The 72089-nt window shown below is 42.8% G+C and overlaps 1 protein-coding gene across 2 annotated transcripts; it reads left to right on the top strand.

The window, feature by feature from the left end:
• The first annotated feature begins 14411 nt into the window (after positions 1-14411).
• On the top strand, positions 14412-41341 carry TC2N (tandem C2 domains, nuclear). Of its 2 annotated transcripts, XM_056133650.1 has the most exons (11): positions 14412-14489; positions 16576-16812; positions 17947-18114; positions 20230-20321; positions 22612-22687; positions 25072-25172; positions 25566-25682; positions 27773-27964; positions 33716-33830; positions 37759-37958; positions 41231-41341. In XM_056133650.1, exons 1-11 carry the CDS (start codon positions 14423-14425, stop codon positions 41339-41341), a joined length of 1476 nt encoding a protein of 491 aa, XP_055989625.1. In that variant the 5' UTR covers positions 14412-14422. The 2 variants fall into 2 exon arrangements, with proteins under 2 accessions (XP_055989625.1, XP_055989626.1); XM_056133651.1 differs by lacking the exon at positions 27773-27964.
• The last annotated feature ends 30748 nt before the right edge of the window (positions 41342-72089 follow it).

The following is a 72089-nucleotide window of genomic DNA, read 5'->3' on the forward strand; positions in this document are numbered from 1 at the left end:
GGGGGCCCAAGTCAAATAATGTTAAACTTCAAAAAACAAACAGGCAACAAGAATGTTGTAGCCACTGTCATTTTTTGGCATACTGGGCCGTGGAAGGTCAAGGTCCACCATGTATCCCCAGCTAGCTCTGCCTCTGATGGGACATAGAAGGAGCTCATCTCCAGGAACATAAAGTGATTTCATTTTTTTCAAAGAACTCTTCCTCTTGGAACTTGGCCGTTGGGGAGGAAGTTAAGGTCGTTCAATCAGGAAAAACATGCATTCAGTTATTGAACCTTCACTCATTCATGCATTCTTTTTTTGGGGGGGGGGGTCACATCCGGCGATGTACAGGGGTTACTCCTGGCTCATGAACTCAGGAATTATTACTGGAGGTGCTCAGGGGACCATATGGGATGCTGGGAAACAGACCCGGGTCAGCCGTGTGCAAGGCAAACGCCCTACCCAGCATGGGTCTGTGCTATCACTTCAGCCCCATGCACTCTTTTTATTCAACATAGTTACGTGACATTTTGTGTATGGTACTGTAATGTCAGATACTGTAAGAGGAAAAAAAGCCAAATAAAGGTCCTTGTCCTTGAAAAACTAATGCATGAATCGAGAGGTTTCTAACCAAAGATAAACCCTACTTACTGGTCAGTGAGAAAGAAGGCACTCTTTTTCTACCTTCATTTCTTATCTCTAGCTCTACCTAGATCACATATATATGTGTATATCATGGTACTTTTGTACCTACCATGAGATTTACGGGTAGAACACGCCATATATTTAAATATAAATATATCAACATAATATCCATAGGTTTAAATGTGGAGTCTGAAGTCCACCGTCAATCTTGATTCTGTACTTGGGTAATCACTGTTTGTTTGCCCCTCAATAACTTTAACAGTAAAATGATGATAAAAACTACATTGCCATTGAGGATTAGATGAGATGAGATGACTCACATGAAAGCTTTGTGCAAACAGTACAGAACTTTGCAAACGTTTGTAACAATGGAGAATTATAGAAGATAAATGTCCTAGGACTTTAAAGCACTGTTTATCAAAGTGTGTGTTTAAATAGAGAGCTCCAGGAGCTAACTGGCATTTCATGAAGAATATTGTGGTCGTGTGGTCTGTAGGGGAGGCAATCTCTCTCTCTCTCTCTCTCTCTCTCTCTCTCTCTCTCCACGCACCATGTCAACAGGTGCTCTTTCCCCAATGAGTCACGACCCCTGTTTCTACATCTCTTCCCCCCGGATGGATTTGGTTTGGGGGTCTACGCCTACACCCGCACTCCTGTACTTCTAGAGCCTGGCAATGAAAAGAACCCATCTTGCTCTCTAGGAAGGAAAAAATGTTTCTTTTATTTGACTCTACATCGCACCAGTCTTTCAAGAGCAGAGCAGTTCAAGCAGATCATCTAACAATTCATCTAACGTGGAGAGTCCCAACTCCGGAAGCATAAAAAGAAAAAGGGTCAGACAGGCAAGACCCTGCGAGGTGAGCGGAGGGGTTTCTAGCAAGCTTTGAGGGGGGCGCCTTTAAGACCCTGTCCGACGTACCGACTGTGGGCAAAGCCGTGGTAGAAGTCACACACACGGGGGATGGGGAGGCGGGAGCTGTTTCTCAGCCTTCATCACTGGGAGATAAACGTCCTGGGCAGCTAGAGGAAGATTCCGCCTCCAACAAAAGGGAAGTGCCGAGAGTTCTCTGGCAAGAAAGGATGCTTCTGTGTGTTTAGGGGGCCTTTGGGTGGGAAGTCAGACCTAGCAGTGCTCAGGGCTCACTCCTGGGGGGGCGGGGGGGTCTATAGTTTGGTCCAAGGATCCAACCAGGGCCGGTGGGCTGCTAGGTCGGGGGCCTTAACACCTGCACCTATCCTGTACCTATCCTATCTGTCCTGCTCTTTCCCCTCCGAGCCAGAGGGGGTCACAGGGCCCTTCCGCCTCCCTCCAGCTGTCCTCAAACCTCCCGGAGCTGAACTGTCCCTCTGCAACTGAGACCACCTCCCCAGAGGTAGCCCGGTACAAGGGGGTGGGGGGCAGGAGTGCGCAGGCGCGGCGCTCAGGTGCGCGGCTGGAGGCCCCGCCCACTCCGCCCGCGGGCGCTCACCTCCGGGGGCGTGGCCTTCTGGGGGCGGGGCCTCCGGGGGCGGGGCCTGGGCGGCGGCGCGAGGTGGCCTCGCGGGCAGAGCGCCCGCTGCCCCGCGCTAGCAGGTAACCGGCTGGGGTGCTGCGCGCGGGGACCCCGGGGGGCCGCGACGACGGGGAGGGAGCGGGGAGCTCATCGCGCCCCGTCCCGTGTGCAGCTCGGGGGGCGTCGAGGGGTGCTCGGGGAGGGAGGGGCGGGGAGGACCGCAGGGACACTGTTGGGTGTGACATGCGTCTCCTTGTCTTTGACTTAATAACAATAATAATTAATAACCATGATAAGTCGCGGTGGTCGCGGCTCCCCGGCGGCCGCAGGGACACTTGGCGGCCCTCGACGGCCGCGTTCCCGGGGGTCTGGAGGGCAGTGAGTGACCCCCAGGGTGCGGGCTGAGTGCTGAGGGTGGGGGGGCGAGGCTGGTGCCCAGCCCTTACCGGGGTTTTCGGGGCGCGTGGCGGGACCCCGGGGGCCCGGGAGGAGAGCCGCGACCTCGGGCGGGCCTGCCGCACCCCGCGCCCGCTGTCCCCTCTCGACCCACCACCCCCGCGGGCCGCAGGTGGACCCAGGCCGGGCCAAGAAGACCTGGAACCCTTAGGCGCCGAGGATTGATCCCGCGCGCTTCGTGCAACCTGTTTTTGGAAGCCCAGAAGGCGTGTGAAAACGTTGCTCCCCGCTGCTTGCAAAACAAGAATCGTGTCTCAGCTCCGGCCTTTCCAAGTAGTTTAGGCCCCGCCACACCCGGCCGGAGCTTGTGCATCAGTTTAAATAAAGGGAGGCTCCAGGATTGACGTGTTGCCCGGGAAAACAGTGATTCTTGGGGGTACAGACCATGAGCGTGCTGAAAAGTGGCTTTCTTCCACTTCCAGTGCTATTTTGATGTTCATACCTAGTAGGCAGTTGATTGTGTGTGAGTGTGTTCTGATTAATACTATAAAATAGCGTGAGAAATATTTAGAATTAAACAACCACAGCAACCCCCCTCACCGCCGACCCCCAGTTACCAGTTTGATATTTGGATATGTAATTTTTACTATAGGAAAACAGCCTATACTTTTTTTTTCTGGAAGGAAATGTTAATATTGCATTTGTGAGCAGGGATTCAAGAAGTTTTGCACACTTTTTGCTTTTCTGGTTGTATTTTGAGTGTGTATTTGTGTGTGTGTGTGTGTGTGTGTGTGTGTGTGTGTGTTTGTCGGTGACCTTGAGCTTCCTTCATAATGGCTGGAGGGAAAGGTTCCCTTATGGGGCCAGAATGTGGGTTAAGTGGCAGACCAGGTGCCTGGCTGGGAGTCTCATCCCTGACAGGGATGGCTGCCCAGAACTTTTGCAAGTGGCCCTTCTTTAAAAATGTCCTTTAAAAAATGCTTCAATTAAATGAAAAAAGATGATGATGATTTAACTGGCTCTACTTGCATTAGCAACTGTGTATTCACAAATAAAAGTTTTAACACTGAGAGACTAATTCAGGTGCTGAAAAAATGAGTTTGGGGCTTCTGCAGGACTCTGACAAGGTGGTTAGAGCAGTGTTGGGTCTCTCTGGAATTCAGAAGAGAGCAGTGAATGTATAGACGAGAGTATTTATTATCAGGTATCAGGGAAATGCAGAGACAGAGGGCTGGAGAGAGATCAACTGGTTGAGTGCATGCTTTATTGCGGGATCCTGGCGATCTGTCCTCAGCACTTGAACTGTGAATGTTGGAAGCATCTGGGATTTGTGGTAGTGATTCCCGTGAGAGGGAAGAAATCAGTCAGGTATAAGAAGATAGGAGATACAAATATCTACGTGCTGGAGGCCAAAGAGAGAGAGGAAACACATTCAGGAATGAATGAAGAAAGCTAACAGAGTGGAGAGGAAAGAGTTTGAATGAGGAGAAAATCTCCCTGATTCCAATGGAGATAGGAACTGAGGAAAGGCTTTGGTATTTAGGAAGAGGAAGGGTCACTGACTTCAGCATCACTAAGTAAAGACAATCCCGATGCAAGCCAAATTTGAAGGAGTTTGAGTAGTGGATGGAGAAGAAGGAACCAAGAATCTTTATTTTGAGAAATAATGCTTTGTAATAAGTGAAAGAGTCAAGGGAAGGTAATAGATTGGGAAGAATATGAAGATTCTAGAGTACCTTTAACAGCAGAGATTGACAGAGACAGTAGCTGAGCATGTTGAATACTACCCCTAAGAAAGTATTTCCCCTCTTCCAAATGATGGACAGACACTATTTTAGTGGTATGTTGGTCTGTTGGGTTCAAGTGTTTTCAATGTTAGATGTTTAACAAGCTGTGTTGGGTTGCTTTTCTGTAGAACTTCAGTATTGTGATAATGCCAATTTAGTTTGAGTTATGGGGTGTTCCACCTCCCATATTTATTCCAGTGACTCTTCCAAAAGTATTTTGTAGGGGCCGGAGCGATAGTACAGTAGGTAGGGTGTGTTCCTTACACACAGCCAACCCAGTTTTGATCCCCAGCATCCTATATGGTCCCTTTGAGTACCGCCAGGAGGGATTCCTGAGTGCAAAGTCAGGACTAACTCTTGAACATTGCTGGTGTGACCCCAAAACCAAAAACATAAATGAATAAATAGTTTTTTTAAAAAAAATATGTATTACGTAGAAATCAGATGTTTTGACTGTATTAGAATTCATGATATATATCATTTGGGGCCTTCAATTATTATTATGCTTTCAAGGGAAAATGCTCTTAAAGATTCAAATTGAATTTTTGTTTCACTCTTCATTGCAACTTTTCTTCTTCTTGGTTGTTCAGACAAGTAGTTTTATGTGTGTTTTCCTTAGAAATGGAAAGGGCCCGAAGTCAAGTGTTGTTGATGTGAAGGTGAAGTAGCCGGAACTGATGCTCTGCTGGTAGAAGAGTATTTTGGAGCAGGTCCTTTGGAAGACCTTTTTTGGTAGTCTCTGCTTAAGTGAAACATACGCACAAATTATTCTCAAAATGGAACTGACAAGATGGTTAAAAATGCAAAGTAGTCTAACAGAATACAAACTATAGCTGTATGAATGGAGGGAAGGGGAAGGAAGGAGAGATGAATCAAAAAGGGGTATAAGGAAATGTTTGGGTAGATGGGTATATTCCCTTTCTTTATTATGTTGATGGCTTCACCTGTCTGTATGTATAAATACATATATATGTGTGTGACTCACTTAAATTGTTTATTTTAAATATGCGTGGTTTACAGTAAGTCAATTATACCTCCATAAAGCTGTAAAAAAAAAAAAAGTAAATAGATTAGAGGCAGAGATACGGTTCAAGTGATAGAGCACGAACCTAGCATGTGTGAGACCCTAAGTTTAATCCCTAGCTCTGCATGTGCCAGCCCTGGCATCACCAACTGTAGCCCTGGTGGTCCCTGAGTACTGCCAAGGAGGTAGTCTGGCAGTACTGATGGCAGCCAGGTTTGCCCCCTAGGCACCCCGCACCCACTTTCTCAGAACTGATAGGTGTAACCCCTGTTAGAAAAATATAGTAGAAGGTAGCAGTAGGGTGTTTGCCTTGCGCGCAGCCAGCCCAGCCAAGCCGGGTTCAATTCCACCGCCCCTCTCGGAGAGCCCGGCAAGCTACCGAGAGTATCCTGCCTACACGGCAAAGCCTGGCAAGTTCCCCGTGACATATTCGATATGCCAAACACGATAACAACAAGTCTCAAAATGGAGACGTTACTGGGCCCGCTCGAGCTAATTGGTGAACAACGGGAGGACAGTGACAGTGACAACAGAAGGCAGCTTAATTACACATACTTATATCTTACAAAGTTATCACATGGGGTGGGACTCGGGTATCAATGCTTTGCCATTTTCTTTTATAATTTTTTTGTAGTTTTCATGTTTTCTACCACCTCATAGTTATGTGTTTAATTTTTGCATTTTGGGGACATACCTGGCAGTGCTCAGGGCTTCCTTCTGCCTCAGCACTGAGGGGCTCACCCCGGTGGTGCTCAGGGGACCATATGGGGTGTGAGGCTGGGAATACAGGTCTGCTGCATGCAAGACAAGTGCCCTTCCTGCTGCACAAACCCACTCTCTAGCCCCTCTTTTATATTTTCTTTTTTAAAAAGGTGTGCGTCCGTGAGTGTGTGTGTATGTGAGTGATATTTTCTGACCCTTATTTACTTAATTATTGAATAAGAAATGATTTTATATGTGTAAAAATAGTACTTTGGGAGGCTGGAGCAATAGTATGGTGGGTAGGGTGTTTGCCTTGCACGCGGCCGATCTGGGTTTGATTCCCAGCATCCCATATGGTCCCCTGAGCACTGCCAAGGGTGATTTCTGAGTGCAGAGTCAGGAGTAACCCCTGTGCATTGCCGGGTGTGGCCCAAAAAGGAAAAAAAAATAGTACTTTGATGCTTTTACAGCTGAGAGAAGGTAAATAATGTTGATGCCCCCCGTACTCACATAATGTTTTAGAAATAAGGCACCATCAGTATTTTTGTAGCCCTGATTATTTCTTTCTCTGAGATGATGACTCTCTTTTTCCATATGCCTTGATTTTCCTTATAGTTTTACTCAGTGTGTCAATATTCCTAGTTAATGTATTGTTTAGTTTCATCTAGTCCAGGAACTTTGTTATGTGGGTGTTTTTTTTTTTTTTTTTTTGGCACAACATTGTATTTGTGCGACTCCTCTGGGTGGATTGGTCGTTTCTTTTTATAGCTGTTTATTATTCCCTCACATGATTTTACCACTGTTTATCAGCCCTTTTGTATTAATGGATATCTGGGAGTGTTTTCAGTCCTTTTCATTTTCTAATTTAATTTTTGTCTTTTGCCATTAAAAACTGTTTTCTCCTGATCACTTGAATCCTGTTTCTGTGTATTCCTGTGTGAGAATTTACTAGGCTGTTCGCCTGTGGCTCTCCGGTCTTGCTAGATAATCGTTTCGTAAAATGGTTGTGTCAACGTGTTGAGTGCGCATTTTGTTCCCTTTCTCAGCTGTACATCACATTTGTTCAACATTTCTAATGATCTGAATGTGTTTTTTTTCTTCTCAGCAATCTGGTGCATTAGAAATCACGCTCCATTTGAAATTTCCTTTTGCATTTCCCTAATTGCTTGTGATACGGAGCCTCTCAGAGTTCTCGTAAGAGAATGTCTGTTTCTAGCTTTTCCCCTGTTTTTTTTTTTAATATGTTGTTGTCTTTTTTTTTCAATTCATTTCTAGATTTTTAAATATATCCTGTCAACTCAGTCCTTGTCAGTTATGTGTGTGGCGACCCCCTTTGCCCCAGTAAGTAGTCTGTGGTTTTACTTTCTTTATTAGAACTTTTGAATAAAACGCATTTTAAAGCTTAATGAAATTGTATGTAACATCCTTCTCCTTATGGTTTATTTAGCATCTTGTTAAAAGTTTGCCTTGAGGTCATAAAGAGTATAGTCCAGTGTTTCCTCATGAAAGCTTTTATATGTTTATCCTTGATCCACTTGAAATTGATTTTTTGTGTGGTGAACAGAGCGGTGGGGATCCAGTTTTATTTTTTCCCATGTGGATCATTTATTTTCCCCCAGCATGCTGTTTTTTTTTTCTTCCAGTGATCCTATAAGTATTGTAAGTCAAGTTTATAAATACGTATGCATGTATTCGATCTGCAAAAAACAGTAACAACAAGTCTCACAATGGAGACGTTACTGATGCCCGCTCGAGCAAATCAATGAACAACAGGAGGACAGTGCTACAGTGCTGTGTTTCTGGGTTATTCTTTTATTGATCTCTTCATGTCTCCTTACAGTAGTAAAAACTATTTTGTATTTGTTATTCACTTTTGTTTTATAGAGTTTTGATACCTAAGAACAAGTTACCCACCCGTGGTTTTTAAAATCAGACTTCCCTCCTCATATTAATGTCTCTTTATTTTTTGAAATGACTTCATAATTGGAATATAATATGTTATTTGTAAATGTCTCCTCTAATCACCCAAGTTCACAATTCTGAAATTTCCTTAAAGTAAGTAGGCTGCCAAAGGCTATCTTTTCCCTTCTGATTCTCTAAAGTTAATTTTAACTTGGAAAGTAAATATGATATTCATGTTAAGTGTATAGTTAAGATATATGGAAAAACCACATTGAAAATAGCTAAGAATACATTTGTTGGGGGAAAAAATGGAGGCAGTTAGAAATTGATATGTCAGAATGTATGTAAAGCCTAAAATTCAAGGGTTTTTAGAAACTCTTAAGCTTTATCTACTCAGTGTATTTGCTAAGGGGGGCGGAAGGGGACCTAGTTTGAACAAGAACTATATAGATTTGCATCCTGGGAGGCAGTTATAACTCATTCAAGGTAAACTAATAAGAAACTTTCTTCTGGTAACTCTGGGATCCCAAAGGTCTGTGATGTCATGGAAAGGATGAAAAATGACTTTCCCGCCTTCAAGGATCTGCATGGAAAGTTGCTTTGATGCCAAGTGAAGCAGAGAGGGAAGCTGTCTTGGGTAAGTTGTAAACGTTGGTGGTTGAAAAAAAATTTTTTCAAGATGTAAATTAAAAGAAAATGTTTGAGTGATAATTCACACAACATAAAATTCATTCTTGTAAAATGTACAATTCCATGGGGGTTTTGGTATATTCTCCAAGTTGTGTAATCAGTATCACTATGTCATTCCAAAATATTTTCATCACCCCTAAAGAAATGTGTCCATTAACACTCATTTCCTCCTTCCTGACCCCAAGCAAACACTAACGCACTTTCTGTCTGAATGCATTTGCTTGTTCTGGCATTACATCTAAATGAAATCATCTAATTTCATCTAAATACCTTTCATTTCGCATTATTGTTTTAAAGGTTTATTCACGTAGCACGTATCAGAACATCATTATATATTCTGAATGCATGGGTGTGCATTTTTGTCTTTCCATTCCTTAGTCAAAAGGTTAGAATTTTTGGCGGTATTGTTAACGATGCTGCTTTCAATATTTGTATACAGATTTTTGTCTGGAAACAGGTTTTTCAGCCTGTAAGGTACAGAGCCTAATGGGATTTCTGTTATAAGTGAAATTCTTGAGTACTGTGGTAGTTCTTTGTACCCCTTGTTGAGAGATATGATTGTCCAAAGCACCATTTTTCTTCCCACCAACAAGGTATGAAGGTTCAAATTTTCCCAGGTCTTGTCAATATTCATGTCTGTCTTTTTGATAATAGTCATGCTGTTGTGTAGAAATAATATGTCTTTGTGGGTTTTTTTGTTTTGTTTGGTTTTGGGATTGGGATTCTCCTTCTCTCCTCCTTCTCTCCTCCCCCTCCTCCTCCTCCTCTTCTACTCCCTCTCCTCTCCTCCTCCTCCTCCTCTTCCCCTCCTCCTCCCCCTCCTCTCCTCCCGCTCCTCCCTTCCCCCTCCTCTCCTCTCTCTCTTCCTCCTCTCCTCCTCCCTCTCCTCCTCCTCCTCCTCTCCTCCTCCCTCTCCTCCTCCCTCTCCTTCTCCCTCTCATCCTCCTCCTCTCCTCCTTATCTCCTCCTACTCCTCCTCCTTCTCCTCCTCCTCCTCTTCCTCCTCCTGCAACCATTTTTCCCAATACCTTTTGTTGAAGGGACTTTCTTTGCCTCATACTTTCCCCTTCTTTGTCCAAAGAATCTTTTTTCTATCTGCTTTTCAGATTTCCTGTTTACTAATTTTGTCATGTTATTGTGATCTGGCTTGGTGTAATTTTGTTCATACTTTTTTGCACTTCGTGTTTGTTGAGGGTTTTAGAACTATGATTTTTAGCTTCCAAATTTGGAAAATTGTGGTATTATTTCTTTTATTATTTATCTGCTTCTCTGTCTCCTTCTTGGACTTCAGGTGCATGTATATTGACTGCTCAAAATTATGCCATGGGTTACTGGCACTCTTAATTTTGTCCTTGTTCTTTTCCTTTGTGTTTCATTGTTTCGTTTTGGATCATTTCTCCCAGAGTACCTTTAAGTTCATTAATACCTTCTTTTGCACCATCTGACCTGTTAACCACATCTGCTATATTTTTCTGTTGCTGACACTATAGATTTCATCTTAGAAGCTGAATTTGTATATATTTGTATATGTATATACATATATATGTATATAACAGGGCTGGAGTGATAGCACAGCGGTAGGGCGTTTGCCTTGCGTGCAGCCAGCCTGGCTATACATAGATATAGATATAGATATAGATATAGATATAGATATGAATCTTATGAGTCAGGTCTAGCTTTGTTCCCATTACTTTTTTCTTGCTTGTCTGGCAATTTTATCACCATCAGACACTGAATATTACCTCGTGTGCTGGATATTTTTAGATTTCTATACATTTTTAAGTTGGTACATCATTATGTTTCTTGGAAATAGTTTGATGGTTTTGAGTCTTACTTGTCAATTTTGTTAAGTGGAAGCAGACAAGTGTTTTAAAGAAGGGTTATTTATTCCCCAACCTCAGAGACAAGACTCTATGTGAGACCCTGTAAATTTTGAGGTCATTCTAGTGTGATGGGATGGCGGGGGGAAGGGGTGGGGCATGTGTTATTACTACCCTTGGCGAATGTTGGTTAGTTATGGTTTTTGTAACCTTTTCTGGGTTGGCCTTTTCTTTTTGTTTTGTTTTTTTGTTTGTTTGTTTTGGGGGGGGGGGCTTTTTAAGTCACACCAAAAAGGCGATGCACAGGGATTGCTCCTGGCTCATGCACTCAGGAATTACTCCTGGCGGTGCTCGGGGGACCATATGGGATGCTGGGAATCGAACTCGAGTCAGCAGCGTGCAAGGCAAACTCCCTCCCCACTGTGCTATCGCTCCAGCCCCGGTGGCATATTCTTATCTTCCATAGCCTCTCTGCCTGTGTGCTCTGGCCACATAGGCTAGTAGGACCCTGCCCCTGTATCAGTTTACCGCTCTGAACCTCTCCCGCTCTCCTGTGGTCAGACCCGCCAACAGCAGCTGGCTGCTTCTCACTGTGTAAGCTTGTTTGCATTACCACATCCTTCCCCCATCTCCCCCCACTCGTTCTGGGTGACTCAAAGCCATCAGCTCTGGAGGTCTTTTTCCCCAGAAGTAGTCATTGGAACCAGCCATCCCGGATTCCCTTCGTGATTAATGTTCAGTATTCCCAAGCTGGCTGGAGTCAGATAAGTAGTTCGATGAGTCTGTGAGGAGTTTTTATATGAGCTCATTATCATATTTTTGCTTCTTTATTTATGTCAACTGCAGTACGTTTGCTCCTGCTGTTTTTCCAGTGTCATATAAGGTACTGGGGGAAGTTGAAGTGAGGACAATATTGCTTCTGGACAGTTTATATTCTATAAATGTAAATAAAGGGAGACAGGGTAGGGGGTCACAAAATATCAAGAAAAGTTAGAGTTGGTGTGTGTGTATGATTCACTAGCTGTTTAGAGATAAAAAGGAAGAATATGATCTTTTTGCGTAGATGCTGTTAAGAAATGCATAAACATGTGGCCGGCCCGTGTTCAATGCTCAGCATCCTTTATGGTCCCCCAAGCCCCACAGGAGTCAACCCCAAGTGCTGCCAGCTGTGCCCTCATATATACCACGTATATATTTTATGTATATACCATACGTATTTATATACCAAATATACCAGTATAATATAACAGTAAACCAGTATGATATAACAAATATACATTGTGGTATATTTATATACCATATATATGGCATATGAATATAACACACAACATATACATTTATATGTAATGTATATTATATGCATAAATATAATTTGGTTTGTGTGTATACACGCACACACACACTAAATAAGAAATGTGTCTTCAAAACTCGGACTGAAAATCTATCCCATTAGGGGAGAAGTACTCCTGAGCAGGGCTCTGTTGGAGCTGGGGCTATTTGCAGCCTTGCCCTCCCTTGCAAGGCCAGTGTTGCTGTGTGACTTGGGTCTGATGGTGCTAGGGACTATCTGGGCTATACTAGACAGTGGTCAGGGATACCGGGGATTGAACTTGGCTCCTTATGCATACCAGACATTTGCTTAGGACCTTTGGTCTCTCTTCCCAGCACTGAAGATATTTACATTTAAACAATACATCAGTTATGAGCTGTAATGGAGAACAGCATGCCGATTATGGGGCTAGAGAGAGAGTAGAGGAATATCTGTTTGACCCATAGCATCACACGATCCCCCAAAAGCCGGGTGGCCCAGATAATCCCTGGAACTGCAGGGACCAAGCAGCATTGCATTCTTGGGCCCTGGCATAAAACAACAGGCCTGATTAACCAGGAATCACTGGGACCCCACTCCACAGCTTCCCAGACTCCTGAACACTTCTTGGGAGGTCCCCAAACAAACAAAAGCATGCCATCTGTGATAGCTAAGTTTTCCAGGCGTATGCTTGAGAATACCAGAACTTATTTGAAGATAACTAGGAAATTTAATTTTTTTTATTTTGTTTTTACAGTACTGTTTCCACTAGGCTTTTTTAAAAAAAATTTTTTTTAGTGAAAAACCATGAGATACAGTTGTAGATTTACAAATTGTTGTGCTTGGGTTTCAGTCATACAATGATCGAGTACCCATCCCTCCACCAGTGCCCATTCTCCACTTCCAGTGATCCCAGTGTCCCTCCCACCCCCATCCCCAATCCCACCCTGCCTCTGTGGCAGGGCATTCCCTTTTGTTTTCTCTCCCCTTTTGGGTGCTGTGGTGGGCAAAAGAGGCATTGAGTGGCAATCATGTTCGTTCTATAGTCTACTTTCAGTATATATCTCTTATCCTTGGAGGATCCTCCCAACACCCTTTACTTATCTGAGCTGCCTTCTCCCCCAGCATGTGCAGCTGGCTCCCAAGCCATGTAGTGAACCTTCTGGTACTTACCTTGGCTATTCTTTGGTGTTAGTCTCCCATTTTGTTACTTTATATTCCCCAGATGAACGCAATCTGTCTGTCCCTCTCTTTCTGACTCATTTCACTTAGCATGAGACTTTCCATGTGGTACCACTTGTATGTAAAGGAAATTTAATTTTATATTTTATATAAATATATATTCACATGCTGATATGTCTATGTGAAAGTATATATGCACAGATTCACATATACATACTCATGTTTTCCTCCCCTGCTTCTTGAATAGTAGAAAACACCATGATAAAAATTAAAAGAAAGAAGTAAGTGGGAAGGCTGTTGCACGCTTAAACTGTGGACATTGTGTATTAAACTGTGGACATTGTGTAATCTCTTGCATACACAAATGATTCCCTAAAGCTGAAAAACAAAAGGACCGTGGCTTTATAGACAGTTGGGCAAGAGCCTGTGCACAGGTTCATAGAACCAAATACAGATTGGTCTTAGACTCTGAGTGTTAGAGCTTAGAGTATATAGAGTATATATAGAGTATAGTATACTCTAAGTGGAGCTTAGTATAATTTCAAATAAAATTTAGAAAACTCAGGATGTCATTTCTCTTGGGTCAGATTGGCAAGCATCCAGCATTTAAAAAAATCACATTTTTGGGTGACAGATATAGTCATTCTCATACATTGATACTGGGAATGAAAAATGGGACAACAAGAGAGAGAGAGAGAGAGAGAGAGAGAGAGAGAGAGAGAAAGAGAGAAAGAGAGAAAGAGAGAGAGAGAGAGAGAGAGACCAATTTTAAACAAAGTCACACATACTATTTATCCTTTGACTCAGCAATCCTATTTCTAGTATGAATTTGGGGTGGGGTATGTTTGGAGAGGGGTTAGATGGCAGGCATGCTTGCTTAAGACTTATCTCTACCTCTGTGCTCAGAGATCACTCCTGATGGTACTCAGGGGACCATTTGGGGTGCCAGGGATCAAACGTGGGTCAGTTGTGTGCAAATCAAGTGCCTTACCTGCTATAACTGTCTTTCCAGCCTCACTTAGTATGTTTAGATACATTATTTTAATTGCTTATAAGGAGCCTGGAGTGATAGCACAGTGGTAGGGCGTTTGTTTTGCGCGCAGCCAGCCTGGCTGAGCCGGGTTCGATTCCTCCACACCTCTCGGAGAGCCTGGCAAGCTACCGAGAGTATTCAGTACGCCAAACACAGTAACAAGAAGTCTCACAATGGAAACATTACTGGGCCCGCTCGAGCAAATCGATGAACAACGGGAGGATAGACAGACAGACAGATAAGGAGCCTAGGTTATACAAAATAACATAGAGGGGAAAAAAAATCTTTCTCAACCATTTAAGCTTTGGTGCCCTCAAATTAAATCCTATAGAGACTGACAGTCTATTTAGTGAGATGTATTGGCATTAAGTATGACAATGTGTTTTCTATTTTGCCAACAGGTTAGTACTAAAATTGGAAGTTGTATCTTTTTACTGCCTACTGGAAATTGAATGTAATGGCAACAGAATTTGTCAAGAGTTGCTGTAGAGGATGTTTCTATGGTGAAACAGAAAAACACAACTGTGAGTTTCATTATACTTTGACTTCCATGGTCCTTGACTTAATATCTTCTCTATTTGTAGCTTTGGAAATATGATAATCCACGCGACATGCTTTTTACCTTCATGAGGGAGGTAGAAGTAGAACCCAGTACAAAAAATATCCTGGGGTATAAAGTATACAGGTGAATCCCGTTCAGGAGACATGTGCCATTTGGCACATCACAAATGGTATTTGGTATAGAAGTTGGAAGGGGATTTTATCATTAAATCGAGAGAAGAAAGTAAACAGAGGGAAGAAGGAATGATTGTTACGGAGGGGGCAGAATAGTTCAGATTACCACAGGATGGGTAGAGAATTGTTGGAAGGCTTAGGGGACAATACAGACTGACCAATGTTTTGGTTTAAATTAATTTTCATTTTTTGAACTGTGCATCTGAGTGCCTGTCATCAGTGAGTGGCCCATGGGGAAGTGATGTTCTCTGCCTCTGTGCCAAGACCATATTTATCAGCAGCTCTTAGTAATAACCTGGACTTTCTTTTTCTCTGATTCTTTCTTGTATTTTGTAGTGTAGAGCATTCAGTGCTCTAATACCAATCTTAAACTTTTTCTGCTTGCCATCCCTTCCCCAACTCCAGACATTTATACAGAACCCTAGATATATGAAATAGGTGTACAAAAAAATAGGTATGCAAATCAAATATTTCACAATCATAAATCGTAAACATACTGATGTGATATTTTTTGATTTGGGGTCATACCCAGCAGTGCTCTGGGCTAACTCCTGGGTCTGTACACAGGGATCATTCCTGGCAGAACCATATATATTTACACACACACACACACACACACACGGTGCCAGGGATTGAACACAGGTCAGCCTCCCACAAGGCAAGCACACTACCCACTGTTATGTCTCACTGTCCCCACAAATTTATTTTGAAACAAATTTTTCACTGCACTCACATTCAGTTGTGTGGCTCCATAAGGGTTGTGACCCACAGTTTAAGAAGCTAGTGTGTAGAACATCGTAGCTTCCAGGGCTGTTGAATAAGATGGTGTCTTTGTTGCTTTAAATAATCCATAAATTCCTATGCAAGAGTAGTAATACTTTCAGTTTTCAGACAATATTAATTATACTTCAAGATTTCCTCTGGGTGTTACTTCCCTCCCAAACTCAAATCTCACAATTTACGAATAATGTGTCTTTCTAGACAATCCACGCAGTGAGTTACAAAAACTAGCGCCAGAGAGTGGCTATTACAGTGAGACCAGTATGCATCTTACTTCATGATTTGGTGAAGGTTTTTGTAGACTTGGGAGATCTTGAATTTCTTTTGAGTTGTTTTTATGTTTTTAAGATTGTGGTTAGCCAGACTGGATGGGATGTAATGTAGAAGCCAACCAATCTTGACTAACACAGATGACTTAATTTGCAGCAACAGCTTACTAAACCCTCATACAAGAACTTAATGTCCCCATGGTGAGATTTTCACGAATTTTCTGGTGACAAGTAGTATAAAATAAATTATTGTGGGTCTACTGTGGGGGCAGATTTGAAGGGTGGTTGGAAAAATGAAGACAATGGTGGAGGGACAGTGACAGAGGTGGTGGGATTGGGATTGGAGTATTGAATGCCTGTAACAAATCATCATGAGCAACTTTGTAAAGCTTGGTGTTTAAATAAAGTCGGAGGGAGGAAATGATTGATGTTAATCCCACTGGTGTTGACAGTGAGTTGTGCTGTTGACTGTATCTTTAAATGACTAGATTTTGCTTGAAAATGTGGTAGATCTCATTGCAATAAACTTGCTTTCCTTTCATGGACTCTTCTGTGGGAATAAGACCCTTAAAAACACTGCTTTTACCATTATGGTAAGTTAATATACTCTGGCAATGGTATATTAATTGCTCAAATATTGGCCGGATAGAATTAATGGAGATTCCAGAAGTGCTTGATAGGACCCAAGAGTAGCTTATGTATCAGCAGTTTCTTCTCAATTGATTAAATAAGTGCTAAAGCATGCGAGGTTCAGATGGTTCTGAGAAGATATCTCTGAACACGAATAATCATCATTTTTCTCCTTTCCTTTTTCTTTCATATGCAGTTTCCATGGAGGGAGACTTTAAAGAAGCAGTGTCAAATGGGCAGAACACGGCTCTGTGTATACCTCCATTGACTTCTGTCTCCATAAAGCCTCAGGTTGGCTGTACCGAAGATTATTTACTTTCCAAATTACCATCTGATGGCAAAGAAGTGCCATTCGTGGTCCCCAGGTTTAAATTATCTTATATTCAGCCCAGGACACAAGGAATCCTGCCTTCACATCTAGAAGAGTTGGAAGGTAAAGAATGCACCGGTTTCCAGTTTTTCATTTTAAAAAGATTTTTTGTTTGTTTGTTTTTCTTGCGTATGCCTCTTGAGCTATCTTCCCAAATCCCAAAAAGCAAGACTTAAATGCCCTGCCACAGAGACAGGGTGAGATGGGGGATGGGGGGTGAGAGGGATACTGGGATTGGTGGGGGTGGGGAATGGGCACTGGTGGTGGGATGGGTACTCGGTCACTGTATAACTGAAACCCAAGCACAACAACTTGTAAGTCTACAACTGTACCTCATGGTGTTTCACTATGTCACTGTCACTGTCACGGTCCTCCCGATGTTCATCGATTTGCTCGAGCGGGCCCAGTAACGTCTCCATTGGAGACTTTTGTTGTTACTGTGTTTGGCATATCGAATACGTCATGGGGAGCTTGCCAGGCTCTGCCTGCTGTGCGGGCAAGATACTCTTGGTAGCTTGCAGAGGAATCGAACTCGGGTCGGCCATGTTGGCTGCGTACAAGGCGAACGCCCTACCGCTGTGCTATCGCTCCAGCCCAACGGTGTTTCACTAATAAAACAAAAACAAAAACAAATTACAAAGAAAATTAAAACTGTTGAAGTAATGATTCAAAAACAAACAAAAAAAAACAAACAAAAAATCATTATGCAACATTTGAATAGTTGTATTTTTTTTTTCTTTTTGGGTCACACCCGGCGATGCACAGGGGTCACTCCTGGCTCTGCACTCAGGAATTACTCCTGGCGGTGCTCAGGGGACCATGTGGGATGCTGGGAATCGAACCTGTGTCGGCCATGTTGGCTGCGTGCAAGGCAAACGCCCTACCCGCTGTGCTATTGCTCCAGCCCCAATAGTTGTCTTTTGTTGAAGTAGAACTATAAAATGAAATAGATTAGAAAATACAGAATTGTCTATGGGACAAAGGAAAGGGCCTGATTTTACTACACTGTTATGAGAACAGGAATGTTACAGGATAATATTCCGTATAACTGGATCTCAGTGAATATGGACTGACTTTTTTCAGATATCAAATATATGTGCTTTCAACTTAGCCAGTCTTCTACCATGGGGGCCCTGGCTGTTGGCTGGTAACCCTAAGACAGCAATACTGTAAAACTTGAGGAATCCTTGCTTTCAGGATCTGCCAGAGCCTCTTTCGGAGATCGAAAGGTAGAACTTTCCGGTTCATCCCAGAATGGACCCAGCTATGATGTTTATAACCCGTTCTATATGCATCAGCACGTTTCACCTGATTTGAATCGGCGCTTTTTTCCTCGTTCAGAAACAACAAGATTATATGGATCAGGTATGAAAAACGTGTTGTTTTTCTTCTCCTATTTCTCTAACAGATATAGGAGTCAGGTTAAATCTGAAACCTTGTGAGAAATGGTGCTTATGGGCTAGGAATGTAGCACAGGGTGTGAGCAGGTGTGAGTTCCGGGTACTGCAAGGCCCTCGGAACCCAACAAATGTGGCATTGGTGGTCTCCTGCCCTGCAGGGCCCAAGCAGTGCCATAACCTCAGGCCCTGGCATTGAGCCATCTGCCCAGTGTCACTTCCATGCTCTTTTCCCAGAGCCATTCCTGGCACTGCTCGGGGGCCACCAGGGCGCGTCCTACGGTACTCAGGGATCTATAGCACTGGGTATGGAACTCGGGGCCTCACAGATGCTTGGCAGGTACTTACTCTGCCCCGGGGGCAAGCTCCCGAGCCCTGCCTTCCATTGTTTTGGTCTCTTTCGGAAAGCTGTATTTTCAGAATTTTTTTTGCATCCATTTTTGCGTGTCATGAATCCATTGATAAATTCCTTTTTAATTTTCTGCTCAATACGGTGAAAGTGGTGAATTGAGAAATGCATTGTATGATTAGAAAAAACCAGCCTGCCCAAATGATTCTAGAATTTTCTCAGCTTAATATTGGAGACTAGACAGAGAGAGAAAGATTGCATTTATCTGGGGAACATAAAGTAACAAAATAGGAGCCTAACACCCAAGAATAGCCGAGATAAGTACCAGGAGGTTCACTCCATGGCTTGGAGGCCAGCCGCACATGCTGGGGGGAAAGGCAGCTCAGATAGAGAAGGGAGCACCAAATAAAGGGTGTTAGGAGGATCCTCCCAGGATGGAAGATACATGCTGAAAGTAGACTATAGACCGAACATGATTTCCACTCAATGCCTCTTTTGCCCACCACAGCACCCAAAGGAGAGAGAGAACAAAAGGGAATGCCCTGCCACAGAGGCAGGGTGGGATGGGGGGAAGGACAGTGGGAGGGATACTGGGATCAGTGGTGGTGGAAAATGGGCACTGGTAGAGGGATGGGTACTCGAACATTGTATGATTGAAACCCAAGCACAAAAATTTGTAAGTCTACAACTATAGACACCTCATGGTGTTTCACTAATAAAAATTTAAAAAAAATATTGGAGACTAACAGTTATAACTTATGTGTGTATTTTTCAGAAAATTCTCAGGTTTTTTTTTTTTTACATCAACCAGTAATCTAAGGGTGAAGTCAGGAACCTGGGGTTATGCTTTAGGGGTCAAGTACCTGCCTCTGTTTGTATAGGTATAAGTTTTGTCTCTGGCACTAGGCCCGTGTGCTATGTGTGATCCTGGTACCACAAGTGTTAGATCCTGGCCATTGTGGTAGCAACAAATGGAAGGGGAAATACAGTAAAATAGAACAAGAGCACTTATTTAAACATCTTTTTAAAAAAATAAGTATTGTTCTTATTCAAACACTAAAATGCTGTGCTCTATCCACAAATGCCTTTGGGACCAGGGGTTGTGGGAATTGGCCAGTCGTACTTGGTGGTGTTCAGGGCATAATGCTTGGCTCCTTGCTCAGAGATCACTCCTAACTGGTGCCTGGGGGACCACATGTGGTGTTTCAGATTGAATCTGGGTCAGCAGCACCTTAACCCCTGTACACACTCTCCTCTGCCTCTCTGGCCTCTATAATCCACAAGTAATAGAGTTTCATTCCTCAAGATTACTGAGTTTAGGAGGAAAACTTGAATTATAAGAACACATGGAATTCAGTATTGATCCTCCCCCAGAGTAATAATTGCTTATTTAGATAGTTGGATTGTGTTTAGCACAAAAGACATGTTCTTGTAGATTATTCTTCAGGTACAAAGAATTGGGTCCTATAATCAGAAAGAATGAATTTTTCCCACTTGATATTTGATATGGGTGTGAAAATTTATTTACATGTTTCTGTTTAAATGGAAGTAAGATAATTAGAAAGGTTATTTTTAATGTCATTAGAAGACTTTATATCTCTTAATTAGCTTTGCCTATATTACCCAAAATACATTCTTAGAGATATATAGTGCATGTTAATTAAGTAGAATTCCAGCATTAATTTTTCTTTACTAAGAAAATAAGTGGTTTCTTTATGCTCCTTTTTCATGCAGTTTGTGATTTAAGGACCAGCAAACCTCCTAATACCCCTGGACTCAGTAAGTCTATGTTTGATCTTACAAGTTCATCTCAGCGATTCATCCAGGTAAGTTTATAAGTCATATGTATTTATTTGCCAAAAATTTAGAAATGTGTGATTACATTAAGAATACAATATATTGTTATTTCTTGTCGATGTGTTTATTCTAATCATTGAAGAACACTTGATACTTCTTTTGTGTGTGATTTTAGAAATCTCAGTTGAATATTGGGAAAAATGTTGTTTCCCCCTTTTTTGTAGTTAATATGTGAATTTTATATCTCAGTTGGTATGTACCCAAGCAGCCTAGGGCAGTTGGAATTGAAAACGGTATAATGAAAAGTACTTATTGATGTTCACTTTTCTTATTGAACAGAACTACCTTGCTAGTAAACAGTAGTATTTCTGCTGAGATGAAGGACTTTATTAGTATGAACACAGTGTTTTACGGTTTTTGAAATATAATCGAGAACTGTTTAATAGTTGAAATGTTTTTAAGCAAACTTAACTTAAAAATTCAGAAATAGATGTAAACAAAGTGAACAAATCTAGTCACTTTTATGTTACTTAAACGTGGGGCCTTTCCCCCTTGTAAGTGTGTATATAAGTTTCCCCCTATGGAAATTGAACTCTCCACTTGGGGGTGGAGAAGGCCTTTCTGACACGCAGAGCTTAGGGGCCCTGGCAACCGGCGCCTGTGAATCTTGGCCAACTGACGTGGTGCCAGGCATGGGATGCGGTGCTGCTCAGCCCTGCCATGCCGGGAACCATTCAGCCACCCCAGCACTGCTCACTGGTATCCTGGACCATGCCCAGTGATGCTGGGGACCCACCTGAGGTCACACCCTAACCCCCGCCTTATCACCCTGACTGTTCCTTAAATGTGAATATATTCTTGTTTGATTGTCTTGGGACCACACCTGGCAGTGCTCAGGGCTTATTTGTGGCTCCATGCTCAGGACTCACTCCTGGTGGGGCTTGGGGGACCCGAAGGGTGCGAGGGATTAAACCCAGGCTGACTGCATGTAAGGCTGCTCTCCTATCTGTCAGACCGCAGTGTAAGTATATTCTAAATAATCCTCAGCTGGGTTCAGGTTTCTGCAGATGAGTTTTTCTCCTCTTGATCACCCATCTCATTTCAAGGTGGGTGGGGCTGAATCCCACATCTACTCGACCCATCATGTTTTGGGCACAAAGGCTCAGACTGTGGGCCTCTGAGTGGCCTGCGGGCAGGGGTCTTGGGTGGGGCTCAGGATGACTCTGATGCTGCCGAGTGTCTCTGCCTGGGTCTCCCCTTCCCACACCAGAGTTGGCCATGAGCTCCGCCCGACTGGTTCCGGGGGCCCAGGTGCCACTGCAGGGATGCTGCAGGTGATTACCTGATCACCTTCTCTGGGGGACTCGATTCATTGTTGCCCCATTTCTGTTACCTGCATCAGGCTTGTGGGCCAGCTATGTAGGTGCAGACTACCAGGCCTCTTGCCACTCTCCCTTCAGAGCTGTGAATGTGGCTGTTGGATTGTGGTTTGTGCCTGTTCTAGGCCTTTCCCAAGGGATGCTCTGCGGCTGGTCCACAGGGACTGGCTTTGGCAACAACACCGCTTTGCAGTTTTAAGCAGGAGGATGCTTCCGTATGCTGTGATTTCTGTTTCTTCATACCTGAAACAGAAGCTGATGTATCTTGCTTCTCATTACAAAAACAAGTCAAAAGGTGTGAAGGCTTTCCCATGTCTTGTCTCGCAAGATATTTAAGATTGTCCTGAAAACACACAGAACACTTCTTGTCTTTTTCCTATATAAAGGTGAGAAATCATGGTGCAGGAGAACAGTTCGGGGGTTAAAACGCTTGCCTGACATGCAGGGAATCCCATGTATATAGTTCCCTGAGCACAGAGCCAGGAGAGAGCCCTGAGCACAAAGCCAGGAGTAAGCCCTGAGCATAGATCCACGAGTAAGCTCTGAGCATAAAGCCAGGAGTGAGTCCTGAGCAATGCTGAGTGTGGCCCAAACAGCAACCTTCCAAAAATGGAAATTCTGGGGGCCAGAGCGAAAGTACAGCGGGTAGGGCATTTGCCTTGCATATGGATGACCCACGTTCAATCCCTGGCATCCCATATGGTCCCTCAGACACCGCCAGGAGTAATTCATGAGTGCAGAGCCAGAAGTATCCCCTGGGTATTGCCTGGTGTGACCCAAAAAGAGAAAGAAAAGAAGAGAAAGAGGAAAAAAGAGAGAAGAACAAAAATGGAAATTCTGTCCAGTTACACTGCTGGTTGACACTAGGTTGGGAAGTGGAGCATAAGTTTCAGAGTGTAACATTTGACTTGAGTTTTTGACTAAAGAATTTTCTTTGCAGCGGCATGATTCCTTGTCCAGTGTACCCAGTAGTTCTTCTTCACGGAAGAATTCTCAGGGGAGTAACAGAAGCCTGGGTAAGGAATGAAGTATTCTATTGTTACATTAAGGAAATTATTTCTACCTGGTGGTAATTTGAAAGTTTATGGGATAAGGTGATAAGACTCTAGATGATTCTGCGTTGGCAATGTTATCTACATGTGACTTCTCAGATCTGATGCTCCATTATTGTTTTTTTCTTTTTGGTGTTCGGGTATGAATACATCTTTTCAAAAGATTGAAGCAGTTCATTCTTTTGTTTCTTTGAAATGTATATTAGTGAAGCATACTGTGCTAATATAAACATTAAGATCCTATCAGTTGCATTTTGGATAGTTTTTCTAAGGTTTAACTTAATTCCCTCAATCATTGGAATGTTTTTAAGATGTACTTAGAAAAATAATTGAACTGTTTTTTAATAATTGCTTTAATTTTTTTTAAGAATTGCTTTAAAAGTGTTAGGTGAGACACGATTATCACCGTAATGAGATCCAAGTACAAATTAAGATTTAATGTAATATACTTTAGATTCCAGAGTTGAAAACGTGTCTATGTAAATGAGAATGGGCAATTTTATATTGTATTAAATGGTTTTAATTTTCTTATTTACATAGGTCAAAATCATATAGTAATTATTAATTGGCCCTTGCTGATTTGTTTTCTGATTATTTTATTTGCCAGTTCTTAAAGTTTTATTGGAATAGATAATATAAAGTAAATTTGTTACATGCCCAAGGTGGTAGGTTGGGATTGGGAAGGAAATTGGGGATATTAGTGGAGAGGTCACACAATATTTAAAAGTGGTGGTATTGGAACACTCAATGCTTGTATATTGAATGGCTTTGTAAATCATGGGGTTCTCAATAAGAATCAATTAAAAAAATGAACTACAGATCAAAAAATAATAATAACTGAACTATAGAGCTGGAGACAGAGGTCCTGGCTGAAGCACATTTGTATATCCCTGGTGCCTCATGCCGTCCCAGGTTCCTCTACCATCCCCCAAGCATAGAGCTGGGAGTTAACCCCTGAACACCACTCAGTGTGGCTCAAACAGCTAGAAGGGACTGGTCTAGATGCCATAGTTAGGGCACATACCTGGCAGGTACCCAACCCATATTCAGTTTCCGGTATCACGTGGTCCTCTAAGCATTGCCAGGTCCAGTTCCAGACACCCCCGCCTTGCCTAGGCATCCCTGCTTCAGGGCCGAAGCAGCACTGCATCCCCAGGCCCTGGCATTTAGCCACCAGCCTGGTTCGCCAGGAATCACTCGTGGGGCTGTAAACCTCCTGAGTATCCCTTCGGAGGACCCTCCTCAAAAATAAAAATCCTAAAAAATTAAAATATAATTGACGTGTCCATAACATCATATTTGTTTTAGATATATAGTTTAATGATTTAGTTATTCTACTGAGAAATGTCTAGTTCGCATCCCTCCTCATTCATAGTTAATGATTTTTCTTGTGAGGAAACTCTATTAGCAACTTTCAAATATGCAGTACACTATTATTTGTTTGGGGGCCACACCTAGCGATGCTTAGGGCTGACTCTGAGCTCAGAGATCACTCTTGGCAGGTCTTGGGGGAATGTATGGGGTGCGGGGGATCGAACCTGCATCAATACAAGGCAAATGCCCTCCCCTCTGTCCTTTCACTCTGGCCCTAAGCAGTATAGTATTATTAACTGGTCACCATATTGTGAATTTTGTCTTCATGCTGGAGCGATAGCACAGCAGGTAGGGCGTTTGCCTTGCACGCGGCTGACTGGGCCGACCCGAGTTCGATTCCTCTGACTTCGATTCCTCCGTCCCTCTCAGAGAGCCCGGCAAGCTACCGAGAGTATCTCGTCTGCACGGCAAAGCCTGGCAAGCTCCCCGTGAATTATTCGATATATGCCAAACACAGTAACAAGAAGTCTCATAATGTCACTGGGTCTGCTTGAGCAAATCGATGAACAACGGGAGGACAGTGACAGTGACAGTCTCCATGCCTTATTTAATAATGGGAGGCTGCACCTTTTCTCTTCTCTTCCTTAGCTTGTGTACCCACCTGTCCTTCCTTCTGCCATTGACAGTTAATAGTCTGTTCTCTGTACCCTGAATGTACAGGTTAGGTTCCACATAGAAGTGAGATCATACTTTAGTGACCTGTATCTGATATTTCACTTAGCCATGCCCTCGAGATTCATGTAAGTTGCTGCAAATGGCAAGATTTCATTCCTTTTTTTTTTTCAATGACTCAGTTTAAGCCCTTTTCTTAGCATAATTTCCCAGCACTGTAGCAAAACACCTTGATTGCGAGCATCTGGTCTTATTAAATGGACCACTTTATACCAGGCTCTTAAATTGAATTCTCTCAAAGCTTCCTTTGGATTTGAAGCCTTGCACAGCACTTTACCCATCTCTGTTCTCCCACAATTCAGATACAATTACTCTATCAGGAGACGAAAGAGATTTTGGGAGATTGAATGTGAAAGTGTCTTATAATTCTTCAGTAGAGCAGATCTGGATCACAGTTTTACAGGTAAGGCGATACAGTCGCTCTTGACCTTTCTTACGAAATTAAATATTTGACATTACAAGCGTCTATTTTCAGTCTCTTCTGGGAAATGGGCCAGTATTTTCTTAGGAATTTGAGATTCTATCGTATTTTGCAGAAAATATTGTTGAATAAAGAGTCTTGTAATGGATTATAAGTCTGTAGGTCTGGTGGACATTTATTTGTTTTTAATCTCAAGAAGGAAATTCATCCATTGCCAGAATCTTAAATGTCAGAATGTGGATGAAACAAGAGGCCCATAGACTAAAGTTTACTCTTGTCATTTTTATTTACGTCATTAGCTCAAGAACTGCATCAGATGTTTGTGTTTTGAAGTTCTTTGTCAGATTCAAACTGTACATTTACTGTTTTTTTCAGTGCAGAGATTTACTTTGGCCCTCTAGTTATGGAGATTCTCCTACTATTTTGATAAAAGGAACGCTCACATTGGCCAAACCTGTGCATTTCAAATCTTCCGCCAAGGAAGGCTCCAGTGTAAGTGGATATTGGTGTTTGAATCTTTTTTTCTCATATTAGAGTTCAGGTGTATCTCACTTTTGTGTAAACTCACACAAAAGGGGGGCACAGCACACAGCAGCAGTGGCTCTATCTCTCCCGCCGCCCGCGTTCGGTAGTCTCAACCTTCTCCCACCCCGGGGAGGTCGATGGCGATGATCGGGCGGAGGAAGGAAACGATGGCAGGCTGGTTGGTATTAGTCGTAGTTTATTCTGATCCACTCTCCATCTACACCAGTCTTCCTTCTCTGCCTCTGCTCCCTTTCTTCCTCCCCCATGCTACTTCATTCTCCTTCTCCATCCCCCTTCTCTTCCTTCTGACCCCCTTCTCCTTCCTTCTGACCTCTGCTTCTTCCTTCTGAACCCCTAGCCCACTCCTACAGTACAGTTAAATCCTCTCTCCATGAGGAATTGGGGGAACAGTTACACATAGGTGCGGTCACAATCAATAGGGATAGAAATCTTAGCCTCAGGGAAAGCCACTCCTAGGACAGATCCTTTCTCAGCAGGATGACCCACCCTAGGGCAGGATCCCATGGGTGTGTCTCTCCTCTCCTTGTCCACAAGCATATAAGCATATATAATATAAATCATTTTGTATGGATACAGTAAGAAATATCTTAAACTTATAGAATTGCTCTCCTAGGGCCATCTCGATCTCAGACTACAGTTCTCAGGCCAGATAGTCTTTCCCACTCCTAGCAGGATCCTAGTCTCGTCGTTATCTTTGGATCATGACAGCATTTGTCTATGATCAAACTCTTAACTTATAGTTAAGAATCATGGCACTTTGGTCTGGCCCATTTCGATGCCAGGGTAGCTCACCGCTTGCCCTGGGTCCATTCAGTCCCTCGTCGGGACCCTGCTTTTGGGATGTTAGGAACTAAGGGCAACTGAGGCTTAAGTCGAGAAAGCAGATGCCCGGGAGTGAATAATATTCAAAGCCAATCAAATCCTAAATTACAAAGCATAATGTTAACGGTCTTCCTGTTTCTATACAAAAAGGATATTGCTTTAAAGTAAACTGTTCATAAGGCATAAGGAGAGGAGAAAGGCAGTATTTCACTTATACATATATAATCATAGAATTCTGAGAAATCTAACCTTACAAATTAACAGAGTCTGATTAGGGGGAAAGCTGATTAACTGGGTGGGGAGGAGAGCATAGGGAAGAATGTTTACAGATAAACACAATGGAATGGAAGTGCCTCAGGAGCACTGTGATGGGTGTAACCAGATAAACCTAAGCTTCTTGTGAAAGAAGGACAAAGCAGTGTTATCCTACAACTTTAACTCAAGTAAAAGATTGATTAGTGAAGTATGATTGGGGTAAATTATCAAGAATGTAGTCCTTGCTTTGTATTTAAGTTTCTTAATTTTGGGGGGACATGCCTAGAGATGCTTAGAAGTTACTCCTGACTCTGCACTCAGGATTTACTCCTGGGAGATCTTAGGGGACTATATGGGATGCCAGGGATTAGAATCCTGGTCAACCACATACAGGGGCAAGCACCTTACCCACTGTATTTTCCTCGCGGCCTGTTGTCCTTGCTTTTTAAAGACAAGTTTGAACCTCGAAAATATTTGCTATTTTACTGTTCAAATACTAAAGGTGTCTTTAGAAAAAAAGATGTGAACATTTCATCCTCGCTTGCTCTTAAGCTTGTAATTCCGATAAATAAGTCAACAGATAATTATAGGACAGTGTCAGAGATGGAGCACAAGATACTACTTGGGTGGGCTGGAGAGATAGTACAGAGGGGGTTTAGGTACTTGCCTTGCACACAACACAGCCCAGCTGGCCACAGATAGTATCGCAAGTACCGGTCAGAAGCGATTCCCGAGCACAGAACCAGGAGTAAGCCCTGAGCACAGCCAGGTGTGACCACACCCCTCAAAAATAATTCATGGCCATTTTTTACTTTTTAGTTATCTTTAAAAGGATGGTTTAGATTTAAAGAAATTGAATCTACCTTTCCTAGCTTATGTCATTTTTATCTATTTTTGTATCGTATGTCAGCCTTTTTTTATGTCCTTTGACATTTTATATTTGTGTTTGTGTGTTTTAGACTATCGAATTCATGGAAACGTTCGTATTTGCAATTAAATTCCAAAGTCTACAAAGCGTACGACTTGTTTTTAAGATTCAAACCCAGACCCCCAGAAAGAAAACCATTGGCGAGTGCTCCCTGTCACTCAGAACTCTCAGCTCACAGGAAATGGATTATTCTTTGGACATAACCCCACCTTCCAAAGTTTCCGTAAGTAACAGTACTTTCTAATGCTAAAATGATCTTAGGCTTAGAACTATTTAGTTGATGGCTTCCATAACTTGAATTTTATGGAAGTGGGAACATTCTCAAGAAGCAATAATAATGTCATTTAACGATATTTTTTAAATAATGAATGGTCAACAGAACCCCTTTATTTCCTCCATTGGGAAATTTACTTTAAAATTGACTTCCCATACTGCATTTTAATATTTCACTCTTCAGGGAAAAGTAATTATGAAATATGAGTCATACTTTTTGTGTTTTTAATGTTTTAGTAGTTGAACACTTTGAAAAAGCAGGAAATTTGTCTTAGTGATTAGTAATCTTTTTTTATCTACCCTCAAATTATTTAGAATAGAGTTTCTTACAACTGGTAGGGTTTTCTTAATTTTTTTCTTATTTATTTATTTATTTATTTTATTTGTTTATGTCAAATACCTATCCCTCCACCAGTGACCATTTCCCACCACTGCAGATCCCAGTATCGGTAGGGTTTTTTTTTTTTTTAACTAAGAACTTGATTATCTGTAGCTGAGTTTGATTTTTTTTTGTTTTTTCTTTTTAGCTCTGAGTTTTTTGAGATTTGATATTTTCTCTCAGTCAGCTGCACACTGACTTTGAATTTATTAATCTCTCATAATTTATTATAGTTTTATGTTAGGGTAATATTTTTGAAGATCAAAATATTTTTGACTTTTATGAATCAAAACTTTATGTGATTTTAAATTTGTGTAGGTTTTATATTTTTACCTCTTTCCAAGAACATTAGGGGTGCCTGGATATGATTTTTAACCATGGCGGTGCCTTACAATCATTCAGGGAACTTTTAAAAACATACATACTCCTAAACCAATTATATTAGAATATTTGGGGGTGGGGTGGGGTAGGAGACATTTGTATTTTTTTGAAGAAGCTTCTTTGATGATTCTAATGTGTATTGCCTAGCTTGAGATCCACTGAATTAGAAGGGAGATTAGGAATTTTTTAAAAAATTAAAGCACAGGATTACTAGACTTCATGATTAGTGAGAATAGAAAGTTCTTGATAGCTTTTTTCCATTATTTTTGTCCCTATCCCCCGTGTCTTTTCTTGATAGTATTTATTTCCATTTAGGATTATTGAAGCTACTTTCTCAATTAAGGAGATTTTTAAAAAGCTTTTCCCTTTCAATTATACAATCATCAAATACCCATCCCTCCACCAGTGCCCATTTCCCACCACCATGGATCCCAGTATCCCTCCCACCCCCCATCCCCCCATCCCACCCTGCCTCAAAAATTTTTAAGTCTACAACTGTACCTCATGGTGTCTCACTAATAAAAATTTAAAAAATAAAATAAATAAATAAATAAAAGAAATGAACATTTGATATCTTATAATTAAAGAAAAATTAGCTAGCTTTACTGATTAAAAATAATATAATTATACCTATTCTTTAAAAAAAAGCTTTTCCCTTTGTCTTTCTGGGGATTTTTTTTCTTCTCTTTTGGGGGCCACACCTGGCTCTGTGTTGGGTTCCCTTCAGGCATGTTAATGAACACGTGTGGCCTAGACAAGCCTTCTACATGCCAGGCGTGTCCTCCAGCCTTCACACTGTCTCCCCAACCCTGAAGTTGTTTGTTTTAAACAAAATTAGGTTTGAACTTCCTTCTGCTTTTTTTTCATAGCTTAGTTGGTATTTTGCTTATTTTTATGTATTTTACTTTATAGTTTATAAGTGCTTAATATAAAACTTGGCATTTTTCTGTTTGTGTGTGGTAGGTATGAGAGCACAAATTTTGCATGAAATCATGTGAAAATCAGTTGTTCTGTTAAGACCAAGCACATTTGTTTTGCAAGTGAGGGTTTACCACTTGTAGAGCCTTAGAAACTAGTTCATTAGGCAGAAATCTGCGATTATATTTTACAGAAGGTTCAAATATCCAGTGGATCATTGTATCACTGTATCACTGTCATCCGTTGTTCATCGATTTACTTGCGTGGGTACCAGTAACATCTCCATTCGTCCCAACCCTGAGATTTTAGCAGCCTCTTCCCCACTCGTCTTTCCCAATGCTGCCGTATTGGAGGCTCTTTCAGGGTCAGGGCAATGAGACCTGTTATTGTTACTGTTTTTTTTGCACATCGAATACGCTATGGGTAGCTTGCCAGGCTCTGCATGCGGGCAGGATACTCTTGGTAGCTTGCCGGGCTCTCCAAGAGGGACGGGGGCGCTCCAGGAAAAACTGTGTCTCTCTCTTCCGGGAGCTTTATTTTATAGTCTCTGGATCTTGGCCATTGATGAGATTATATTGATGGCGCCAGAAATACTAAGATAACAATGCAGCAGAAGTATTTTCTGAGGAACTGAGGCATAGTAATAATAGATTGAGTGATGTGGACTGTATTTCTCCCAAATTATATTTCATGTGTCAGAGGTCTTATAAACCCTTGTGTGTATGTCTGTTATATGTCAGGTATTAGGGTTACAAAGGTTAATGGCCTGAAATAAGAACTTTGGGGCTATTCTGGGGCCCAGACATTTTATTACTGAGTATAAGTATTTCATATTATGTATGGGGCTAAAGCAAGAATAGCATGCTTTGCTCCTTACATGGAGGAAAATCAATATTCTGATTGTGATGTTGAAAGAACCAGATATCTGTTACCTGGACAATGACTTCACCATGAAGAGCAGAACTTTCACTGGGAGCTAATAAATTCCCTCAGTGAAGAGTTCTTGACCTTGATCAGTACGAAGTATTTACTTAAGATCTCAGATTTCCATATTGACTAGTGTAGCAGAGACAAGGTTTGCCTGAAGAGGCAGTTGGCATTCATAGGGCCTTATGTCAGATGGCCCTGTGACTTCACGCTTGCACCAAATGAGTGAGCTGTAGATGCCCAGGTGGTGATATATTTGCCCAGAGCTCATGCTGGCATTTCTCTGGGGATTTGAGTGTCTGCATCTGATTCCAGCGTCAGCTCTCTCTTAGTTCTACCACATTGTCCGAATAGCAGGTACTCCTCGCCATCACCTCACTGAATTGTTTCCTCTAATTCTGCCTAACATTTCCCTTTCAGCCACAGTTCCTGGAAAGATCCTTAAAGTTTTCTTTGATAAATGATAAATTATTCAGCCACAGAGCTCCTACAACTTCCAGTCATGTTCTTGTAATACTCACTTACTATGTACCTGCTAATTGGGGTCTTAATGTTTTAGTTATCGGGAGATTGAAAACCACTCTACTTTTCACCACCTGAAATAATGGGATGTAAATTTTGTTGTTGTTTTTTGTTTGTTTGTTTGTTTGTTTGGGGGCCACTCCCAGCAATGCTCATGACTCTGCATTCTGAAATCACTACTGGTGGTACTCAGAGACTTATATGGGATGCCAGAGATCAAACCCAGCTCAACCAGCATGCACGGCAAGTGCCCTACCTACTATATTATCTCTCTGGCTCCTATAAATTCTATTTTAAGATCTGAAACATAATGATGTGAATTTGTGAAATAACCTAAGGCAATACCTGTTGGTGCTAAGATGGAATCACACAGGACTAGAGCTTGAACCCAAGTCATGACACTTGCTAGCATGAGCTCTGCTGTATTGAGCTAGTTCTGACCCCTGGAATTTGTTTTCTTTTTTTTTTCTTTTTAATTTTATTGAATCACCATGAGAAAGTTACAAGCTTTCATGTTTGGGTTACAATCACAGAATAATCAAACACCCATCTTTCCACCAGTGCACATTCCCTACCACCAATCTCCCCAGTATACCCCCTTTCCCACCCTCCCCCTGCCTCCATGGCAGACAATATTCCCCATACTCTCTCTCTACTTTTGGGCATTATGGTTTGCAGTACAGACACTGAAAGGTTATCATGTTTGGTCCTTTATCTCCTTTCTGCACACATCTCCCATCCCGACCGGTTCCATCATTTTCTTAGAGATCCCTTCTCTATTCAGGCTGCCTTCTCCTCTCCGCTCATGACGCAGGCTTCCAGCTATGGGGCAATCCTCCTGGCCCTGTATCTACTGTCATTGGGTATCAGCCTCATGTTATGTTATTTTATACTCCACAAATGAGTGCAGTCCTTCTATGCCTGTCCCTCTCTTTTTTACTCATTTCACTTAGTATGATACTCTCCATGTCTATCCACTTATAAGCAAATTTCATGACTTCATCTCTCCTAACAGCTGCATAGTATTCCATTGTGTAGATTTACCAAAGTTTCTTTAACCAGTCATCTATTCTAGGGCACTTGGGTTGTTTCCAGATTTTGGCTATTGTGAACAGTGCTGCAATGAACATATAGGTCCAGATGTCATTTCTACTGTGCTTTTTTGCATCCTTGGGATATATGGAATTATATTGTCAATGCCAAGAGCAACCGGTCTTATTTTGTGTATGACTGCCAAACCAGTTTGTGTGAAAGACATATGCATCCATCCTCACCATAATTAAAAACAAAAACTGCGGGCAGAAGGTCAAGCCTAGCAGGTGAGAGACCCCGTGTTTGCTCACTGGTACCTGCTGGCCCCCTGAGCACAGCCACGCGTGGCCTCTATAATAAAAGCAAAATCAGTATGTTTATCTATTATCCTTCAGCATTTCCATCATTTCAACTTCTTTAAGGGAAGTCTAGCCTCAAGAGTTGAAGTTACACTTTTAAGTGATTCACTTTTCACTGCATCCCTTTTGATGTTCCGGTAGCACAACCTGTCGGAAGGCATGGAAACAGGCATTAAGCAAGTGGCCAAGGGTCATTCAGTGACCTAGTCCTCCTGGCTGCTTTTTCCATGAGCCGTTGGTCAGTGAGTGGGGAAAACTGGGCAACGCTCAAATAGAAACATCTCTGTGAAATGTCATTCCCTGTTCCAAAGCTCTTCAGATCATTCCCAGCAAAGATTTTTATGGTACTTCTTGGGCACGCGTGCCTGAAACCTGGAACGGAATGTTCTCATTTCATCCCCGTTATTGTTTTCAACCTGTGAGCGGCATGTTTGGGGGTTGCACAACTTGTTTCTCTTATTCTTTAGCCCCAAGACCTTGGACTGCACATCACTCAGAGGGTCCGAGCAACTGTCTTCTGCTGTTTGCAAGAGGAAGGAGCCCTTTGAGTGCTGTGACTCGCTCTCCAGGGCCCTCATAGGCTCAGGTTTCCCTTGCCCTTTTCGGTATTATTTACGGCTTTGCTGGCTTTGCAGTGTCACCCGATTCCTTCTTGCCAGCTTTCTTCTTTGACTTGCTTCCATTCAGCGACCTAGTTCAGCTCAGAACCCACAAATCCGTTCACTGTGGTAATCTGCTGTCTGCAGACTTCAGTGGCACCTACTCCGGTTTCTACAACTCCAAAAACACAGTGGCGGTTCTTAAGTAGAGCCGATTTTATCGCATCTCTTAGGCTCCCAGATATGCCAAATGGCTCCATTGTAGCCTTTGAAAAGCATGTTCATTCGGTGTTTATGTTACAGAGATTTTCTCCAGGAAAATTTGAATTGTCTTTTGTTCTTACCAATTTTGAAGGATCAGTGTGCAGCTGTCGGTTAAAAGCAGTGCTTTAAAATGTTCTCACCTTAGCTCATGGACTTGTCATATGATTTTTTTTTCTTTTTCTTCCCCCTTTTTCTGTCTCTGGCTCCATAACCACAGTTTCTGACTCTGACTCCAGAACCGCAGTTGCTCACTTTTCAATTTTTGAAATCTCCCAAGACTTGATTTCTTATTTGCCAAGTGACACTTTGTCGATATGCAGGTGTGCCATGCAGAACTTCAACTGGGGACCTGTTTCCAGGCGGTGAATAGCAGGATTCAGCTACAAATTCTTGAGGCGCAATATCTTCCGAGCTCAGCCACGCCTCTGACTTTGAGTGAGTATATGAGCGGTTGTTCCAAGTGGAATCTTAACAAAATATTTGTATAAGATAGTCCCCCACACCCCTCCCCATTTTCTTCCTGTAGAGATTAAAATCTTAGTTACTTTTACCATTTCATTTAGATATTACCTCTTTCATTTAAAAATTATTATTGGGGTTCCCCAAGTGCCAAGCAGGGTGTGGTCCCCAAAACAAAAACTTTAGTTATCGTACCCACCTTACCTAACCCTCTGGCTTCTGATTCTACGTCTTCTCCTTTTTTTTTTTCTTTTTAGTTTTTGGGTCACACCCAGCAATGCTCAGGGGTTCCTCCTGGCTCTGCACTCAGGAATCACTCCTGGTGGTGCTTGGGGGACCATATGGGATGCTGGGGATTGAACCCAGGTCCGTTGCGTATAAGGCAAATGCTCTCCCCGCTGTGCTAGTGCTCCGACCCCCTTGTTTTATTTGTTTGCTTGGGGGTCACACCGAGCTGTGCTCAGGGCTCTTGGGTGCCAGGGGTCAACCCTGGGCCAGAGACGTTCAAAGCAGCACCTTACCCTCTGTACTGTATCTTCAGCAATGGTTTCTTTCTTTTTTTTTTTTTCGTATTTTTTTTTAATTATTATTAGTGAAACACCATGAGGTACAGTTGTAGACTTACAAACTTTGGGTTTCAGTTATACAATGATTAAGTACCCATCCCTATACCAGTGCCCATTCTTCACCACCAATGATCCCAGTAGCCCTCCCACCCCCCACCCCATGCTCCCCACCCCACCCCGCCTCTGTGACAGGGCATTCTCTTTTGCTCACTCTTCCCTTTAGGGTGTTGCAGTTTGCAATAGAGGTATTGAGTGTCCATTGAAGAAATACCATATGTATTTCTTTTTTAAAAAATTTTTATTAGTGAGACATCATGAGGTAAGTCAGCAGTGGTTTCTTGATTCTCACCCAGTTCTCACCTTGCTTTCCGTGCTGTTCCTTGGTGACCTCATTCATTAATGGAATGTCCAGAAGAACATCAGGGTCTGTGTCTCAGCTTTGCTGAGTCATCCTTTCTCTAAGTCTAGTCCCCTCATTGTTCACTGCTGAGTAGAACATCTCTGAAGTACTAAGAAGTCTGGCACCATCATGAAACATTTTCTTCTCTCCCTGCCTTTGGGCACGAGCAGGGCTCCTGGCCCTTTGGTTGTCTAGGCCTGGCTCATTCCACGGCTCTTAGAGAGGGAAGTTTGAAGTCACTTCTGCCTCTCAGGCTAAGAGTATGACAGATGCTCCTTTTCCCTACTAGAAGGAGAGATATGTCTGGATGCAGGCAAACCAGAAATAAATGTTCCTGTGACTTAGAGAGACCTAAAATAAGGAATTTAAACTGAAGTTGGAAACACCAAAAGACTGTAAATCCAAAAGCCTTTTCTGTGCAGTATTGTGATAAGACCTATTGTAGATTGGGTCAAGCAAAACAAAGAAATCTCATAAATCAAATTCTGAGCAATAAAGAGTATACAACCTGGTGTTGTATAAAGTAAACACCATTCCTGGTGTTGAGTTGCAGGAAGCTGGCATTCATTTGGAGTTGGAGCAGTGATTTGTAGTGTATGATACAAATTAAAAGGTTTGGGCCAGAGTGATGGAACAGCAAGTAGGACCTTTGCCTTGCACATATGAGAGATTGATAAATAAATAAGTTAATGCCATTGATAACTTTACTAATTCTGTTTAGCATCTGTATAAAACATATAGAGATTTTCTAAGGGGAAAAATGTTGAAATTCACTTTTGGAAGAGAGAAAAATCCGAATAAAACAAGAGCCGAGTAAGATTTGTAAAGAATGGAGTCTAAAAAGAACAGCAGTTTACTGGCCCCATCTACGAAGCTTTCACTGATGCTTTGGTTAAATTCCGAGTTCTGTATAAACTCTCCCACAGCATGAAAAAGACTAGAAAAGTAACTTCATGAAGGTAGCATAATCTTGATATCAAGACCAAAAGGACACAAAATATTGACATCTGAACATAGATTAGTAGGTAAAGACCATAAAACAAAAATAAGCAAAAACCAACGAGGCATTAAAAGAATAAATTATCAGGGCTGTCTAAATTACCTGGGCCAGAGCGATAGCACAGCAGGTAGGGCGTTTGCCTTGCACAGAGCCAACCCAGGTTCAATTTCTCTGCCCTGGGTTTGATTCTTCTGCCCCCCTCTCGGCAAATCCTGGCAAGCTGCCTGTGACATATTTGATATGCCAAAAACAGTAACAAGAAGTCTCAGAATGGAGACGTTACTGGTACCCGCTCGAGTGAATTGATGAACAATGGGAGGGCAGTGCTGCAGTGATACAGTCTAAATTACCTGGGTGAACCTAGGACAACAGAGTCATCTCCTGGTTGCCCTTCGGTCCTAACCAAAGAGCTGATGAGAATTTCCCGTGATCTTCGTTTGTAGATGGAAGGGGTTGTCTCGGTTCATACTTTGTGTGTCCCTCCTTCTGGAAGTTCCTCCTTACATTCACCTTCCCAGCCTTCTCCTCTGCATCCTCTCATCTGTAATGTTGACCTTCTGCTTGGACCATGGTCTCTGTGTGTCAGTCTGATGAAGGATGAGCTTGAGGACGAAGCTTTATATATCTGAATTTTTATTCCATGCAGATCCCAACTGGTTTTTTTTTTTTTCTCCTTGGTTTTGAGCCACATGTAGCTCTGGGCTCAGGGATTAAACCTGGTCAGTCCTGTGCAAGGCAAATGCCCTGCTGGCTGTACTCTGCAGATCCCATCTTTATGAATTGATTTATCTCTATCTGCCTTTGTTAAATCTTCTTTCTTTTCTATAATGTTCCCAAGAGTATATAGTTGCTACCTCTGGGAAAGTTTGAGCTACTCTGCTGTCACTGGAATTTCTACATCTCACAGGTATGTTAACATGTTGGTGCTGACACGCTGTGGTTTAATGGTCACAGATTGAAGCACCAGCTTCATGTGTAAAAAGGTTTTCTCTGAGGCAGATAGGTTTTAACTTCTGGAGAGTTAAGCAAGACATTTCTCTGTGTAAAACTGTAAAACCGTCCAAAGAGTTAGCTTTCCTTTTTTGTTTAATTCTTTTCAATGTCTGCTCTTTCACTTCTGATTGCTATCGTGCCTGCATTTCCAGTCATTGCTGGTGTTGAGTTGCAGGAAGCTGGCATTCATTTGGGGTTGGAGCGGTGATTTGTAGCATATGATACAAATTAAAAGGTTTGGGCCAGACAGATGGAACAGCAAGTAGGACATTTGCTTTGCACGTAGCTGACCCAGGTTCAATCCCTGGCACACCATATGGTCTCCCAAGCCCCACGAGATCTTATTCCTGAGCAGAGAGTCAGGATTTGTAAACCCTGAGCATGGCCAGGTTTGGCCCAAAAAGAAAACAAAAAATTGAAAGACTTACTAGAGATGTTTTCTGTCATGGTAATAGGCTATCAACCAAACCTTTCTTTGCCAGTGAGTTTTTTTTTTAATTTTTATTAGTGAGACATCATGAGGTACAGTTGTAGACTTACAAATTTTTGTGCTTGGGTTTCAATTATACAATGATCAAATACCCATCCCTCCACCTGCCAGGGAGTTTTTGCAGCACAGATAGTATATAAATGTATGCAGTGCTGTGGTTTTTGTATTTGGGGTGGCCCTCCCAAGCAGAGCTAAGGGGACCCAGGAGCCACTTCTGTTTTGGGAGTGTGGAGGAGGCAGTATTTGGGGCTGCATCCAGTGGTAGTCAGGGGCTATCCCAGGCTCTGTGCTCAGGAGTGTTCCCTGACATTGCTTGGTGGACTGAATGTGTGAGGGAATTCAAACCAGTGTAAACCTCATGCAAAGCAAGTGCCTTACCTCTTTTAATCTCTCTGTAGCCTGTGGTGCAGTATCTTAACTCAAAGTGTTATATAGCAAAATGTCTCTGTTTTTAGGCTTTTTTGTGAAGGTGGCCATGTTTAGCTCCGGAGAGCTGATTTACAAGAAGAAGACACGTTTGCTGAAGGCCTCCAATGGAAGGGTCAAGTGGGGAGAGACTATGATTTTCCCACTCATGTCAAGTGAGAAGGAAATTATCTTTCTCCTTAAGCTGTATGGTCGAAGTTCCGTAAGAAGAAAACACTTTGTGGGCCAGGTTAGTAAGCTGTTTTTATCTTGAATTCTTGATCTTCTGCTTTCCTAGACACTTTGACAGTTGATTAACAATGGAAACACAGGATAACATTGTGGTGGAGTATAATCAAATTAAGGTTCAGTGTTGCCACAAAAATTGAAACTCGCCAGACTTTTTGCTTTAGTGAAAATAATTGGACTTTCTGAGCCATCAGGCTTTTAAATCAGGAAAATTTTTTTTCTGAGCTTTTCAACTTTAAACACTCTAAGAAAGATCAGTCTTTTGGGCTGCCAGTTTGTTCCCTGTGAAGAAAAGTTTGCTGATAACTAAGTAAAAGTCCTTGAGGCTTCCGCTCTCCAGCTTACTTCATTCTCATGAGTGTTCAACTCAATGTTTAAGATGGGCACTCTTAACTGTGTTTGTTTTGAATTCCTTCCTAGAAGAGAACAGTTTTAACTGCACTATGGTATTATAGTATCAATATAATACAAAGTTGTAGTTTGTTAGTATTATTGGATTAATATATTACAAAGTGGGCTGGAGCGATAGCACAGCGGTAGGGTGTTTGCCTTGCACGCAGCCAACATGGCCGACCCGAGTTCAATTCCTCCGCCCCTCTCGGAAGCCTGGCAAGCTACCGAGAGTATCTCGCCCCCACGGCAGAGCCTGGCAAGCTCCCTGTGACGTATTCGATATGCCAGACACAGTAACAACAAAGTCTCCAATGGAGACTTTACTGGGCCCGCTCGAGCAAATCGATGATCAATGGGAGGGCCTTTACTTTTACTTTACTTTATATACAAGTAAGCAAGTAAACTGGCTTACTTGCCAGTCCTATGGGAATTTTTTCCCTTTTGTACTTTCTTTACTCTCAATGGATGAACAGTAGCTATCCGTACTTTTAATTACTGTTATAATTTGACTGTTTAATTTCCAAAGTCTGTATACCTTCTTTCAAAACTTCCACTTGACAACAGGATATGGTGAGCAGTTTGTGCGAAATGTCACTCAGTGAGTTCTCCAAGATTGATATTAATTTGTACCCCCTTTTAAAAAAAGTTATTTTCCGGGACTGGAAGGATAACACAGTGAGCAAGGAGCTTGCCTTGTCTGTGGCAACCTGGGTTCAGTCCCTGGTGTCCTATATGATCCCCCCGAGCCCCAACAGGAGTGATCACTGAGCACAAAGCTATGAGTAATCCCAGAGCACTGCAAGATGTGGTCCAAAAACAGAACAAAGGAAAAAATTAATTTTCTTAAAATATTTGTAAAAACATAAAAAAAAAAAATAAACCTGGCAGGCTACCGAATGTTACCTGCCCACACGGCAGAGTCTGGCAAACTCCCCGTGGCGTACCCAATATGCCAAATACCAGTAACAATGATGGGTCTCATTCTCCTAACCCTGAAAGAGTCTTGAATATGGCACTTTTTAAAATCTCAGGGCTAGGACGAAGGAGATATTGCTGGTGCCTGCTCGAGGCAATAGATGAACAACAGGATGATTGTGATCATGATTTGTAAAAAATCATATATTTTTTCTATTTTTTCTTTTGTGGGAGGTTGTTTAGGGGTGACACTCAGTAGTGCTCAGAAGCTTTTTCAAGCTCAGTACTTAAGGGTCGTTTCTGGTGGTGCTCCGGGGCCTGTGTGGTACCAGAGATTGGACCTGGGCCTCCTGCTTGCAAAGCCTGCCCCCCAGCAAGCCCATTTTGTTGTTCTTCACTCTTACACGAAGAAGAGTTTGAACTCAAGAAGTCACCCAACTGGGGCTGAAGTAATAGCACAGCGGGTAGGGCATTTGCCTTGCATGCGGCTGACCCGGATTTGATTTCCAGCATCCCATATGGTCCCCCAGCACCACCAGGAGTGATTCCTGAATGCATGAGCCAGGAGTAACCCCTGTGCATCGCCGGGTGTGACCCAAAGAGCCAAAAAAAAAAAAAAAGAATTCACCCAACTGCCATACTTTCCAAAGCCCCCAAGGCCTCTGAAGTGAGTTCAACTAACTTTGTCCTATAGCACAGGCCTCATCTATTGTGCATGAGGAAAATCAGAGAGCCGCAGATGATTTTCAGCATAAATTTCTTGTGGGTGCTTTTATGTTCTGGGTTGAAATCCTAGTCAAGAACAACACTTCTGGGGCCAGAGAGAGAGTACAACAAGTAAGACACTTACCCTGCACATGATTGACCTTGGTTTGATCCCCAGCATCACGTATGGTTTTCTGAGCACCATCAGGAGTGATCCCGGAGCACAGAGCCAGGAGTAAACCCTGAACATAACTAGGTGTGGCCATAAAGCAACAACTACAGAAAGAATTCTGGAGTGCTGAGAGATGACTCATCAGCCAAACTCCCTCCCTTGCCCCCATGCCATGAGGACTTCTCCCTGCCCTGTGTTGTGTGAATAGGCTCTGCCTCCGTGCCTGGCAATTCTGAAGTCTTACCAGCAGCACCTCAAGCAGTTAACGGAAGGTGTGTGCAGGTCAGCCATCGACAGTGCACCTGATGAGCACTCGCCCTGAAAAGATGAGTGAGACCAGGGGCACGGTCCTTAGTCAGCACGAGAGTTGGAATGGTTATAGGCACAATGAGTAATGAAAGGCAACCCCCAGTGAGCATCATAACCAAGGGTTGGAGCATGGCGTTGCATGCAATACCCCCAGGGAGTACCATGATCAAGTATGTATATAGCTCCTGTCACTAAGGCATCCACAGAGGGAAGGATGCAGCAGGAGTCTGGAAGGGTACCTACTGGCCATCTGCTTCCTGTGGCTTCTCTAATAACATTAGCAGCCGTTGTGATGGGGTAGCCAGGTGTGGAAGGAAGAGGTCATACACCTAAATCAACTAGGAACACTCCAATGTTTCCTGGTTTTTCATTTGTTTGTTTGTTTAAATGATTTCATTGAAAGTATCAGTGTTTACAGTACAGTTAATCATATTTTCCATGCGTCATTTGTACATAAGTGCTTTTGAGTGATTACAATCAATTTTGCGCTCCCAGACATTACTGAACAAGAAAGGAAATGAATAACTATTTTAGGATAAATATTTTGTAACATCTACGCAAAATTCTTGAATTCAATTCAATCATAGCCACTGTTGGTCATAATGGCTAAATGTTTTAAACCTTTCAATTTCAAAGAGAGAAACCAAGCTTTCGGGAAAATGTTTGACACTATGGAAGTCAAATTTCCTGTTGTCTTTCATCCAAATTAGAGCAATTTGCTGTTTTAAATCGTTCGTTAGTATTGTGTCAAGTTGAAGACATGGGCTGTTCCTTTCCAGATTTGGATAAGTGAAGAGTGTAATAACACCGAAGCAGCAAACCAGTGGAATGAGACAGTTACCAACCCAGAGAAAGTCGTTATCAAGTGGCACAGATTAAATACATCTTGAAGACTTCTCATCACTTTGGTGAAGAACTTGATTTTCTTTCAGAAGATTTTTGAGATCAGTTTGTTTCCAACGTGAAGAGACAAATCAATGCATTTGTCCACTTATGTATGGTTAATTATACTGTGTTTGGACTGGCTAGAAAACTTACCTTGAAAAATGGATTGAATCTTATCAGATACTTAAAGTATCTTGAAACTGCCAATGTAGACAATAAAATTAGAGTAGTATTACTAGAGCAACTAGATAAATTATACAATCAACAAAATTATCAACGACAATAATTATTACAAATAGCTATTTCTGGCTTTTTTTAAAATAAAGCTTCACCTAGATATTTAAAAGCTAGTGTATTTAGTCTTTAGTAATACTATTAGACTTTTAGAATATTTTACCACTGATTGTTTCAGTGCTAGTCATTATTGATTAAACATTAACTCTACTTTAATGTAGTATTGTAAGAGTAAGTGGAGTAAAGAATAAGTATACCTCTTACCATTTTCAGGAAAATAAATTTTATTTTACCATATTCTTTATTCAGGGAGAGTTTGCATATCCCACATTTATCATTCTTACCTACAAAACATCACATTGGCACCTTGTAAACTATCTCAAAGAAACTTCAGAAATAAAAAAATTTATTTTGACATTTAGTTGTATAACCAATATGTACACATTTCGTTCTGTTTCCTTCCTCAAATATTTTACTTTTTGTTTTATTTGGAATTAAAATAACATAATATCATCCTATGGCCCATACTAATGATAAGAATTAGATAAGCTCAAATAGCAAAATAATTATTTTATGATACTTTTTTTTTCTTTTTGGGTCACACCCGGCAATGCACAGGGGTTACTCCTGGCTCTGCACTCAGGAATTACTCCTGGCGGTGCTCAAGGAACCATATAGGATGATGGAAATCGAACCCGGGTTGGCCTTGAGCAAGGCAAACGCCCTACCAGCTGTGCTATTGCTCCAGCCCCAATGATACTTTCTTTTTTAATGTAAAATGTTAATTACATTTTTTCACATACTCATTAGTTCTCAGTGTATGAGGGTTCAATTTCAGGGTCACTGGCCATAAAAGCAGTAGCCCAGAAGAACAGTTGGGGTTTTTTTTCCATTTATTTTTATTTGGGGGCCACACCCAGTGGTGCTCAGGACTTACTCCTGGCTCTGCACTCAGGGATCACTCCTGGCAGATCCAGAGGACCATATGGGGTGCCAGGGATCAAACCCAGGGTGGCTTTGCACATTGCAAGTGTCCTACCTGCTGTACTATCGCACTGGCCCCCCGAAAAAACATTTGTTTGAGGAAATAAGTCCTAACAGCACAGTGTGTTCATAGCTTGCCCTCCCCTCCTCCCCCCAATGCCCCACTTTTTTTTCCCCACTCTGACCCCCACACAGGCCAGGACAGAGATGGTCATATTTTAGGCCTTAAGCACACCATGCTCTAGCTTAAATTTGCCACTGTTCTATTTTCCCTGTGTTCTGTGTATCTCATGAAAGCTTTCCCCAATAAACACTTAATTCCCCTTTTCTCAGACACAGCCTCCTCACACTGCAGCATATACGTTCTTTTCATCTCCTTTATTTCTCCTGCCTCGATTTTATGGGTTTCATCAGCATAGTGGGTAGGGTGTTTGCCTTGCACACTGCCGACCCGGGTTCGATTCCTCCACCCCTCTCGGAGGGCCCAGAAAAGTACTGAGAGTGTCCCGCCTGCACAGCAGAGCCTGGCAAGCTACCCGTGACGTATTTGATATGCCAAAACCAGTAACAACTAGTCTCACAATGGAGACGTTACTGGTACCCAGTCAAGCAAATCGATGGACAACGGGAGGACAGTGCTACAGTGCTACACCAGTGGCATTGACAGGCAAGCTCTGCCACTGTGCATCACAATCACGATCATCCCATTGTTCGTCAATTGCTTCAAGCAGACCCCAGTAACGTCTCCTTCGTCCTAGCCCTGAGATTTTAAAGTGCCATATTCAAGGCTCTTTCAGGGTTAGGAGAATGAGACCCGTCATTGTTACTGGTATTTGGCATATTGGGTACACCACGGGGAGTTTGCCACACTCTGCTGTGTGGGCAGGTTACGTTCAGTAGCCTGCCAGCCTGCCACTGTGCATTTAAAAATATATAGAGGTAGACAGATTTTCTTAAGATTATTGGAAGATGGCATGTGCTGAGTCCTCATACTCTTTGTTGAAAGAAATAGCCTTATGCGGTAGTGTTTTGAAGACAAAAGGCACCTTTCTTTTAAAGTTTTTTTTTCTTTCTGGGTCACACCCGGTGGTGCTCAGGAGTTATTCCTGGTTCTGCACTCAGGAATTACTCCTGGCAGTGCTTGGAGGATCATATGGGATTCCGGGGATTGAACCCGGGTCGGCTGCATGCAAGGCAAACATCATACCACACTGTACTATCACTCTGTCCTCTCTTTTAAAGTTTTTAAGAAATATTCTGTTCTTTAGTCCATCTTGCCCCAGATTGCTGCATTTGTTTCTCGAACTGACTTTGGCACGTCATCATTGATCAAAGTTTGTGGTTTCTCTTAGGATCCTCGCTTGGTATTGTGGCTTATAGTTTAACAAACGCGTAATGACTTATATCTGCCACTCTCTAACCTCACAGAGAAAAACTTCACTGCCTAAAAATTTTCTCCACGTGCACGTGTTTCAATATCTACCAAAAGAAGCTAAGTTTGTTCACTCTGAGATAATAATAGCAGGTTTTACTGTTTTAAAAATCTGTCCTTTTATTTAAGCTTTTTTCTATGACTGCTCTTAATTGCTAACTTTATTATATGCAGCCGTATATTTAACTTGATCTTAGTTTAATCTTAAATCCTTTTACAAAATTTTTATTATGTGTAATTTGAGAGAAAACTGTGACTCCTTAGTTTCTTGTGTGTTCCAGTATCTTGGGTAAATAAAACAGTATTTTTTGAAAGGGTTTTTTTTTTATTGAAAAGACATTTTGGTTAGATAAATATTGGCAAAACTGAGATTCCAAATAAGATCTACCTTATATTGGAGATGCATTAGTGTTTAAGTCTTAGGGTAAAAAGATACTGAAGAGAAGTGATACTCTGGAGGGTTCTTTCAAGTTTTCCATGGAGATACTTTTAAAAAATATTTATCTGTTCATTGCTACTTATGAGAAAACACTAGAAAACTGGCAATAAAAACGACATTATGCAAAAAAAATAACCTTTTGTCTCTTGTATGTGCTTGGGCATTTCTTCACCTTTATGCGCTTAAACTACGAAGGGAGCCAGAATGGGTGGGGTGACCACAGAGAGCCCAAGAAGGGCAAACCGCTGATTGTTTGCATGTTGTAATCCCTGACATCGTGTGTACTTACCGATTTTCAGATTAGTAGGATGATTGGTTAAAACATAGTAGAACCATTTGGGTTCGTGTGATATTTTTTAAGAAATTCTCTCTGAAGTATGTCCATTCCAAGTCTTATCAGAAGTTAAGAAATTGGTGGGGTTTTGAATATATATCACATGATCTTGAGTGACCAAAACTGAACTTCTGCACGCAGTCATATGAACGCCTCTTAAGCTAATATACTCAGCTGTCAGGTGTAAGCCTGATTTCCCAGCAGAATTTTCCACTGTAGAATAAGATAACTACTTATGTGTGAAAGATTTCAGAATTTGCACTACATTTTACCTTTTTTTAAAAAAATAATCATTGTTTGTAAGGGAATTTTGAAAGAATCTGTTTTCTTTTAATGTTTCTTTAATGTTTGGTAGGGTCTACTTAGGGGATTATGGATAAAGTTTGTTTGGATAAAATAGTGTCCTCAAACCACTATCTGGAATGGTTCGAGAACACTGTGTAACTCTGTAAACCAGGGTTATAAATGAAGAGAAATGAGCTGCAGGACTGTGAGGCTGAGGAAACTCTCCATCTGCCATGCAAGTTGGACAGTTTCAGAATGTCAGGGGAATGCAGTGGCAGGCTGGGTGCCTGAGAGTCTGAAGAGCTGGTAGGCTGAATCAGGGAGGGCATCTGCTTTGCATACAACCAACCAAGGTTTGATCTCTGGCATCCCATATGGTCCCCTGAGCACCAAAAGGAGTAATTCCTGAGTGTAGAGCCAGGAATAAGCCCTGAGCATCGCCAGGTATGACCCAAAAGCAAAAAAACAAACAACAACAAAAAAGGAAAGAAAAAGAAAAAACAAAGAAAGATACACAGGCACAGCCAAGAAACATTTCATCTAGGCAACTCCGGCCAATGAAGCTGACACAGAATTCACTATGACAGACATCTCCTAGTTGTCTTGACACATGAGATTTATAGTTCTTTTTGAATATTCCATTTCCAATGCTTGTAGTTTTGCCTGGAAGAGCAAGTGAGGGAAAACATTATCAACACTGAGTGCATATGAAGTACCATGTCCATTCTGAAATATGGATCAAGGCTAACATTAAAAGTTAATGGTTTGTCCGCAGTACCCATAAGGAGAGAGAGAACAAATGGGAATGCCCTGCCACAGAGGCAGGATGGGATGGGGGAATGAGGGGTGGGGGTGGGAGGGATAATGGGACCCGTGGTGGTGGAAAATGGGTACTGATGGAGGGATGGGTATTTGATCATTGTATAATTGAAATCCATGCACAAAAATTAGTCTACAACTGTACCTCATGGTGTTTCACTAATAAAACTTAAAAAAAAAATGGGGCTGGAGCGATAGCACAGCAGGTAGGGCGTTTGCCTTGCACGCAGCCAAGATGGCCGATACAGGTTCGATTCCCAGCATCCCATATGGTCCCCCGAGCACCGCCAGGAGTGATTCCTGAGTGCATGAGCCAGGAGTAACCCCTGAGCATCGCCGGGTGTGACCCAAAAAGAAAAAAAGAAGCTAATGGTTTGATCATTGTATGACTGAAATGCAAGCATGAAAGTTTATAAGTATGTAATTGTACCTCATGGTGATTCACTAATAAAAAAAAAGTTAATGGTGCCTTCCAAATGTGGATTTTATTTTGTGGACGATGAGTTGTCAGAAGATAGAGTGCTGCCTACATTTTTTTAGGAATTTTCTAGTGTCAAAAATAATTTTGACTTGTACTTAATGATTTTTACATTTTTAAAATGTATGAAAATGTTATTAAAACCAAGAACTAAATTACATGTAGACTTTAAACTTTAAGACTCTGATGATTATGATAGATGTCTAGACACTAGAAATTTCTGAACGTTGATGGCCAAATGTAGTATTTTTCTGCTTCTTTTGGGGTGGGGGCACACCCGTAAAAGCTCAGGGATCTAGTGGTCTCAGGCGACCATATGGGGTGCCAGGGATAAGACCAGGTTGGCCAAGTACAAGGCAAACACTCTGCCTGCTATACTGTTGCTCCACTCTCAGGATTTCTATGTTGAACTGTCACTAAATGAGATCTGTCTTATAGATTCATTGATGTTTACTCAGTATTCATTTTTATATTTCCTTTGCTTTTCTAAGGAACCATCCTTTAATTCTACTCATCACTGATTTTTTTCCTACAATACTTGGGGTTGAACCCAGGACCTCAGGCAAGCAAGCTGCAGCTTTCCTGAGCTACATTCCAGCCCTTGAAGTCAGATAGTTTTATTCAGAGAGACACAAGGGAGGGTAAGAGAGAGAATTACACATTGAAGGAAAAAACATGAACTTCTTCAGAGTCGGGGTGAGCCAAGAGTGAGTTCTGCCATAAAGGGAAAGAAAGGATGACATCTCAGGTTGACACCCCCAGAATGGAGACTGTGCCCCAAGCGTTCTCATGAAACAAGAGGATGATAAAGACAAGACAAAACAAACCTGCTCTCCCTAACAGAACTAGGTTTATTTTTAACAGAAAAAAAATGTGTTTGACCTGTTTGATTGTGGCTTTTGTGTCTTTTGGCTTCATGTTTGGGTCTTTAGCCTTTCTTGACTACACAGTGCATGGAGTCTTAATCTTGAAACAAATTAAATTTTTCTTACACGAGCCTTTTGATAGATTTCAAATTTAAATGCGAGGAAAAAGTTTTCATAAACACTTTACCCAAAGAACTGCTCAGCGACCCAAAGGTGAATTAGCCTCCATTGGTGGTTTTCTATGTTAGTAGGGTATTCGTAGGGGAATAAGACCAAACAAAGCAGGACTGTTGGGAGAAAAATAAAAAGCAGGATTTGTGTTTGAACAAAATGCTTTACCAGCTTACATGAAGCTGGAGGAATTATGAAGGGCTTGGTGAACCCGTGATCCAGAAAGAGAAAATCCAGAAGATCACGTGAGCTGTAAATGCGGCCACCAACTGCTTACCTGGCAGTCAGCCGACTCCTTCCGTTCTCTTCAAACCTTCAACCCACTTGACCCTTTCTTTCTCCTTTGTAGATCTTTGCTCCATGAAGGAAACTGTATGAGGCATTCCCTTCAGCTAATTATACTAATTATTGTCACAGGCACAAACTTACTTCCTCAGGTCCTTCCTCTCTTGCACTGGGAGAAAGCCTGACTTTTTGTGAATTCTGAGCATGGCCTGTTTTAGTGGAGGACCCCTAACGTGTGTGACAGCTCGTCTCTCTGCCTTGTGCCCCCTTTCTCCCAATTCTTCCAAATTCAAACCTTTGTGTTTCTCTCAAAATATTCGCAGGTAGATGTTCGGTTAGAAAGAACCCACATGTTTTGAGGGCTTAGGTTTCTGTGTTGATGGGAACATCACATAAAGTCACTGTCACTGTCACTGTCCTCCCGTTGTTCATCGATTTGCTTGAGCGGGCCCAGTAATGTCTCCATTGTGAGACTCGTTGTTACTGTGTTTGAATACGTCACGGGAGCTTGTCAGGCTCTGCCGTGCGGGCGAGATACTCTCAGTAGCTTGCCGGGCTCTCTGAGAGGGGCAGAGGAATCAAACTCAGGTTGGCCATGTTGGCTGCGTGCAAGGCAAACGCCCTACCTGCTGTGCTATCACATAAAGGAATGGTATATAAAGTGGGACAAGACTGTTTGCTTCTGCTAAAGATGAGTGTTCCCTAGTCCCCAAAGTGTTTCTTGGAGCTACTTCTATGCAGGTACCTATGTGGGGAGTAAAGGTTCACAGAAGCATTGTCCATTCTCCAATACTTTTGTTTGCTTTTTGCTTTTCCAAGTTTCTACAGAGAACAAGTTATTATTGTTTTATCTATATGTTTATCTATCTCTATAGAGAGAGAGAGTTATATATATATACAGAGAGAGAGAGAGAGAGAGAGAGAGAGAGAGAGCTTAGGTATCACGGTTACAATGGTGTTCATTTTCATGGTCTTCATGAAGGGTTGCTACCCCACCACCAGAGACCCTCTCACTCTCCTTGAGTTACCCCTAGATTCACCCCTTCTCCCCTCTGACCCCACCAACTCCCAAGCCAAGGGTTTGACCTCATCTGATACTGTCTGTTCCCTTGTTATGTTTTTCTTTTCCTTTTCTTATCTTTTTTTTTCCTGATTTTTGGGCCACACCTAGTGATGCTCAGGGGCTACTCCTGGCTCTGCACTCAGAAATTACTACTGATGGGCTTGAGGGACCATATAGGATGCCAGGGATTGAACCCGGGTCAGCCACCTGCAAGGCAAGTACCTACTCACTGTAATATCACTCTTTGTTTTTGTATATACTGTACATGAATAAAGTAATCTGGTGTTTATATTTCCTCTGACGTCACTCAACATGGCTCCCTCCAATTCCATCCAAGTTACAGTGAGCTGTAAAATTTCGTCTTTCTTTATAGCAGGAAAGTATTCCATTTATGTGTGTATATATACATATATACAGAATTATGCATATGTTATGTATATGATTTATATTGCAGTCTCTTTATCCATTCACCATTTTTTCTTTTTTTTTTTTTTTTTTGCTTTTTGGGTCATACCCGGCAATGCACAGGGGTTACTCCTGGCTCTGCGCTCAGAAATTACCCCTGACGGTGCCCAGGCGATCATATGGGATGCTGGGAATCGAACCCAGGTTGGCCGCGTGCAAGGCAAATGCCCTACCCGCTGTGCTATTGCTCCAGCCCTAAGTGTGCATACATTTTGTCAAATGAATGAGTCTGTGTCCTTGGGCTAGAAGCTGAGAAGTGGGATCACAGAGTCACCTGGAAGCTCTATTCTTAGTTTTTTAAGAAGTCTCAAATTTTTATTCTTGCCTAATTTTTCTTTTCCCACTTCAATATATAGTCCTGAGCACTTTCTCCATTTCTACTTGTCAACAGTGTTAGTAACTGGAAGAAAAAAATCCCAACAAATTCTTGAGTAATCACAAAGAACACTGCTTCCCTTTTGTTCTCCTGCAGAGACCAGTGTTTTGTGTTTTTGTTTATTTGTTTGTTTTGGTGCTGGGGATTGAATCTAGGGGCCTCATATATGCAAGACATGTGCTTTACGAACTCAATCACATTCCTGGCTCCAGAGTGACTTTTAAAAAGATTTTTTCTGTTGTTTCTGGGCCATACCAGGCAGTGCTCAGAACTTACTCCTGGCTCTGAACTAAGGGATCACTCCAGGGATCAAACCCAGATCAGCCACATGCCTAAACTGAACTTCCCTTCTATCCCAGTCTCATTTCTGTGACTCCACAGATGTCTTTTCAATTCCTTGAGTAAAATACACACGTGATTTCCAGAGGATCTTTACATATGTTATATTGTCTAGGTGGAATGACTATCCTTTTTACCTTTTCTTCTGATAAACTTTTTTTTAAAGGCACTGTCTTACATGCCTGTTTCTTAAAAATGGGCAATTCCAATCATTGTGGAATATAAAATAACATAATATGTGACTGACAGCCAAGGACAGTAAAGACAAGGGCCAGGAATATTGCTCCATAGTTGGAGGACTGCCTCATGAGCTGGGGGAGAAGGCAGCTGGGATAGAGAAGGGATCACTAAGTCAATGATGTTTGGAGGGATTGTTCGGGATGGGAGATGCTTGCTGAAAGTAGATAAAGGACCAAACGTGAGAGCCTCTCAGTATCTATATTGCAAACCATAATGCCCCAAAGTAGAGAGAAAGTATGGGTGAAATTGCCTGCCACAGAGGCAGGGGGAGGGTTGGGATGAGGGGAGTGGGATACTGGGGACATTGGTGGTGGAGAATGTGCACTGGTGGAAGGATGGGTGTTTGATCTTTGTATGACTGAAACTCAAACACGAAAGCTTTGTAGCTGTATCTCATGGTGATTCAATTTTTAAAAAGGCAACATTTAATCCAATTTTCATATACTTCATAATTTTCCTTTATTATGACATTTTCATCACAATTATGATGAATTTGTCTAATGTCCTTCTACCCTGAAATTTCCACATAGGGCTGGGTCATGGTTTTTGACACCTTCTGAGGTTAGCAAGGTAGTTGGAGCCTAACAGATGCATTGTAAATATTTGTTTATTCACTCTTTTAGCTGATAGGCAATGCTTCAGGTATTAGAGGTGTAGCTGTGAATAAACAGAAAGAAGAATGAACACACTGAGTCATGTTTCATTGACTAATAAAGTGATAGTAAAACAGTATATTCTTTTTTTTTTAATTTTTATTAGTGAAACACCATGAGGTACAGTTGTAGACTTACAACTTTTTGTGCTTGGGTTTCGATTATACAGTGATCAAATACCCATCCCTCCACCAGTGCCCATTTTCCATCACCATGGATCCCAGTATCCCTCCCACCCCCTCATCCCCCCATCCCACCCTGCCTCTGTGGCAGGGCATTCCCCTCTGTTCTCTCTCTCCTTTTGGGTGTTGTGGTTTGCAAAAGAGACATTGAGTGGCAATCATGTTTGTTCTAGTCTACTTTCAATATATTATCTCCCATCCTGGGAGGATCCTCCTAACACCCTTTATTTGGTCCTCCCTTCTCTATCTGAGTATATTCTTTTTTAACAAACTATAAAAATAAGGACATCATGACCATCCTGTTATTCGTTGATTGCCTCGAGCAGGCCCCAGTAACGTCTCCTTCGTCCTAGCCCTGAGATTTTTTTAAAAAGTGCCATATTCAAGGATCTTTCAGAGTTAGGAGAATGAGACCCTTCATTGTTACTGGTATTTGACATATTGGGTATGCCACGGGGAGTTTGCCAGACTCTGCCGTGTGGGCAGGTTACATTCGGTAGCTTGTCAGTTTGTCCAAAGTAGGAATGAGATGATAAGATGTTGCGCGGCTGCATTTGCGGCCGCACACTTCCAGGAGCTGGGTTTTAAAGTCTCTGAGTCTTGTTTGTTGATGGGATTACACGGCGCCAGTGGGCCAGTTGGTGGGTGTGACCCCTCGCCTACTGGAAATTGGAGGATCTGGGTGGAGGATGCCCAGTCCCGATCCGAGTAGGCTTGGAGATCTCAGCCCCGGGACCCGCGTGCCTTCGTTCCTCTGCCAGGACCGTCATGTGTGCGGAGAGTGGTCTCAGCATGGTGGTGGCTGGTTCTGGAGGTCTTCGGCTGCCGGAGCCCTGGTCGGGGCAGGGAGAAAAACTCAACCCGCTCCCCTCCAAGGGGCCCTGGCGAGGATAAATAAAAAAATATTTTATTTTATAAAAATAAAATAATTTTTAAATTTTAAATTAAAAAAACATCACCACTAAAATTTCAGTTCTCTTTTTCACCATCCAGTTGTTTCATTTGTCCCAATTTACCTGTCTTCTCTCCTCCTTCCCTCTGGTGACTACTGATTAGCTTCTTGTCTATTAATTCTTTTTAAATAAAGCTCAACTGAGTGTTTTGTTCATCTGTGTGTAAATAAAGTTCATCTGTGTGTTTGTTCATCTGTTTCCACATCAGTGCGGAATCAGAAGGTGTTGTCTTTTTTGGTGTTTATCCGTTTTCCAATCTTGACTGAAGCCACTAGGCATGCCTCCTTCGTCTCACTATCTGGTTGAAAATGGCAAGATTTCAGCTTTTGTTTAAAAAAAATAGTTGCATAGATTTCGTTGTGCATATACAGCATATCTTCATTTGTCATTCAGTGGGCAGTGAGGTTTATCTGGCTCTTGGCTGTTGAAAATAATGCTGCTTGTACATGGGCTACATTCGCTAGTGTGAGGCCATTCACATTGATGGTGGGCTTCACTGTTTTGATTTGCTCTTCCCTAGACCTAAGAGATGATGAACATGTTAATGCACCTTCTGGCCATCTGAATACCTTCTTTGGAAAATTTTCTATTCATATCCTCTACCCGTTTTTAATTGGTTTTCTCCCCCCCCCCCCCCACGTTGAGTTTTATGAGTTCTTTGTATATTTTGAGATCCTCACCCTTTTCAGATGTATGCAGTAGAAATATCTCCCATTTAGGACAATTTTGGATTTGATGCAAGTTTCTTTCACTGCACAGAACTTTTAAATTTGATATAGAGCTGCGCAGGAGGAAGAGAGCGGCTTGGAACGCCTTCAAGAACGTCGAAGAAATAGCTAAGAGGACGAAGAACCTCCGGCTCCGGGCACATCTCTTTGATTCCACTGTTCTTCCTGCATTAACATATGCCTCAGAGACCTGGGCCCTACGCAAACAAGATGAGAACGCCATTCAGGTCTCCCAAAGAAGAATAGAAAGAGCTATGCTTGGAATATCACGTTTCACTCAAATGAGAGAACGAATCCGGAGTTCTGACATCCGTCGACGATCAAGGATCAGGGACGCTGTCTCATATGCCAAGGTGTCGAAAATCAGATGGGCTGGTCACGTAATGAGATTTAAAGACGACCGCTGGACTAGAGCTGTTACCGACTGGATTCCACGGGATGTCAAAAGACCGCGTGGCCGCCCACCTACCAGATGGTCAGACTTCTTCGTCAAGATCATGAATGATCGGTTTGAGGCCCTTCATGTTCCCGGAGCGAGCAGATGCCATTGGGCTACACTAGCACGCGACAGGGACAAATGGAGACGTTACTGGCGCCCGCTTGAGCAAATCGACGACTAACGGGAAGTTAAGTGATTAAGTGATTAAGTGATAGTGCTGTTTGTTTTTCCCTCCTTGCCATTGTAGTGAAGGCCTCAAACACTTCTCTGAGGCTAGTGTCAGCATATCACCTATGTTAACTTCTATGTCTAGAATGTCTTTAATTCATTTTTAATTAATTTTCTTGTCTGGTGTTTGTGGTTTCATTTCATTCTTTTTCATGTGACTTCTCAGTTTTTCCAGCACCATTTATTGAAGAGACATTTCTTGCTCCACTGTAAGCTCTTGGCCACTTTGTCACAAATCATTTATGTACAGTTTCGTTTCTGGGCTCTCAACTCTGTTCCGTTTATCTGTGTGTGTGTTTAGTATAGTACCAGGCTGTTTTAATTATGACATTTTCTAGTATAGTTAGAAGTTAAGAATGTCAGTTACCTCTGATTTTTGTTCTATTTTTGCTCGGGGTATTTTTTTTTTTGTTATTTGGGATCATTTAGAGTCACAAATAAATTTCATAATTTATAATTCTAATTCTTTGAATTGAGATTTTGAGGCAGATTTTATTAAATTTGTGTAAAACGCACATAAAATAGCTATTTCCTCTGTCTACCAATTCATGAACATCACAAATCACAAATCACAAATCATCCTGTTATTCATCGATTGCCTCGAGCAGGCCCCAGTAACGTCTCCTTCATCCTAGCCCTGAGATTATATTCAAGGCTCTTTAGGAGAATGAGACCCATCATTGTTACTGGTATTTGGCATATTGGGTACGCCACGGGGAGTTTGCCAGACTCTGCCGTGTGGGCAGGCTACATTCGGTAGCCTGCCAGTTTGTCCAAAGTGGGAATGAGATGTCATAATAAGATGTCGCGAGGCCGCGAATGCTGGAGCTTCGGCTGCTGGAGCCCTGGTCGGGGCGGGGAGGAAAGCTCAACCCGCTCCCCTCCAACGGGCCCCAGCGAGGGCAGCCAGGCACGGGGGCAGAGACTGCACTCTTCTCTTCCGGGAGCTGGTTTTTATAGTCCTCTGAGTCTTGGCTGCTGATGGGATTACATGGTGCCAGGGGGCCAGATGGTGGGTGTGACCCCCACCTACTGGAATTTGGAGGATCTGGGTGGAGGATGCTCGGCCCCAATCCGAGTAGGCTTGAAGATCTCGGCCCCGAAACCCACGTGGCTTTGTCCCTCTGCCAGTACCTTCAGGTGTGCGGAGAGTGGTCTCATGAACATGGGATACCTTTAAGTCTTTTTGTATCATCTTTTTCAACAATTTCTTAAACAGTTTTTTCAGTGTACAGTTTTTTACTTTTTTGCTTAAATTTATTCCAAAGTATTTAATCTTATTGATATAATTGTAAATAGATCTTTTACCATGTATCTTTCTGCTAGTTCATCATTTTAATGAAGGTTCCATGGCATAAGCAAATAGAGATACTCTTCTTCCTTTCCAATTTCTATACCTTTTCTGCCCTTTTCTTGTCTACTTATTCTTTCTAGAACTTGAACACTTTATAGAATAATACTGGTGAGAATGGTCTTCTTTGCCATAAATACAAGAACACAAGCTTTTAGGTTTTCACCTTGAAGTGTTGCTGGCTCTGTAGATATCATATGTAGCCTTTATGATGTTTAAGTACTGTCTCTCTACTACCCATTTTGTTGACATTTTGTTGAAGGCTTTTAACCATAAAAGGGAGATAGTACCCCAGGTAAGGCACTTGTCTTACACATGCACCCAACCGAAATTCAAGCCCCTCCCAAAAGCCCCACCAGGAGTGGTGTCTGAATACAGAGCCAGAAATAGGTCTTGAGCACTGCTGGCTATGGTTAAGTAACCAAAAACAAAAGCAAAAAAGATGTTGAATCTTGTCAAATGTCTCATTTCTTTAAAATCTCACATATGACTTCTAGCCTACAAAACTTAATCCTATAAAAATAATTTCTGAAATCCTAATAAATATTTACACACTTAATGCTAAATTTTGTATGTTGCTGAGATATTTTCCAGAGTTTACTTTTTTGTAAAAAAAAAATAGCCATGATAGCCATGTCCACCTGCCCACATACCAAATTCCGTAGGATGGATATGTTGTTCCCAACGCTATCCCTTCCAAAATTCGACACGCCATTTTGTCGGTAAAGAAGCATACAGCACCAGGCCCAGACAAGGTCAGACCCGAACACCTGAAGAATCTGCCACCAGTACTCGTCAATACACTGGCTCAGCTCTTCACACACTACCTGTCTGAATGCAAGCTTCCGTCCCACCAGAAAACCAGCAGGACCATTCTGTTGTACAAGAAGGAAGACATTCATGACATTGGCAACAATCGCCTGATCTGCCTGTTGTCTGTCATCTACAAACTGTTCACTTGAGTCGTCTTGAATAGGATTGGCAGAACACTAGATGAAAGACAACCATGCGAGCAAGCTGGGTTCTGCAAAGGATTCAGCACGATCCACCATATCCACACGGTGACCAAGCTCATTGAGATCTCTCTAGAGTTCAAGATGCCACTCTGTCTAACGTTCATCAATTTAAAGAAGGTCTTTGATTCTGTTGAGACTGAAGCAGTCATCAAAGCCCTAGCCAAACAGGGTGTTCAAACTCAGTACATCAGGATGCTCCACAAGCTGTATTATGGATTCTCCACCAGGATCTCACCATTCTACAAGGAAGTGATCATCGACATAAAGAGAGGGGGTCAGCAGGGTGATACCATTTCACCGAAACTCTTCAGTGCCACCCTTGAGAACATCATGCCACGACTGGAATGGGAAGGAATAGGAGTGAAGATAGACGGTTGGCAACTACACCATCTCCACTTCACTGATGACATCGTTCTAATAACACCAAACATTAGCCAAGCAGCACTTCGACTGTGAGTGTGGAAAGATCAGACTGCAGCTGAATCTTTTTTTGTAAACTGTACCATGAGGTACAGTTGTAGATTTACAATTTTTTGTGCTTGGGTTTCGATTATACAATGATCAAATACCCATCCCTCCACCAGTGCCCATTTTCCACCACCATGGATAATATCCCCCCACCCCCATCCCCCCCCCCATCCCACCCTGCCTCTGTGGCAGGGCAATCTTTTGTGTTCTCTCTCTTCTTTTTGGTGTTGTGGTCCTGCAGCTGAATCTTACCAAGACTATGTTCATGAAAAACAAACTAGTCCCTGATATTCCATTTGCTCTCAATGGAATAAACATCTCTGAATGCAGCATCTATGTGTACCTGGGTCGAGAACTCAACATGAGAAATGACTTGGTGCCAGAACTGTGCAGGAGGAAGAGAACAGTGTGGAACGCCTTCAAGAGTGCCAAAGAAGTTGTTAAGAAGACAAAGAACCTCCAGCTCTGGGCACATCTTTTTTTTTTTTTTATTAGTGAAACACCATGAGGTACAGTTGTAGATTTACATATTTTTGTGCTTGGGTTTCGGTGGGCACATTTTTTTGACTCCACCATTCTTCCTGCACTAACATATGCGTCAGAGACTTGGGCCCTATGAAAACAGGACGAGAATGCTATTTGTGTATCCCAAAGAAGAACTGAAAGAGCTATGTTTGGAATATCACATTTCACTCAAGTGAGAGAAGGAATCCGGAGTTCCAACCTCCATTGACGATCAAGAATCAGGGACGCTGTCTTGCTTGCCGAGGCATGAAAAGTCAGATGGGCCAGACACTTGATGCGATTTAGAGATGACCGCTGGAGTAGAGCCATTACTGACTGGATTCCATAGGATGTCAAAAGGACGCATGGCCACCCACCTACAAGATGGTCAGACTTCTTCATATCAAAACCCTGAACAAACAGTTTGAGGCTCTTCGTGTTCCTGGAGCAAGCAGATTCCATTGGGCTATACTAGCATACGACAGGGATGAATGGAGATATTACTGGCACCTGCTCGAGCAAATCAAAGATCAATGGGATAACAAGTGATACAAGTGAAGTGATACTTTTTTTGTCACTTATAAGCAACTTAATATGTATCATTGCCAAACAAAATATTGTACTGATTTATCTAAAGGGGTATTTTTGTTGTTGTTATTGTTGTTGTTTGTTTTTTGGGTCTAACCCGGTGATGCACAGGAGTTACTCCTGGATCATGCACTCAGGAATTTCTCCTGGCGGTGCTCGGGGGACCATTTGGAATGTTGGGAATTGACCCCAGGTTGGCTGCATGCAAGGCAAATGCCCTATCCACTGTGCTATTGCTCCAGCCCCCTAACTTATTTAATTTTTACAGAAGATCAGTTAAATTTGATTTCTATATGAAATAGGAAGGACATTTAGATTGCATTCAGCTTTTAAACATTCCTGTAACATGTAAATTGCCAATTTACTTACCAGCCTAACCAAAATTCACAGGACTTTCCTATGAAAGACTAGGCAAGATTTCTTAGGCAAGAGTTCTCACCTTTGTAGGATAAAATGAGCATTTTGGAGACATTTTTCTGATGGATATGGAGAAGGGATTCAGGAACTAGTCTCTAAGAGAAGCAGATCTAAGTACCTGTCAGTATGAAGGACACATCCTCACAGACTGGTGAATGATGTGTTCATACTCATAATGAAAAATGAAGCCTGAGAAGCGAGGTTGGCAGACAAAAGAAGAGGCCTAAGTCAATGGTGGTTGGAGGAATCGCTCGGCATGGGAGACGTGTGCTGAAAGTAGATAAAGGACCAAACGTGATGGCCACTCGATATCTGTATTACAGACCATAATGTCCAAAAGTAGAGAGAGAGTGTGGGGGAAGTTGTCTGCCATAGAGGCAGGGGGAGGGCTGGGATGGGGGCTGGATTCTGGGGGCATTGTGGTGGAAATTGTGCTCTGGTGAAGGGATGGGTGTTCAATCATTGTATGACTGAGACTCAAACATGAAAACCTTGTATCTCGTGGTGATTCAAAAATAAATAAATAAATAATAATAATAATAAAAGAAAAGGCCTTGGGGGACAGAGTTATAGTACATCAATTAAGGGGCTTACCTTGCACGCATCTGACCCAGGTTCTTTTGCACCCTGTATGGTCTCCTGAGCAAGAGTGATTCTTGAGTGCAGAGCCAGAAGTTACTCCTGAGCCTCACCAGGTGTGACCAAAGATGGGGGGGGAGGGGCTTGAGGGAGAAGAGAAGCTTATGGAGAACAGTGAATTGGCAAGTAGGAAGAGAAGGATGCGGGTATGGGGTACTTCCAGGGAGGCACCCGGGTGCTTCATAATGCTGTTTGCTTCCTCACCTCGGACAGACCCTCAGAGCACTGTGGGTGACAGTCTCGGTGCGGCCCTCCCTCTTTTTTCCCCCCATCTTTCTTCTCCCCCTCCTTCCTTCCTCTGCCCTGCTCCTTGCTAGTTAGAACTAATCCTTCACTTTGTCTTTCTTCATAGAAAATCTGAAAGCTAAATTGGCCAGTGATGATAAAATGATTTGCTCCTTTTTTTTTCCTGGATATTTTGGTTTTGGTTTATTTTGGTATTTGGAGGCAACATTGGCAGTGCTCAGGGATCATTTCTGCTGCTGCTCAGGGGACCACGGAGAGTGTTGAGAACTGAAGTGGGTTGGGTTGGCTGTGTACAAGTGGCTTCACCCCTGCATTATCTTCCTTCCTTCCTTCCTTCCTTCCTTCCTTCCTTCCTCCATCCCTTCCTTCTTCCCTCCCTCCCTCCTTCCCTCCTTCCCTCCCTCCCTCCTTCCTTCCTTCCTTCCTTCCTTCCTCCCTTCCTTCCTTCTTCCCTTCCTCCTTCCCTCCCTCCCTCCCTCCCTCCCTCCCTCCTTCCTTCCTTCCTTCCTTCTTCCCTCTCGCCTCCCTCCCTCCTTCCTCCCTCCCTTCCTCCCTTCTTTTCTTCCTTCCTGTCTTCCTCCATCCATCCCTCCCTCCCTTCCTCCTCTCTTTCTTTTTTTCTTTCTTATCAGGGCACTAACCCTATCAAACTAGCCCTACCCTACCACCTCTTAACTGGAGATTAGAGTTTCAACATATGAAAAGAAGGACTCTTTTTTGTTTGTTTGTTTAGGTGGCAGGGGAGGGGGGCAGTGCACACCCAGCAGTGCTCAGGGCTAACCCCTGGTCTCTGAGCTCAGGGATCACTCCAGCATACTCAGGGGATCATGAGCTGGGGATGAAACCTGATTGGCCACATATAAGGCAAATGCCCTCTCCCCCATACTATTGCTCTGGCCTCAAAACAACTGAGTACTGTGCCTAGAAAAGATCCAAAGCCTCTGCCCTTGTAAATGTCCACTAGCCTAGAACACAGATATTGATTCCACCAGAATGTGCCATTACCTCAAGGTTTGGGGATTATAATGCTAAACAAAGTCAACAAAATTCTGCTGCATGGAGCTTTGATTATAGGGGACAGCTGAGAACACTCAGTATTTCCGAATAAAGTTCTACTGCATTTCAGGCACTCAGTGAGAAAATAGGAAATCAGAAAATCTGTGTCTGATCCTTCCTTCCGTAGGATTATTTCAGACACTAATTTCCATCGCTTAATTTCCTTCTAACTTAGCTTCAGAAATTCGTGTTCAGGGCCAGAGAGTTGGCACTTGCAGTCCGCCCCCGGTGTGCTCTGAGCCCCCTGGCACCACAAGATGCAGGCACTGCTGAGGGTGGCCAAGGGGACTCCCAGACCACAGGACCTGTGCAGCCCCCCTCATCCTTGGGCCTGAGCATTGAGCTATTCAGCCCATTTGGCCTAGTACTGCTGGGACTGGCCTCTGGGCCCTGGGAGTGCTGGGGACCTCCCCGCACTAGTGTTCATAATATATTAGAGTTATTTCATTTTTTATTTTCCTAAAATAGTACACTTCAGAATATTATTATTTTGCTTTGTTTTGCTCGGGAGACCATGTGGTGATGGGAATCAAACCCCAGGCTCTGGCATGCAAAGCACGTGCTTCAGTCGAACACTTCAATTCTTTTGAAGCAATAGGATTGGTGGGCTAAAGATAGGGGAGATTTTCTGGGGGAATGGTGACCTCCAGGGTCAAGAAAATCACATGCAGCGGCTGGAACAATAGCACAGCGGGTAGGGCATTAGCCTTGCATGCGGCCGACCCAGGTTCGATTCCCAGCATCCCATATGGTCCCCTGAGCACCACCAGGAAAGATTCCTGAGTGCATAAACCAGGAGTAACTCCTGTGCATTGCCTGATGTGACCCCAAAAAGAAAAAGAAGAAGAAGAAGAAGAAAGAAAGTCACATGCAGTGGTGGTGTATGTAGTGCAAGCATACCTTTATCTGTGTGTACATGTGTGTGCACATAGGTGTGCATGCCCATGTGTAATGTGTGTGCGTGTGTGTGCATGCCGCATATGTTCTTTCTCTTGGCGAACTAGAAGCATAGCATCTGTTTCTTGAAAACAGAGGAAAAGTGATTCTTACAGTGGGTGAGAACAACGATGAAAATTTTACAAGATATCATCACAGTCAAATGTGTTTCTAACCCTGTCTCAAGTGAAAGCAAAGCCTGAGAGATAACAATAACAAAAATGCTCCTTTCCAAGTTCAGAAGAAAGTCTGTTGTAGAAACAAACAGGCAAGTGTTTGGAGTGGGGCTTGGAAGATGCTGAGGGGTAAGTGCTGAGGGCTCTTTCTGCTGGGCAGGAATTGCTTCTGTCTGGTCACTCTGGAAAACTGCAAGAGGGTAAAAAAAATTAAAGGTGAAAAAGTATATAAAGCACTACATTCATTTTTTGCACTAGCCACCTCCTTTGTTTGAAGTGTATGACACATTTCCATCACCAACACTGAGTCATAGTGACAATGATCTATCCAGGATGTGAAACTTGGGAGAATAAAAACTCAGGTGAATTTGTTATATTCCCCTAGAGAAGTAATGAAGTAAAGTAGAGTGACATTCACACACATACCAGGGCTGTTTCGTTTTGTGAGGCTTTTGAAAAAAATTCTGGAGTTAGATAAATGGCTTAAAGGGCTGGAATGCTTACTCCATGTGCAGGAAAGTCAAATTCTGGCACCACCATTGCACCTTCCCAACACCAGTACTTCCCATTTTCCAGCCACCACTCCAGATTGCCCCCAATAGCTGTCCCTAAATAATTTATTTTATATTGCTTGTTATGAATAAAGCCATGTTTTTACTTTTTGCTAAAAATGATCAAAAAAGTTTTACTTAGAAGACAATATGAAGATTATTGTATCTCACCTTGGAGCCATTAAGCCTATGTGTAAAATATTACTAATATGTTGTTATAGGGTAAGGCTTGTGTATTAATATTTTCTTAGTCAATATGCAGCTGTTTGGAAAGATGAAGTCATGAAATTTGCTTGTAAGTGGATGGACATGGAGAGGATCATGCTAAGTGAAATGAATCAGAAAGAGAGGGACAGACATAGAATGACTGCATTCATTTGTGGAATATAAAATATCATAATATGAGACTAACACCCAAGGACTGGTCCTGGAGGTCTTTGACTGCCGGAGCCCCGGTCGGGGCGGGGAGGAAAGCTCAACCCGCTCCCCTCCAAGGGGTCCCGGCGAGGGACACCCAGGCGCGGGGGCAGAAGACTGCACTGTTCTCGTCCGGGATCTGGATTTTATAGTCTCTGAGTCTTGGCTGCTGATGGGATTACACAGCGCCAGGGGGCCAGTTGGTGGGTGTGACCCCCGCCTACTGGAATTTGGAGGATCTGGGTGGAAGATGCTCGACTCCAATTCGAGTAGGCTTGGAGGTCTCGGCCCCGGAACCCACGTGGCTTTGTCCCTCTGCCAGTACCTTCATGTGTGCGGAGAGTGGTCTCAGCATGGTAGTGGCTGGTCCTGGAGGTCTTCGGCTGCCGGAGACATGAAGACTCTCCGGCAACTCTGGTAACTTTTTTTAAAAATTTTTAATTTTTTTTTTATTAGTGAAACACCATGAGGTACAGTTATAGACTTACAAATTTTTGTGCTTGGGTTTCAGTTATACAATGATCAAGTATCCATCTCTCCACCAGCACCCATCCTCCACCACCACGGGTCCCAGCATTCCTCCCACCCCCATCATCCCCCATCCCATCCTGCCTCTGTGGCAGGGCATTCCCTTTTGTTCTCTCTCTCTCTCTCCTTTTGGGTGTTGTGGTTTGCAAAAGAGGCATTGAGTGGCAATCATGTTTGGTCTATAGTCTACTTTCAGCATGCTTCTCCCATCCTGGGAGGATCCCTCTAACACCCTTTATTTGGTGCTCCCTTCTCTATCTGAGCTGCCTTTACCCCTAGCATGTGTGGCTGGCTAGAGGTGACTTTTGATACAACCTGGCTTCTTAATTTACTTACCTGAAAGCAACAATGCTCTACCATTGTTCTACCTAGAAGAAAACAAGGAATGGATATTTTGTTGTTGTTGCAAGGACAGTATACAGCTTTTATGAAATAAATGTAGTCTTACTGCTCTCACGGTGATTCAATAAATAAAATTATAAAAAATGGAAAAAAAGTAAGGTGGAGTTTATGCCCAATTCAATCAGCTAATCAGTGGCTGAGTAAGTAGCAGTACTCCTACATTTAAAAAAATGTAGTCTTAGTCAGGTAATGTGTTTCAAAGATTGGGGCTGGAGGACCCCTGTGCCAGACTGTTTCATTCGGGGCACCCTGGAGGGGGCGGGTGAGACCCCTCCCCACTCCAAGGGACCCAGCCCCTGCAGTGGAGAACCTCCAGAACTCAACCGCTACCCTGCTCACGGCCACTCTCCACACACTTGGGCCAAGCCTCACCCTCGAGTGAACCTGGACCACACGACTGTGAATTCAAAACTTCATATCACACACTTACCCATACTCTAAGAGTACCGCACCACATTTGATGGGGTTCAAAGTAGGAGGCAACCAATCTTAGAGAGAAACATTTTTTCCCTTTTATTTTTAACTTTATTTTAGACACGATTGTTTACAAAACTATTAATGGTAGGGCTCAGGCATAAAACAACATTCCAGCACCATACCCTCCAGTGTGTTCGCCTTCTTCCACCATTTTCCCAGTATTCCTACCCCCCTCATTCTACTCTCATCCTAGCAAGATTTTTTTTTGGGGGTCTGAGTTCCTTTTTTTTTTTTAAATTTTTTTAAAAAAAATTTTTTAATGAATCACCATGGGGGTACAGTTACAGATTTACAAACTTTCGTGCTTATGTTTCAGTCATACAATGATCAAGTACCCATCCCTTCACTAGTGCCCATTCTCCACCACCAATGGTCTTGGTATCCCTCCCACCACCCCCACCCCATTCCCCCACCCTCAGCCCCCCCACCTCTGTGGCAGGACATTCCCTTTTGCTCTGTCTCCTTATGGTTGTTGTGGTTTGCAATAGAGGTATTGAGAGAAATATTTTTAACAGATATATATATATATATATCATATATGTGTGAAATATATGCCCCTCTCAGAGAGCCCGGCAAGCTATCAAGAGTATCTCGCCCACCCGGCAAAGCCTGGCAAGCTCCCCGTGATGTATTCGATATGCCAAACACAGTAACAAGTCTCACAATGGAGACGTTACTGGGCCTGCTCGAGCAAATCGATGAACAACGGGAGGACAGTGCAGCGCTACAGTGTGTGTGTGTGTGTGTGTGTGTGTGTGTGTGTGTGTGTAAGCACACAAGACTCAACCTTTAACAACATGTTAGTGAGCTGTTATAGAAGGATTTAATGGCCCCTCAGTGAAATACAACAATCTTCACACTCTTTCCTCGAAGGAAACGTTTTTGGTAGCATTTTCAGCAGTTTTTCATTACAAACAATACAAAAAAAAAAAAGATTGGGGCTGGAGACAGAGTGCAGGGAGGAAGGCGCTTGGCTTGCCTGCTGCTGTGGCCGTGGTTTGAATTCTAGTACCACACATAGTCCCTGAGCACCATCCCGGATGTCTCCCGAGCAGAGTGCCAGGAACAGCACCTGAGCACAGCTGGCTGTGGCCCCAGACATCCCGAGAATGAGAAATACTATAGAGATAGACTGAGATGCCCTGTGCTGTTGTTTCAGCAGGTGTCAGAAGTAGCGTTACTCAGTGTCCCAAAATTGGAAGGAAAGAGACCGGCTCACTGTAGAGACTCACTCACTGTAGAGACTTACTTGCTCACTGTAGAGACTCGCTGACTCTTCTTTCCCTCTTTTGTGGGACTGTGGAGCCGCAGCTACCCAAATGCAACTCATCACCTTCATCATCCACTGATGTGACAGATGATGGTCATCATTTTAACCTCGTTATGACACAATGTTTGCTAGAGAAGTGACAAGGTCGTAGAGCTAAAGCTACTTGAGTAATTTACTTAATCTGAGGTTAACCTTTCTGTTTCCTGTCTCTAGGATGTGGTCAGAATGATATAAATCATCAGTAATTTTTTGTGGAAGGGGAGGATGACGGTAGTCCAGTGACCCCAATCTCCACGACAGTTCCACACAAAACAGGAAACGTATGGCATCCTGATTCTTAGAAAGGATTCCCGGAACAGATCTACCCCAAATCAGGGACACTTCAGTTCTTCATTCCTCAACCCAACGGGCTACTTCAATCATGTAATAAATCAGTGGGCTAGTTCAAATGGAATGTACAGTCTTATGAAAAATAGCCAGTTTACATTTTGCAGAAGAGGCTCTCTGTGTTAAGATTGCAAATAATTTCATCCTGGAGGTAGAGTGAAAAAATGAGAAAATAAGTACACACAAAATTCTAGTTTTCTCGGACAGACAATAAAGAAAGCACATTGGAACTGGAAAGATAAAATAGGAATAAAAGTGCTTGCTTTTACCCTTTTTGATCTTTGGCACTAAAGATGGTTTCCCTAATCCCTGCCAGGACTGATTCCTGAGTGCAGAGCCAGAAGTAAGCCCTGAGAACTGCTGGGGTTAGACCAACACATCCCACCTCCAAAAAGACATCATTACTTGTTGTTACCAAACTATTTTGTCCAAAATGTAACCTCATTTATTTGAAAGGTTCCAAACACAAAGATAATTACAAGCGCTTGAGAAATGCCTTAGTGTATAGAAATAAGTAAGAGACTTAAAATTAATCCTGGCTAAATACAACTTTCAAAACCAGCCACTGTTTATTAGGTAGCAATTATATGTAGGGCCGGGGGGGAAAGTGCATTTGCCTTTTCCATATTTCGTGTTTTATAAATAAATGTGTGTGACATTAACTTTGATTTTTTTTTCAACTTTCACTTCCTTGATTGTGTGTCTCTGAGAAAGAAATAGAAGCCTGCAGCCTTACTTTTGTGTAAATAATTACCATTCATGATTGGCACTCTTCCCAACGGAATCTGATTCAAATTGGTTAATATTAACCGAGAGATTAATTGCCTGCCAGAAGCCTCTTGAAATAATCTTCCCCGAGAAAAAGACGATATATAAGTTCATGTTCTTTGGGAATGCTTGTTTCCCCTTTATCCTCAGGGTTCAGAATAAGAGACAGACTCATAAAATCATAATCTCTGTTTTCAGTAGCTTCAGTCTAAGGGTTTAGATGGAAGAGTCTTGCCCTTTGGGGCTGTGCTCACGTGATTTGCCATGGCTGAAACTGTTATGCAGTTTTCCCTCTCTTTTCCCCTTTGACCTAACTTCTGCATACTGTCAATTTCAACTTAGAATAGTTTTCTTTAGGAAACTATATTTGTCAGAATTATCTCTGGAGCAATAGATAGCACAGCAGGTAGGGCGTTTGCCTTGCACATGGCCGACCCAGGTTCAATTCCTCTGTCCCTCTCGGAGAGCCCAGCAAGCTACTGAAAGTATCCCACCCGCACAGCAGAGCCTGGCAAGCTACCGTGGTGTATTCAGTATGTCAAAAAGAGTAACAAGTCTCACAATGGAGACGTTACTGGTGCCTGCTCAAGCAAAATTGATGAACAACAAGAGGACAGTGCTACAGTGCTTTATTCTAGAAAGACAAAAGCAATAGACTAGTTATGTAGCATTTGATTTTATATATTATTACTCTTAGGTATGGGCACACCCATCTTAGAAGTGATAAGCACTTACTTCTGGCTCTGTGCTCAGGTCACTGCAGGTAGTGCTCAGTGCTCATTTGTGGTGCCAGGGATGGAACCAAGGTTCAATAATCACAATGCCACCCCCTTTACTATCTCTCCATCCCCTAAATTACAGTTTGAATTAGGCTCTTTGGGGTGTTTCTGTATCACTGGCTCCCACCCCACCAGCTAGATCTCAGAAGCTCTGACCTTTTCCCCTACGTAGCTGTGACAACTCAAAATGTCTACACATTGACCTGAGCACAGGAAAGGGTCTGGGGAAAAGAACAATTTCCTGTTCTGGCTCATTCTGGATGAACTCACTGAGGTGTGGCCCATCTGACACCCAAAACCCCTATAATTGTCTCTTATTCCCTGCCCTGCCAATCCCACTTGCCCAGACACCTACTCCTCAGGACTCATTATTTGTTCCCCAAAAAAAGTTGGGGAGGGTTTGTTTGGGAGTCACACCTGATAGTGCTCAGGACTTACTCTTGGCTCTGCACTCAGGGTTTGCTCCTGGTGAGACTCTGGGACACCAGTGGTACCAGGGACCAAACCCAGTTTGGCAGATGCAAGGCAAATAGTCTACTCATTGTACTGTTTCTTCTACCCCAGAACTATTTTTCCTTCTCCATGCCTTTGTTTTGATGAGAAAGGGATTCAAGGGAAGAATTTAACCCCTCAAAGCATTCTTGCTAGACAAGTTTCTGATGGAAGTTTTGCACTCTCATAGAGAGAGTCAGTAAAGAAACGAACAGCACCCGGCCCAGACAAGGTCAGACCTGAACACCTGAAGAACCTGCCGTCAGTACTCATCAATATACTGGCTCAGCTCTTCACTCGCTACCTGTCTGAATGCAAGGTTCCGTCCCAATGGAAAACCAGCAGGACCGTACTACTGTTCAAGAAGGGAGACATCCATGACATTGGCAACTATCGCCCGATCTGCCTATTGTCTGTCATCTACAAGTTGTTCACTCGAGTCATCCTAAATAGGATTGGCAGAACACTAGATGAAGGACAACCATGCGAGCAAGCAGGGTTCCGCAAAGGATTCAGCACCATCGACCATATCCACACGATAACCAAGCTCATTGAGGTTTCTCGGGAGTTCAAGATGCTGCTCTGTCTAACGTTCATTGATTTAAAGAAGGCCTTTGATTCTGTTGAGACGGAAGCGGTCATTGAAGCCCTAGCCAATCAGGGCATTCAAGCCCAATACATCAAGATCCTCTGTGAGCTGTATTGCGGATTCACTACCAGGATGTCACCATTCTACAAAGAAGTAATCATTGATGTCAAGAGAGGGGTTCGGCAGGGTGACACCATTTCACCGAAGCTCTTCAGTACCACCCTCGAGAACATCATGTGACGACTGGAATGGGAAGGAATGGGAGTGAAGATAGATGGTCGGCAACTACACCACTTCCGCTTTGTTGATGACATTGTTTTAATAACACCAAACATATCAGCCAAGCAGCACAAATGCTCGCCGACTTTGACCATGAGTGTGGAAAGGTAGGACTACAGCTGAATCTTACGAAGACAATGTTTATGAGAAACAGCCTCGTTCCTGATGCCCCATTTGCTCTCAACGGAGCGACCATCTCCGAATGCAACAGCTATGTGTACCTAGGTCGAGAAGTCAACATGACAAATGACCTGGCACCCGAGCTGCGCAGGAGGAAGAGAGTGGCTTGGAACGCCTTCAAGAACGTCGAAGAAATAGCCAAGAGGACGAAGAACCTCCGACTCCGGGCACATCTCTTTGATTCCACTGTTCTTCCTGCATTAACATATGCCTCAGAGACCTGGGCCCTATGTAAACAGGATGAGAACACTATTCAGCTCTCCCAAAGAAGAATAGAAAGAGCTATGCTTGGAATATCACGTTTCACTCAAATGAGAGAAAGAATCCGGAGTTCTGACATCCGTCGACAATCAAGAATCAGGGACCCTGTCTCATTTGCCAAGGTGTCAAAAATCAGATGGGCTGGTCACGTAATGAGATTTAAAGACGACCGCTGGACTAGAGCTGTTACCGACTGGATTCCACGGGATGTCAAAAGACCGCGTGGCCGCCCACTTACCAGATGGTCAGACTTCTTCATCAAGATCATGAACGATCGGTTTGAGGCTCTTCATGTTCCCAGAGCAAACAGATGCCATTGGGCTACACTAGCACGTGACAGGGACAAATGGAGACATTACTGGCGCCCGCTCGAGCAAATCAACGACTAACGGGGAGTTAAGTGATTAAGTGATAGAAGAATAAGCCTTTGGGCAACATCCTTCTGTCTTTAGACCTATTTTCTTTCTGCCCTTCATCCCATGCACACATGCACGTCCTGCCCCTGGGCCTGTGGAGTGCATGGAGTATGCCTGGTGCATATGGACAGTGAGAACTGTGGAGTTTTCTGGACAGTGAGAACTAGGGGTGGCTCTTCTGCCCAGTGGGCTGTGCCCCATGCCCCCGGCAGATGCTCACCACAAAAAGCATCGATCCCATAAATATCAACAGTGTCCAAGTTAGTAAATTCCACCCAAGTAAGCAACAGTGGAGGGCAGGGAAGTGGAAATACTCGGTATCTTGTACACCCCAACAAATAATCTACTCTAAGACTGGACTGAACATGTTCGCCACTCAATGCCTCTTTGGCTGATCACAGCGCCCAGGAGGAGAGAGAGAACAGGGGGGAATGCCCTGCCACAGTGGCGGGGGGGATGGGGGGATGGGAGGATGGGGGGGAGGGATATTATCCTGGTGGTGGAAAATGGGCACTGGTGGAGGGATGGGTATTTGATCGGGGTATGACCGAGATCCAAGCACAAAAATTTGTAAATCTACAACTGTACCTCATGTCGTTTCACTAATAAAAAAGAAAAAAAAAACTTAAAAAAAAAAACAAAAAAAACAAATAATCTACTCTAGCTCCTCAACTTGGAACTGGGTGAATGTGCCCTGCCTGCCTCCCAACCCTGACAGATTTCTCCAGAAAACTTCCTAACAAACCACATATACACAAATCCTCACCTCAGAGTTGCTTCTAGAGAAGACCACCCAAAACAGTGTGGACTGAAATGGGTATGGAAGGAGACCAAGAGCTGTTATGTCTACAACTGCTAAATAGTTGACTCTGCTAGACAGCCCTTACGGAGGCAGGAGGTCAGAGGAGAGAGGAAATTAACTGGAAGATTAAGGAGTCCAAGTCATCTTGGTGTCTAAGTAGCATGCGATCGTAAGTAAATCACATCCATGTGGAAAACAAAACACTGAAAACCATGGCTAAAGTCTGTTCTCTAACATTCTCTTTTGTCTTTTGAGCAGCAATTTTCAGCCTGAGGCTGAAAATTTAAGTCCCTCTTTAAGTGACACTTGTCCATTCTTGAAGACATTTCTGGTTGCTTTCACTAGGGACAGGGTACTATCTGCAGGGAGGAAATAGAGTTTAAGAGGATGTTAAATATCCCACTCCCCCACCCAAAAGGAGAAATCACCATTCAGTTAAAAATTTACCTCCAGGGGCTGGAGTGATAGCACAGCGGGTAGGGCATTTGCCTTGCACCAGGCCGATCCGGGTTCGATTCCCAGCATCCCATATGATCCCCTGAGCACCGCCAGGTGTAATTCGTGAGTGCAGAGCTAGGAGTAACCCCTGTGCATTGCCGGGTGTGACCCAAAAAGAAAAAAAATTAACTCCAGTTGTATCACTCCATTCAAAATTTTAGAATTCATAGCCTACACCACTGATATGCCAGGAGTAGCATACCACATTGGATGAGATATAAAGTAGAAGGCAACCAATCTGGAAAGAAAATATTAACACACAAGGCTTAACCTGCCTTGTTAGAAATCTCTTATACAAGGGTTCATTTGCCCTGGCGTGAGATATAACAATTTTCACTCACTTTCTTCTAAGGAAACATTTTTGATCATTTCTGGTGAATTATTCAATACAAAATCATTTTTGGTGAATTAAACAATACAAAATAAATTATTTATGGCCTGCTATTGGGGCAGACTTGGGTGGTGGTTGAGAAAATGGGAAATAATGGTGATGAGAAGGTGTAATGGTGGTGTGATTGGTGTTGGAATATTGTATATAATAAATCATCATGTCATGTACCCATCCCTCCACCAGTGCCCATTTCCCACCAGCATGGATCCCAGTATCCCTCCCACCCTCCCATCCCACCCTGCCTCTGTGGCAGGGCATTTCCTTTTGTTCTCTCTCTCTTATTGGGTGTTATGGTTTGCAAAAGAGGCAATGGGTGGGGTTTGATCATTGTATAATTGAAACCCAAGCACAAAAATTTGTAAGTCTACAACTGTACCTCATGATGTCTCACTAATAAAAATTTTTAAAAAATCATCATGAACAGCTTTATAAAAATAAAATAATTCTTTTAAAAAATAATTCCTGATGGTTAGAATTAGTCAGTGAGGTTTTGAAGGAGATGAGAGCATGCCTCTAAATGCATCCACAAAGGCTATTCAGAGCACAGATGCTTTTCTGAAGATTTGGAACAGTTTATTGGAAACAGATCTTGAAACATTAGACGTGAGGAGGCAGAGCTAAGAATTTCTCCAAGTAGCTGGAGAGAGAGGAAGTGGGGACCTGATTCTTAGGCCAGCCATGATTCCTGAGAACCAACTCTCAGCCTTGCATCGGGAGTCAAATCATTGATGGGAACACACGTCCCTCTCCCCAGCAATCACTGAAGGGGAAAACCTCTCTCACTTGTCTACTAATGTGTGCATCAAATCATAGGGGCCAAGTTGTCTCTGCAGAATATTTTCCTACAGCACACACAAAATAAAATCCACCCCCACCCAGCCACTGCCACCCAATCATAGGCAGATCAGAGATAAATCTAATGATGTGAGAGCTGGCTTATACACGTTGATAAAAATATAAAACAAAACATCGCCATGCCCAGCGTATCAGCCTGTGAATCGGGCGTGCTTGGGCAGCAGTTGGGCAGATGCCTTCTCATTTCTGCTGGTTCCAACTTCTCACGCCCTTGATAAAGAGAGGCTGGCAGTATAACGCAACATTTGCATAACATTCGCCACTGTGACATATTGCTCAGAAAACTTTACCCTCCCAACAGGAAATTCCAGGAGTGCCAGGGTGCTTGGTCCTAATATCAGAGCTTGCCCTATCCCAGGATCTTTGGCAGGCTCGTCAGCCTCCTTATTCCATGTCCATGTCTTCACCAGTGATCTGAGGATAGGCTTCCACTTTTTAAGTAGGGGTGAGCTAACGAAGGCCCTCGTCTTTGATAATGACGCTTGAGAAGGGCACCAGAAAATTGGATGGTGCTGAGAACTGTGAGAAGCTAGCTGCTGTCATGTAGAAAGAGGGTGACAGTGGACATGGAGTCCTAGATTTTCACCAGGATAAAATAAATGAAATTCTGACTTACATTAATGGGGTAAGATCTCTCAAACCTCAGTGAGAATGCTTGTGTTATAAAGTTATACGTGGGACAGAGTCCCAACTAGAACATTCAGGAAAGTAGAAAATCTGCAATTTCCTAATTTCACTATTTCTATGTTTCCCCCCAAAACAATTGTAAAACAAATACACAATAAAAAACTGGAAAGGCGGGGCTGGAGTAGGTGCTTGTCTTGCACACTGCTGAGTCAGGTTCATTCCTCTGCACCCCACACGGTCCCCCAAGCCCTGCCAGGAGTGATCCCTGACTGCAGATCCAGGAGTGATCCCTGAGCACCTCCAGATGTGGCCCAAAAATAAAGCAGACATACCAGTCACCTTTATAGTCTCTATAAAACCCAGCTCCCGGACATCTTATTATCTCATTCTTAGC

The sequence above is a fragment of the Sorex fumeus genome, unplaced genomic scaffold (assembly GCF_029834395.1).
Source record: "Sorex fumeus unplaced genomic scaffold, SorFum_2.1 ptg000098l, whole genome shotgun sequence".
NCBI classification, from domain to species: domain Eukaryota; kingdom Metazoa; phylum Chordata; class Mammalia; order Eulipotyphla; family Soricidae; genus Sorex; species Sorex fumeus.

What these genes read in the sequence shown, in the direction of transcription:
- TC2N (XM_056133650.1), top strand. Translation starts at nt 14,423, where the DNA reads ATGGCAACAGAATTTGTCAAGAGTTGCTGTAGAGGATGTTTCTATGGT. An exon ending in AACAAGATTATATGGATCAG is followed by an intron (nt 18,115 to 20,229) that starts GTATGAAAAACG and finishes TTTTTCATGCAG; the next exon opens with TTTGTGATTTAAGGACCAGC. An exon ending in CCCCACCTTCCAAAGTTTCC is followed by an intron (nt 27,965 to 33,715) that starts GTAAGTAACAGT and finishes GTCGATATGCAG; the next exon opens with GTGTGCCATGCAGAACTTCA.